Raw genomic sequence first — 72,089 nt, forward strand, 5'->3', positions numbered from 1 at the left:
TCTATAAACCTAATCTTCTACAATGCAGCCAAATAATCATTGTAACTGGACAGTGATATATCTATAGTAATCAGATGCTACATGGTCATTAATGGTATTTTTTATTTCTTTGGCAGTGTTTTCTTGTCAGGGCATTTTTTTCAGCTTGGTAGTTATAGGAGTCAGCTATAACTCTGTTTCTAGAAAAGAATGTTTTTATCAAAAATATGACTTACATATTTGCATAGACTTTGGTGCAAATAATTTTCAAGTAGTTTACAAACCATGGTCCCTATTCAGATAAGTATCCTTTTCAGAAAAGCACTTCAAAATGTGGTTATAGTTAAGCTGCTAAAACGCATTGCTGAACAGAGATGAACTTAAGCATGCATTTAAATGTTTTCTTGAGTCATCATGTATATGTGAAGCCACTCTAGTGTGGAAAAAGACAGGTGCATAACTGTGTCTGGAGGAGAACATGTCTGCTTGATGTTACTACATTTGGGTCTTTTGCCATAGAGGGTATGTCTTCACTTTAGAGTTAGTGCAGTGTCTTCCCAGCTGTTACCCCCAATGCCCTACCCAACCTGGAGTTGTTGACTTATCTGAGGTCAGGGGCAACAGACCAACTCAGGCTTTCACTCAGGCTGGGAACACACCCACTTTGCTGTGAACTTGCAGGCTGAACACTCCAGTGTGGACAATCTTCAAGTGCTTTCCCACAATTTCCCCCCATGTGCTCGGAGGGAAAGGCAAGTTCTCCCACAAGTCACTGGGAACAACAGAGGGGTCAGCTTACTGCAACATTGTGGCAGGCAGTTAGTTTTAGCCATCAAGCAAATCTGGAGGACCAAAACTTGTTCTTTCAGATTAGGTAGCTACTTCTCTACAATGCTGTTAATAGTGCCTTGGCTAATACCTTTGGCCCCACTTCAGAGTTCAGCTCCTTTGAAAATCTGACCCACATTTAATGGTAGAAAAAAAGATGAAAGATGACATTAGAGCTGGTGTAATTCTATAGAATCTCAAACAGTTTCATCACACGTCCTCCACCCTGTTGGTGCCATCTGTGAACAAGCTTCTTATTGATATCAATGTAATGTTAGGATGTTCCTGGAACATTCAGCAGTCCAGCAGGTGCGTTTACCTGGCTGTGCTGGCATGGTTTAACGCGTGACTTTCAAAAGCCTTTCAGTTGAAATCTCAAACAGCAAGGTGCCGAATTAAATCTCTGCATTTTTGAAGCCTGAACGCTCTCTTTACTAAACAAACACTCTTTAATATGGGACCCAGAAAGTTCAGATTTAAAGGCTTGATCATCAAGGCTGCAAGTATCCCATTAAAGTTGCTGGGTGCTCAGGGTCTACAGTTCTTTTCAGAGACAAACTATACTTTGCAGGATCAGGCCCTATGCAGTCTTGCCTGTCTCAGGGGGTACACGCTGGAGAAAATGTCTTAGGCAGCTAGGGAAATGTTTGGAATTCAACAAGGGTTTCAAGCTTATAGTTGTAGGTGCCTGTAGAATATAAGATCCTCTCCTAGAAAAAAAAACACATTTCAGAAGCTTTGCTCCCATAAAATGTAAATGTCTGTAGCGACTACATTAGTCTTATATAAAGATTCTTTAATGTTTTGACTCGGTCAGATTGCTGTAGAAGGAGACTACTGAACTCATATGTTAATAAATAAACATTTTAATTAGTGCTGTCCTTGCTGGAGGCAATGGAGAGTTGATGGTCTGAGCTGCTCCTGTAACGTCAATGAGCCAGCTCACTGTGATGTCAGCAGGGCCTTCTGCACTCAGTCCTGATTGGTTATGTTTGGATTGCAGGGGCTGGCTTAGCTGTAAGGTGAATATGCAAGGAAGCAGCTGTGTGGAGGTGTGTGTAGTCAGAGAGTGTTTGCAGCAGACACAGACAGTGAGTGGGGCTGTCTACTGGCTGAGGAGCTTTTTTAATCTCTCACAGGTAACTAACCAAACCAGCAGCAGACTTTGGAATTTGGAACGGCTCACTGGGCACTTACGCAGGACGAGTGCAGGCTGCAGAGTCCAGAGAGTGGTGCTTGCTTTTTTCGCCCCAGAACTGTAAGTGGAATCAGTGTACCTGAAACTGATATGCCAACTGAAATCTCTCACGCCGTAAGAATGCATGCCATCTCGGACTTCCATTCCTCCCTGACAGTGCGACTCCTCAACAAGGGGCCAGAATACCTTCGCAGACAGATGGAGGCAGGCACCCCAGGCAGGAAAAGTGCTGTGGAAAGACTGGCAGCTGATAAGGCCAAGTATGTAAAAAGTCAGCATGTAATCAGCACTAAGCAGGAACCCGTCACTGTGCTCAGCTCAGCCTCAGAAAGCAGCAGTGAGAGCTGCTCAGTGAAAAGCAAAAAAACCAACGGGGACTTTGGTGGAGTGAAAGGCAGCAAAAACTTGGAGCTGGCTAACGCAATGTGTTCCTGCAGTGCTCCCCTGGAACAGGATCCACCCATAGTGAGGCGCAGCATCACCAAGAGGCAGGTACGGCCCGATTCCCTAGTGATCTACCGTCAGAAATGTGAGCTGGTGAAAGGCCAAAGCAGTGAGCGGTCACGAGGGAGCCTGGTGAGGCGACTGTTCCAGGGACCTATGAAGGAAAAGCTGCTGGCTTCCCCAGAGATGCCCAAAGTAATAGGAGAGGGCCTCTCACCAGAAAGCGAAGAGACGGTGTTTACCAAACATGCAGCCAATGAGCTGAACAGCCATTTGGCTGAGTGCGTTGCCCCTACACACACAGAAGCACCAGCTGTTCCTGAGAGTGAGGACTCCTCACAACTGACAGCTGCACCTCTTGAGGTCAAGGACAGGAGGAGGAAAGGGCTGCATCGCTCCCAGTCGGATATCAGTTCTCGGTATTCCAAGTCTTTCTCTGAGTTTGACACTTTCTTTAAGTACTGTGGCCTCGAACAGGAGATTGTCGAGGACCTGGGCAAGGACAACTTCTCTGTGATTTCTGACAACATCTCCTTCAGGATCCGCAGCATCAGCATGGCGACATCCGAGAGTGATTTCACGAGGCACAGTGGGGATGATGGGCTGTTGGAAGAGGAACTGACTGAGCAGGTCCCCAGCACTACGTCAGTGATTGAGCGCAATGCTCGGATAATCAAATGGCTGTACACTTGTAAGAAAGCCAAGGAGACTAACAAGGTACTGCGAGAATTTGCATGAAGGCAGCTCCTTTCGGCTTCCATTACAGCCTGGTAAACTCAAGGTGTGTGAAAAGTTCAGCCATGCGCAATTTATATTTATCTTTTTATTAAAACACTGCAGATGTATCCAAATTTATGTCTATTCTCTGAGTGGCAGGAACAAGATGCTTTCTGCACATTACATTATTTTGAATTATTATTATTTATTTATTTGTATTACAGTAGCACCTACGAGCCTAGTTTGGGGAGAATGGAGTTCTTATAAAAGAGGATTCTGGGGTATTACAACAAAAAAGAGAGAGAAAAATACTGTAATTTGTTAAACTGTCTCAGACCCCCCACATGAAAAATAAACAGGGCTTATAAGGAATGTCTCCTCTTTGCAGTTTCCTGCTTTGTAAAGTATTTGTATTTGCCAGTTTTTTCTCTTTTAAACTCAAGACAGAAAAATTATTCAGCCCTTAATGATAGCTGGTAACATCAAACAAACTAAAATGAACCACTCACAATTTAGGAGCCATTTGTATTTACTTTATACTAAACCAGTTTCTCCTCCCCCTCTTTTCTACTCCCCTTTTCCTGCACTTAGTATATCCCAAGCACCAGTAAAGTAAGGTTGTATCCATGTTTCTTCTAGATATTCCATTCTCACAGAGTTTTCTGCCTTGCATAGGAGCTTGCTCCAGCTAAAACCTGACATTTCATAAACTCTGCTGGGAAGTGGGACTGCTCTTTGTGCTGACAATGATTGTGATCAGTTTGGCTCTTTTGAAGTTGGAGAAGTTTGATGGCTTTGGCCACATGGTTGTGCTACTACAATTCAAGCAGCAGATTTTGGAAATCATGTTCATAACTTGTATATTAAAAGAACACTAATCTGGCCTTAACACAGTTCTTTGAAAGGAGTCCATACCTTATCCAAAAGAACATGGACATATAATGCCTGAGCTAATTTCCTAGTGTTATCAGATTTCTTCTGGTGTATCAGTTTTACAATGGTATAACTCCATTGTTTTCAAATAAATTAATCCCAAATTACACTAGACTAAGTAGGAAGTGAATAAGACCCTGTCACTTCACCTACCCGGTTGCCTAGGGACTCAGAGTTATGAAGATATTAGGCTGTGCAATAGCATACTCAATGCATCCCCTGCCATGCTAACACGGTGGTGGGTTTCTTCAGCTCTGACAAGATAGGCTAGTAAAGAGTGTTAAAGTTGCAGCATCAATACCTACTAATTTCAGATAGTTCTTAATGAGGAACGTTAAATAGCCTTTTAACACTATTGAAATATATTAGACTGAAAGAGCTTTCTAGAAAGCTCAAGATGGAAACTTGATATAGATTCAGGGCCTTTCATAGGGGTGGATAAAAAAGTATTCTGATTGTGAACTTTTTAACCAAAAAAATGCATTTTCATTTTCATTTTCAATAGAATTGGGGGGAGGGAGGCTCCATAGAAATATGGAAAACTCAGAAATTCACACTTTTGTCAAAATCATTTCCACAAAATATTTTGACCAGCACTAGAGTGTAGTCAAAATATTTCTCAGAGATGAACAATTCCCCTTATTTGACCTTCAGAGCTAATGGGAAAGAGAGCCAAACATCAAAGATGGATGTGAGGGCTCATAAGAATTTCTTCAGCTCTGGGCAGGAGCTTATAGAACTATGAAGGTGGGGGCCTTTCCTGCATCGGAAGCAGGAGGTGGGCAGTCTGGGAACACAAGTAGCTGGGTTTACATATGGGCAACAAAAGATACCTGGCTCCTGGCTCTCTTTGTCTCTGCTCTTGGGACCAGCTGTGATGCTGTTCTCTTATAAGAACTCTGGTAGGGTTGCCAGATACTTTCACAAAAAATACTGAACATGTCAGGAAAAAAATTGGTTGAGGGGAAAAAAAGGGGGGGGGGGCTGAGGGGAACCAAAGTTGTTGAAAAAAACAAAAACGGAGTCACAGCACCTTTAAATCCACATGCTCCCCGCTTTCCCCACCCCCTCCAGACCCGGCAGGGGAAGGCTGCCCCAAGCGGCCTTCTGTCTGAGAAAAACAGTTTACATATCCATTATTTTCTGGGTTTTTTTTTTTTACTGGACAGAGGCCAATATCAGACACCTGAACCCTAAACGCTGGTAATTTCCATGAACCATGTGGAGAAGGTCTCTTTTTGGTTTTATTGGTATTATTTAGTGGTTAAATGCTATCACTGTGTTCAGCATTGCAGATAACCCAGGAGACAGGTGGTGAATATTCCAAAGAGCCTACAAACCTGATAGCACACATCATAAAAAAACGTCTGGCAAAGGGTGCTGTATGGAAATCAGGAAGTTTACTCACATGAGCTCCTGACCCTGACAGAAGCTCTGCATCTCCCTGGTGCAGAGTCAAGGGTTGCCTTTTTTCTCTTTCTGCCCTTTGACCTACCCATGATGAAATCAGCACCTGAGGCCTTAGGTGCTTTTGCAGCCAAGAGACTTTCTTCTTGACTAGACCCTTAATATTTGTCATGTTAATAATCCACAGAATAGGACTTTAGATGAATTATACTTCAGTTGCATGTCAGAGGTGCATGCAAAGTACAAGGAGAAGCGGGTCCAAAGCTATGACAGGGTTTTCAGAGACATGGTGTTTTTTAATGTAAAATGAAAGTACTGGGTTATAAAATTTAGCATAGCAGCTTTAAGATTTTTTTAAATAATATTCTGATTTTACAATGTCACTCTCATTTTTATTCAAGCTATCCAGAATCAGCTGTTCATAGGCCCTTGCCCAAACATGTGAATGCATTTCTGTTAGGGTTGCCAGTTGTCCAGTTTTGAACTGGTCAGTCCAGTATTTGAGCTTTCTGTTCGGGAAACAAATTGAGAAAATATAAATAAGAAAATATAAATGTCCAGTATTTTCTAAATAAGATGTAATGTAGATTGGGATATAATGTCAAGCGTGTCTGGTATTTTTGTTGAAACCATCTGGCAACCCTCATTTCTGTGCCTACATTTGTTAACATAATTATCTCAAATGCTTGCAGTGATGGGATATTTGCATATCCAAGTGGATTTTTATGACCTGATTCTTTTCTCATTTACACCAGTGTTAGTCAGTGCTAATTTTATTAAGTTAATAGCATTACACCTGCATAGACTTGGTTTGCATACTAGGAAAATTATGCAGGTAGCTACCTAAATACTTATTTGCACATAAATATAGCCCCATGAATGTTTTCATGCTTCTGTCTTTAAAAATGGTAGCCTACAGTTTTTCTCATTTTTAAGATGGGAGATTTACGCTTAAACTTTGTTTCCTTAATGTCTTTTGATGCTGGGGAAGAGGAATGTATAGGAAGCATACACCAGAAAATTTTAAATAATGAAATTAGAAGTAAAGATAAAGAGAGATTCCAAGAATTGACTGACAACCCATTGTGCCTTTGAATTACAAGTAGTTTTATAACCTATTTAGTCTTCTCCATGTAGACACAGGATTTTTGTTTGTTTGTTTGTTTTTGGATTGGGGTTTTGGAGGACAGGGTGTCAAACACATTTAAAATTCCTTAACTGCTTTTTCTTTGAGTTTGTGTCATAATTAGAATGTTGCTTAAACATAGTTGTACATGTCTTTTCATGTGTTTTCAAAACAGATCTCTGTATTGGGACAGGGCAGGAATTTAGCAGATAGGGCTTTTGTTATTGGCTCTGTCACTGATCTGTTTATTGCCTGATCTTGGGCAAGTGGTTTAACCTCTGAGCCTGGCTTGTGCCCTGGAGAAATAATACTTCTCCCCCCCACACACACACCCATCCCTCCTTCCCTAGGGAGCTGTGAGATTTTAATCATGTTTTTAGAGTGTATGGAAGACACATTTTAAATGCTTACTGGTATTGATTTGTATTCCAGCTAGCAATTCAAAGGATGATGAAATATGTGGCTACCACATGAACATTTGGAGTAGCACACACCATTTACAGTGTCAGTCCCTTCCATGATTGACCTAGAATAAGATTGGTCCTCAGGAATACATATACATCCTTAACACTTTTGTTAATATTTAAGAAAGAGCCCCTCATTTTTTGGTACTAAGGTTCCTGTATGAAAGAAAGCCTTTGCAGGGTGATCAGTATTCACCTGAACCACAAAATTTCCACTTCTAACTCATCATGTGTTTACATAATTGGTTAATCAGAAGTGGATATAGCAGAGAGACAAATTAACCACTCACCTATTAAGCCTTCAGCCTAGACTCTATGAAGCAATTTAGGGAACTTCCTGAAGTGAAGAAATGCATCTTGGCTTTCTGTAAATATTGGATGTAATCCACAAACCAAACAGAGACATTCATTACTAGCATTACTGATCTCATGAATTTTACAAAGATAAAACTAGTTCACATGGGAACGAGTGTGACTGGGACATGAATAGTCCAATTCTCTGGGAAATAATATGCAGAGAAGTATAGTACAAACCTAGAATTGGTAACAAACTATTTGAATATGTGAGTAGGTGTGCAACTCAGGCCATTTGCTTCTTGTTAGGCAGGGGGTAGAAAGAGATGTTAACTGCTAAGTGTGACATCTGCTCAGTCACATGTCATTTAATTATATTTAATTACTCAATGTACGTTCCTAATCATTCAAAACTGATGTTATTTGCAGCCCATGATTTAACAGAGTGGGAGAAAGACCTGCATGAACTGTGCACCTTAGGTATCTTTTGGTTAAAACTAAATTCCAAGGACAGGTATGAGCATTCTAATTCTAACAACCTAGGGACCATGTGGCTGACAGTAGCTTCTCCCTCAGCTACTTTCCCAGAAATGAAGGCATCTTGAGTTTAATCTGAAACAATAGTCAGAGGAGCACACTAAATTATGTTTTCCATCCCAGGCAAATATTTTAGTACATTCTGTTTTTGCAATTTAGGAAACTTTAGTCCATCAGGTGTATATTGTAAACCAAACTTTAAATGTACAGTGACAGAGACTCTGCTGGTATCTATCAGTAATGGAGCTATGCTGATTTCCATCAGCAGAGGATCTGGTCCACAATTCATGAAAAAAAAAATCAAGGAAATACTGATTTTAGGCCACTACTTTTAAGAAAACCAGTAACCATTAGAAAACTCACCTAGAAATCAATGTACAGTGCCCAGGACAAAGAGTATTGGGGTCTTCTGGAGTTACTGCAATATATAAATATTTCATAATAAATAAGGCTGAATAAGGTAATTATCACCACTCGATGGAGATGACTCTCTGGTTCTGAGACTTGTTTTTTCCTACAAGCCCACAAGCTAGCTTCTTTTCTGTGCAGCAGTTATCCTGACCACAGGCCAGCATGTTTGTAGCAAAAAAATGCATTGCTACACTGCAGTTAACACCCCTAAAATTGTGGGGGAGACATTTGGGCTTCAACTGCATCCACGCTCTGGGAACCTAAGGGGGAGGATCACAGCCACAGAACGGGTATGTCTACACTACAAAGTTAGTTCGAACTAACGGACGTTAGTTCGAACTAACTTTCCTAGGCGCTACACTAGCGCTCTGTTAGTTCGAACTTAATTCGAACTAACGGAGCGCTTAGTTCGAACTAGGTAAACCTCATTTTACGAGGACTAACGCCTAGTTCGAACTAGCTAGTTCGAATTAAGGGCTGTGTAGCCCTTTAGTTCGAACTAGTGGGAGGCTAGCCCTCCCCAGGTTTCCCTGGTGGCCACTCTGGCCAACACCAGGGAAACTCTATGCCCCCCTCCCGGCCCCGGACCCCTTAAAGGGGCACGGGCTGGCTACGGTGCCCGTGCCAGCTGCAAGCCTGCCAGCACCCGGCCAGCAGACCCTGCACCTGGCACGGCACAGAGCCACCCACCCGATGCCCCCCAGCCCACCCCCTCTTGCCGGGACCAGGCTGGCAGCTCCCGGGGGCTTGCCCTGGACCTGTTCCCAACCCCTGATCATGTTAGTTGCCCTCCCTTCTCCCAGCCTTTCTCTTCCCCTCTCCCACCTCCTTTTCCCAGTCTCCTCCAGTTTTTTTCAATAAAGACAGAGTCAATGTTGGAAGAAACGTTATCTTTATTTTGTACATCAATAAGAAGGGGGGCTAGGGAAGGGTAAGTGGAAGGAGGTGAGGGAGGAATGGGGTACGAGCCCCCGATGGGGAGGACTGGGCTGGCTCTGCGGGCTTCTGGGGGTGGAAGCTCTCCTGCAGCCCCCCAATTACCCCCTCTCCCCAGATGGCAGCCTGCGGCAAGTGCAGCCGGGCTGATGGCCGAGTGGTGTGATGTGCCCAGTGTGGGTACTCCGGGCACTCCAAGCCAGAACTTCTTTGCAAGCGGGGCACCCCTTAGAACTGTCTGTCCGGGGTGGGGGTCGGGACCCTTTAAGCGCAGCCCTCGGCTAGCCTGAGACAGCATCTCCACGCTCTAAGTCCTCCTCTGATGCCCTGCCGGCACTGCTTCCGGCCATCCTTAAGCCCTGTTCAGAGTCCACTTAATGTGGACTTGCTAGTTCGAATTAGCAAAACGCTAATTCGAACTAGTTTTTAGTTCTAGACGCGTTAGTTCGAATTAGCTTAGTTCGAACTAGCGCTGTAGTGTAGACGTACCCAACGAGATGAGACTGGCAAGTTGAAATAGAAATTAGTCCTTCAGCTCCCTGTGGACTTTGTTTAAGCCAAATGCTCAGCATTTATCAGCTGTGGACACATAGAGGCTTATGGACCAGACCTAGCAAACCTACTGCATGGAAACTGCCAGTCAACAGTCTGCAGTTTGGAACTTTTGGACAGATTCCTTAAAAGCATGTGGCACAGTCTGGGGTATTGAGATTGTTGCACCACGTTTTATAAAAGACAAAACCCGACAAAATTCCGTGTATGTGTGTGTGCGTTCGTGTTTCCTTGATTCTAATGTTTATTCTGAGTAGACCAGCTTTTTTAAACTGCAGGTTTTTAATGGGTCAGACTCTCCTATTAATACTTTATGTTCCTAGCTTAATTTTTCATGAATTCTGTGATGACTGGTACTACATAGTATAAATAAAACAGTTCTTTGAGACATGAAGTGAACTAACACATTTGTTTTAGCAGGATGATAATTAACAAGCCATGTGGTCTGTAGTTAGCCTCAAAATAACCCAAAGGTAATTTGACTAGATTTTATCTGGATAAACAGCATCAAAAAGTTACAAAGTCTTAGAAGGCAAATTCGCCAGTGGTGTTAGGAGGAGCACAACTGTACTAGCTTTCAGGACATTTTGCTCCTTATTGCTTCAATGGTGAATATGGCTTTTAAAAAAGAATAAACTGAACATCCTTCTTTCTGATTGTAATCAATATTACACAGTTCATGTCAGTCCTAAACTTCAAAACAGTTTCTTTTAAAAAACTCTCATTGTTAGGGTAGGTTTCTCAGGAAATGAATTGATTATGTTAATAGTAGTTGTTAGCAGCTGAAATGAAGTTTTAAAGCTTACCGTGTACTAGTAGGATGCATTAAGTGTTTTATATAGCACTTTTGTCTTTCCTTAGAATGAAAACATTCCCTGAGCTGGCTGATGACTAAACAGGACACAGACAGACCCAAGCAAAATCGTCTATCGTCTGACTTATGACAACTCAGTGCAATTTTGTCAGCTTCTTGTTGCCCTCTCCACCCATCTGCAGGTCCACTCTTTGTCACAAGCATGTGTTCATACAGAAGTACAACAGCAAGAGGAAGTTACAAACTGAGGCGAAGGGCAAGTAAAGCTTCTGGAAGAGCAGAAGCAGGTTTAGGTGCTAAAATATAGGGTAATAACCACCAAGAGGACAATGCACCAGGTTGTCATCCTAAATGTGAGCAAAGGTTGGTGAGGCATGTCTGGCTCCGACAGATGGCAAACCTATCAGCAAGACTGGGGGAGGAGAAAGTGGGAACTAAGTGGCAATGACCTCTGGGTCAGGCATTTCTTGTCATGGAGGCTCCAGCTACATTTCTGAAGCGTGTATTAACAGGACTTTAAATCTGGCTCCCACAGACGTGATTTCAGAACACTCTGTCTGGCTAGTGACAGTGGACCAAGCATGACAGTTTTATAAACAGTATTTAAAGCCAGCTGTACAACAGCTTCCTTCTTAGGCCTTGTCTAGATTGAGGTTTAAGATAAACTAGAGAAACATTCTCCAGCTAGACCAGGCTGGTTAGCCAATGGGGGACAGATAACTAAAATCAGGTTTCACACATGGTCTTGGGCATAGTTCCAAAGCATAGCTATGACACTGGGAAAGTCAATCCACATTCCATATTGCACAGGACTCTGCTAGAACAGCACTCCATCATGGGAAAATGTGTGGGCTAGGTTGGCTGTTAGGCTCTTTTTATACTTTACCTTGGATCCTGCTAGCACGCTTGTCTGTAAACTAGCACATTTATATTTGTACTAAGGATGACCAACATGTTTATTGACTTGTATTAGTGAATATTATCACAGCATATATAACGCTAAGGCTGGTTAGCCTGAATCTAAAATTATAATGCAGAAGGGACAATGCTAACAATAAACCATGTTAGGATGCAACCTGCACAAATATGTACTGAGATTATTAGACTTGTAGTGCAGACAGCACCATGCTAACGTAATTGTTAGAACAACTACACCTATTTTGCGATAGGCAAGCAAACCTTATTTAAACTGTTTAAACACTGTTTTAAAATAGTTTGTGGATGTAAAGGTGAATTTATGACCTTAGCTATCCCTCAGATTCTTATCTCAGTCAGTCGTTAGTTACAAGAAAATGACTTTCCCTTAGTTATTTCTTCTTGATATCATAAATCACAACAAATGGGGAGAGAGAAATGAAGTAGAAAAGACATTCTGGTCATAGTTATAGGCCTGTCAATCTGGAATAATTGCACTGATAAAAGATAGATCAGAATCTGGCCCTATATTTTGGTGTGCTGAAGGGTTAAAAGTTGAATTGCAGGTTACCATGGCTCTAGTGTTTTGTGTAGAGTACTGGACATTACCTAGCTGTCAGACCTGTACTGTAACAAGTACGGGAAAATGAAATTCCATTCTCAACATTCCATTGGTGTTATACAGAGAACGTAGCCAATTAGCCCTTTCCAGTGATTATCTGCACCCAACAAATATTTCTGGACACAGGAATAGAGGAGATGGAATGAGCATCAGCTCAGCACTTTTTACATCTTAGTAAAAAACTTAGCCTTGTAACACATCTATGAGAGAGAAGAGAAGGACTAGCTGAGGGCATTTTTATGGAGTATTCACTATAGCCACAAGAATCAAGTATTGCCTATTTTAATTTATTCAAACATGTTGAGCCAAAAACTGCACTTAAGTGCTATTTAATTTTTTTCCATCGGCTTTAAATTCACAATAGACTTATGAGTCAGGCGAACCTTATTTAATTAAGGAAAATACATGCCTGTCACCGATTCTCAGCCACAGTAGACATTTGAGAATGCAGGGCATTTGGCCATATTGGTTTACTGTTACTTCACTTAAGTTGTCATATATAAAAAAATAACATTTTCAAATAAAGTATTTATTAAAGGTACTTTCAGCAGCAGAAACTGAAATGTTTGTATTAATGAGACAGAAAGTTTAAGGGAAGAAGAAACAACCGGATCAACTGTGACCATCTTTTTATCACAATCACCAGCACTTGCTCACCAAACCCAATAACCACAGTTTTAGTGAAATATTGCCATTTACAGGAGAATACACAGACCAAGGAGCCCCAAAGAGCTACTATATACTTAGAGATTAGCACTTTAAGGTGTTCAGAACAAATAATCTAATTTTCCATTTTAGTAGATTTGTTACATCATCAATCAAGAATGATACACCATAAATGTTACTATGGTAAGGTTCTCTGCTGATGTGCAGTTGTTTACAGGGAGACTGTAAAGATTGGTAAGTCAGCAATGTGACCCATTGTATTCTTCTGCTCACTTTTCAAATTACTGAATGTGGAATTAATTATATGCTTTTGTCAAAAGAACTGAATGGTTTACTGGAAAATATGAGTGAACCACTATAGGCAGCTCAGAACTCATAAGAAACCTGACAGATACAAACCAGTAAACTAATGCAATTCAGGGGGAGGAGGAAGCTTTTAGAAAGGTTTCTGGTTTCACTTTCAAGGATCCATTTGGTCTCTATCAGAGATAGTACTATTGAGATATATTGTCCAATGACTTTAAATGATACGACTGGATATATAAGGGTATGTCTACACTAGCTCATTAATTCGAGCTAGGCAGGAAAATCAGGGAAACGGGGTTGCAAATGAAGCCCGGAATTTAAATATCCCGGGCTTTATTTGCATGTTCCCGTCCGGCCACCATTTTTAAATCCCCTTTAGTCCGAATGAACTGTCCGCGGCTACACGCGGCAGTTTAAAGTTAATCCGAACTAAGTCCTTAGTTTGGATTAACTGTTACTCTTCATTCCACGATTTAAAAATTCATGGGGGATTTTAAAATGGTGGCCAGATGGGAACATGCAAATAAAGCCTGGGATTTTTAAATCCCGGGCTTCATTTGTAACCCCGGTTCCCTGATTTGCCTGCCTAGCTCGAATTAACAAGCTAGTGTAGACATACCTTAAAAGACTTAGATGGGATTCTCAAAAGCACAGTGAATCAGTTGATTCTGTCCCTGTTGAAATCAGTGGGAATTTTTCTATAGCTGTCAGTGGAATCGATAAGGCCAATATTGAGCATTTTTGACAATCCCGCCTTTGGCCTTTATGAGCTGCTTAATGGAGCTATGCTGGCTTTTTACACCAATACCAGAGCAAATGCACCTGGCTTTGTTTAGCTTCGGATGTGAGCACCAAACTATCCAAGCTGCCAAAAATCTCACAGATGACTTGGAACTGCCCAAGACCTTTTCTTACACCTAATAAGCTATGAATTCCCCTTACCTGTAAGTGTCTTCTGGGCAGATCAATGACCTACCCTTTTCCAGGAAAAAGGCAGCTGACAGTCCGTTTATCCCCACATCTCTTGGGAGTGGGCATCTTACCACGCTGATCCTGATCAGCTGGGTCAGCACATTCTGCTCAGGTTCTATTGCTGCTGTTACTTATAAAGTCTTTTGCTTTGGTCTGCTGCTGACCTGCCCATGATGATAGATAGACCAATGGCTACTGTTGGCCATTGCCTCTCTTTATTTTTCAACAAAAACCCTTAAAATAAGGGAGGAATGTGCTGGAAAACTCATTATGAAATTGGTGTGTTTGTAAGGGGTTGTCAAGTTTTCTTTTAATGCTTTAAATCCCAGTCCCACAGAAATTATTTTTTGCTTTTGTTTTCAAGAGGGCCAGGATTTACCTTGGATTTTGATGCAAATATAAAAATTGTGATTGGGGGGAGAAGGTCACAGATTAACTCACTTGTTTTGTTTGACTGGAACCATGCAAACCAAAACAGCCACATTGTATACAATTCTGTTGCACAGCTTGTTTTTAACTACCCGCACAGCTTGGTTTTAATTGCTGAATGTGCTTCATAAACAGTTTAGTAAAGCTAATATCACTGTGAAAAGGGACAACATTCATAGTTTTAACTGAACAGGAAAAAAGTACAAAGTCTGCTTTTATGGCTAGAGGCTGATGTTTACAATTAAGACATCAGGTGTAGACTATGATCCCTTCTGTATATTGTAAATAGTCATCTGTGTAACTGAAGTGCAGCTTGGTCTATATTGTGTATATACAAATACATTTTTCAAAGGAGGAATAAATCCTAATGCTTCAGGGCATAAATCAACAGCTAATTGATGGTAATTAAGAAGAAACTTCCTCCTGTAAGCAAGTTATTCCATCTTTGCCTGTTATGGGGTTTCTTGCACTTTTGTCTGAAGCATATAGTCCTGGGTGCTTGTCTCATATGGAATTTCCTAGGTTTATATGTTTATAAAACAAATCTGCATTTTATTTCATTGCATACAAATAAAAATACATGAGTAACAGTTTATAATTCTTTCTTGATAGTTTTATTTTACATTACTGTTGCCATTTTAAAAATAACAGATCCCTTGTTACATTTTAAAGCTTTGGTTTGGATAAACATTCAAAGGTGCGGATGATTCCCTGAAACATAGCCAAATCCCTGCATAAAGAACTGGGCGGGAAATCTCATAAGATCTCTCACATAAAATGAAGACAGGCTAGACCCTTTCTGGCCTGGCATCCTCTGACCACTGAGCAATCCCGAGCCGAGGAATTTGCTGGACCAGGAGAGGTCAGCACTTCCCTGCTAGCTGCTGGCTCCTATTTCCTGGCTCCCCGCCATCACCACCTGCCCAGCAACACTTCTGGCCCTGGCTTCTAGATGGGGATGCAGGGTGTGGGCAGGTGTGAAAGTGCAGGAGGGGGTTGGGCATTGGATTATTTACCATATGGCAGAGAAGAATGGGTGATTCTGCACTGTCCTCTGTTTGCAAACTCCACCTCTGCCACTCCCATTGGCCACAAATCGCAGCCAATGGGAGTGGTGGGGAAAAGTCTGCAGGTGAGCACAGAGACAGAGCTTCCCTGAACTACTGGCGAAGCATGTGGTTCCAGCCTGGAAGGGAGGGGGAATGGTAGAACATGGAGCTGCCTTGCTCCCCCATCCTCCTGCCAGGCAGAGCTGGCCAAGAACATAGCATGCAGGGGCTTTAGTGGCTGCATCTCAGGGCCCTTGGCTAAAAGGCTCCCACTTAGCTTGGGACCCTGGCCTGCAGCCCCTTTCATTATCCAGACCTGCTCTTCCCCTCCCTCACAGCATGGAACCGGTGCTTTGAGGTTTGGTGACTCACCATTCCCATTTACAAATCTATGTAATCTAGTCATCTAAGACCTAGCTTACACTTTTGACAGGGTATAGCCTATGTGTGGCTACAAGAAATCCCAGCTGCCTTCCCTCTACCAGAGTCTTTCTCTGCAACTGGAGTCTTTCACTGGGCAGGAAAAACTCCAGCAGTAGGGAAGCAGCAGGACCCTACCAGGCTAGAAACGCAGTATAGACATGGGAGAAATTGTTTGGGCAAATAGAGACTCATGTAGGATATGTACCCTAGAGTTCAGACATACAAGGCACTCTTTTCAACTCACCAAAACAGTGCCTCACTGTGTGCTCTTCTCTTTGTATCCCTGCTAGCTTGGTGTACAGCATCTATACTCTACACAGCATCAAAAGTGTACACCTACGCTTATGTGAAAGTGGTCTCACTGACAAGTACTTAACACAACTTAGAGCTCAGTGCTTTGCAGCCAGTAGGATTAAGCTCTTCAGCACACAACTGAAAGTAACTTTGAGATCATTGAAATGCAGCCCCTTTCACAAATCCTGATTAGTTGGGGGGTTTGTGCAGGTAATTATGCATAGTAGGGCAGGGGAGGACATTTTTACTTGCAACTTCTGGGTAGGAAGGACTAAGCCCTCCTTAGCAGTCTGCAGCTGGTATTCTAGTCTCAGGCCCGAAACAGCAGCCACTGTACTTCCTGAGGTCACAGTCCAGAAAAGCAATTAAGCAGATTTTTATTATATTAGCCCCACCCCTGCAGTCTTTTCCCACCTAAGCAGGCATACCTCATACAAGCAATCCTGTGAAGTCAGTGGGAGCAGTCTCATAAATAAGGGTTTGCAAGCTCAGGTTCACAGATTGCCTGGTGTGAATAAACAGTCTTTTTAAATTTTACAAATTACTCCTCAAGATGCTCTTCTTTCTTCTCATCTGTGGGCCAGGTACAAAGCACAGTTGTTGAAAAGAGAACCTGTGGTGATTTTACAGTGGAGAGCGAGACCTTTTGCTGCAGAATTACACAGACTGGTATCTGCTGAACACCAGAGCATATAATACCTTGAAGGGCTTTTCACAAAGCATTCGCTGTAGCTCTTTGCAATTGCCACTGACAGACGCCCCAGAACATAAGTGATTTACACAATCCTGCAAAAAAAAAAGAGAGATGACTCCTAATATATATTCTCTCTCTTTTTAAAAAATGGTGCAATAAGGTTCTTTTATGCCCACTCCTTACTTCAGCATCTGAGCACACTATTTTATACAGTTATACTCACAACCCTGATCCATGAGGTAGGGAATAGCTATTGTTCCCATTTTATAGGTGAGAACTGAGCCACAGAAATGAAGTGATTTGCCCAAGATCATACAAGAAATCTGTGGCAGAGCATGGGCATAGTTTCATATAACCACAGAATCACAGAATAATAAAACTGGAAGGGACCTCGAGAGATCAAGTCAAGTCCCCTGTCCTAAACAATGTTGCGACCATCCTTCTTAATAGTTTCCTTAAAGCTCATCCTTGAAAGAAGAATTTTAAATCACAGTTTTTAAAATACAAAGTAAAAAATCTTGGTGATTTTAAAGTAATTTTCCAACCTGCCAAATAGATTTTTAAAAGCTCACCCTGCTAGAGGTTCACCTCCTCTAGGTCATATCATCTCCTTCACTATCTACAATCTAGGCAGTGGTGCTTCTCAGGCAGCATTGGTGGATGAGCAAAGTCAAAACTTCTGCTCCTCTTTGGTCACTCTGTTGTCCTTTTCCCCACTGTTGCAGGAGAAATGCTAATCAATTGTTAACGATTATTTTTATTAAGATCTCATTTGGGAAACATGACTAATTTTCAGTCACATACACCAAATTGGGTCATGAATGCTGTGTATGCATTAAATGCATAGGCTTAAATAGTTACAAGATGGGTTAGAAACTTAAGCCCATGCATTTGCATATGCAAAATTTTACATGCAAAACATTTTTTACATGCAAAAAAATCCTAACTGTCAGGGTGATCAAATATTGGAATAAATTGCCAAGGGAGGTGGTGGAATCTCCCTCTCTGGAGATATTTAAGAACAGGTTAGATAGACATCTGTCAGGGATTGTGTAGACAGAGCTTGGTCCTGCCTTGAGGGCGGGGGGCTGGACTCGATGACCTCTCGAGGTCCCTTCCAGTCCTATTATTCTATGATTCTATGATTCTATGACTAGCCAGAGTCCTCAACTAGTATAAATTAACAGAACTCTGCTGAAGTTAGTGGGTCTTCTGTTTTGTACCTCCAACTGAAGATCAGCTCCTTAGTACATATGTGCTAACTGGGGCTTGTTATGTGTAAATATATTACCTTCATTCACACACAACTCTGACTTGCGTGCATGCATCGGGAATTTTGGCATGCCACTCATGAACACTGACAAACTTAAATGGTTTTGTCCATTTATGCCTTCCAAAAATTTGCCAAATATATCTTTAAAATAAACAAGAAAAAAAGACAAAAGACAACAGCATTACCAACATCAAAATGAGGCTATGTCTACGCAGCAGCATTCTTTCAGAGTAACTCATGTTATTCCGAAATAACATAGCGCACGTCTACACTACAAGCCTTTATTTTGAAATAATGTCGAGCTGGAGGACTTCTTACTCCGATTCATTGTAACCCTCATTTCACAAGGAGTAAGAGAAGTCAAAGGAAAAGTGTTCTTCCTTCGACTTCCTGCTGTGTAGACAGCACCAAAAGCCAAATTAAGCTATTTTGACTTCAGCTAAGCAATTAATGTAGCTGAAGTTGCATAGCTTAATTCAACTTTAGCCCTGCTGTGTAAATGTACCCTGAGTGTCCATGATTTCCACCATCCCTATCTCTATCCACTAGCTCAGCAAGACAGGACATGAAAACTTGTAAAACCAGTTTGGACAATTTGAGAAGCATTGGGTTGTTTTAGTGAGGAGTTTCAGAGAGGTTAGTCTGTAGCAGGAAAAAACTTAAAAAACAACAAATAGTCTAATAGGACCTTAAAGACTAACAAAACATGTGGATGTTATCATGAGCTTTCATAGGCAAAACTTGGGTTTTACCCACGAAAGCTCATGATACAGTCTACATTTTTGTTAGTCTTTAAGGTGCTACTAGACTATTTGCTGTTTTTTAAGTTTCTAGTGTGGAGTGTGATTAAGGGAGCTAAGAGCCCAGTGTGGATTTTGGGGAATGCTTCTATCTTCTACCTTTGGAAGCATGATCTATCAAAAGTATGGGTGTAGTAATTATTGACACTAGTCCTCTAAAACATCCGATTGTTTGTCACATAACTGTGAACACTGTAAATCAGCGCCGAACTGATCTGCCTCCACTAACAAGCTAAGTTGTAGAAACAAATACAAGTATATTTATTGGCAGTGCATATATGACCAAAGAGTGTGGTGTTGCTCACTTCCTCCTGTTAACTTATCCTCTTTGATTAGTTTTTTCACTGGCTACATAGGTCACTGGAAGCCTAACAATTTCCCCTTCACTGTTCCAGATTTATCTGTGGGCTTTAATTGTTCAATTTATGCTGGCCTTGACAGTCCCATTTTGCATTTACATTTCAAGCAAATTCATCCATACAACGAACACACAACTTGAGGTACTATCATATGGTAAATGTCACATGTTATTTTCTTTTGAATGACATTTTCCAGGCAGGCAAAAAAAATCCTCCTTCCCTGCCTTAATTCTAGAAACTCCTTCAGCTATATTCAAACAAAACAAGCAAAGAGCCAAGGAGCTTTAAGTCACATACTAATCAGAAGCATATTGCACAATCTCTCACCATTTTAGTCTTCTTAATGCCACATCCCCTCCCTTTGCTTAATGCCGTCCCTTGTTAGGTGGAAGCTAGTCTACATAGTAAGTTTCCTGAGGCTGTGGCCTGTCACATTAGCTGAAAAAGGCCATGGGCACCTTGGGAACTAAGTAAATAATAAATCACAAAAATCTTTTAAAGCTGAAATGTATTTCAAAGCATTTGAAGAGTCTTCAGCACAGAAGTGTAAGAGCAAATGTCTCACTAGTGAAAGTAATAAGGTGTTGCCTGTGTACTAACACAGAGGCCTTGCACCGGGGGGGGGGGGGGGGGGGAAGGATCCTGGGGTACTGGGGATCAAGTGCATAAAAGTATTCTTGAAATTTGTTGGAAGTGAGTAGCCTACCCCTCTTCTTGAGGACTGACCCTTGCACAGCAACCAGCTGCTTCTGCACAGCAAGGTCTCTTGTGCTCAGAGTCACATTCAAATCCAGTACTTTTTACTGCCAGAGTTTAAACATAAGAGGCTATGTCTAGACTGCAGGCTGCTTTCGGAAGAGAGCTTCCGAAAAAACTTCTTCCAAAAGAGAGCGCCCACACACAAAAGTGCATCGAAAAAGCAATCTGTTTTTTCGAAAGATAGCATCCACACTTAATGAACGCTATCTCACATTTCAGCTGTGATTACTATGGACAGAGTGGCCACCAAGACACCTGTGCTTTTTCCTCTTTCCTCTTCTTTCGAAAGAACTCCCTCTTCCCCATCCACACACACCTTTTTCTGAAAGAACTCTTTCAGAAAAAGGCTTCTTCCTCGTAGAAAGAGGATTACCAAACTGGAAAACGCCCCCTGTTCTTTCAATTTACTTTCAGAAGAACACAATTGCAGTGGGGGATGTAACTCAGGTTTTATTGGAAAAACAGCTGTTTTTCTGACAAAACTCTAATGTAGACATATCCAGAAAGAAATAGTAACGCAGCGCAGTGTGTCCCACTGCAAATCCAAAATAAAGTAATTTTCTCCAGCCAATAGTTCTTAGAAAGGTGGCATTCTCAGCAATGATCCCTCTAATTTTTTCCATTTGTGTGTGGAATAAGTTTTGTTATGTGCACAGAGACATGTACAGATGTGCACTACTAGTAGAAACCATGCAACTGGCTGTGGGAAGCTATGGGTGCTCTGCTAATCAGCTGGGCAGCATTTGAATCTCTCCTGAATCTCACCCAAGCACTCAGCTTACAGGGAACACGGGTTGTCAGGCAACAGCTCTCCCATGAGGCAGTAGTGCTTCTTAGCCACTAAGGCTATGTCTAGACTGCAAGCCTCTTTCGAAAGAGGCTCTTTCGAAAGCATCTTTCAAAAGAGCCTCTTTCGAAAGAGAGCGTCTAGACTGCACGGAGAAATTTCGAAAAAGCGGCTTGCTTTTTCGAAAGAAAGCATCCAGTGAGTCTGGATGCTCTCTTTCGAAGAAGCCCTATTTACATTGAAGAACGCCTTCTTTCGAAAGAGGGACTTTCTTTCAAATCTCACCTTTGATCTCTCCAAGAAGAGTTTTCCCTGGATATTTGTTAAAGTCTGGAGGATGGAGCTCTAGCTGCAAATTTTGGATCCAGATCTAAACCATCAAAGGAGCCAGGAACATGCAGATCTGCGATTTTGGTACCAGAGAGAAAGAGCCTGTTATAAAGGTTGTTTTTCTATTCAAGTTGAAACTTCACGTAAGTCCAGGGTGTTCCCACACAAGACAATGGGCTAGGCCAGAAATGGGCAGATATGGCCCATGGGTTGGATCTGGCTCCCCAAACTGCTGGATCTAGCCAGTGGCTCAACAGGAGCCTCAGGCAAGGTTCCTGTCTGCCCCACCCCTGCATAATGTTGAAAGCAGTGGGCTGCAGGAGGTCATGTGCTCACAACTCCCATTGGCCAGAAACCAGCCAATTGGGAGCTTCCGGGCCATGCTTGTGGTACAGGTAGTGCAAAGAGGAGGCCTATCCCTGCTCAAGAGATGCAGAGCACACAGAGATCATATGGACCAGCCATTTTGAGCTGCCTGCAGGGTATGGAAAATGGGAAGCTTGCCTAAGAGACTCACTGGACTACAGGCCAGGACCTGCATAAGGTAAGCACTGCCCAGCCAGAGCCTGCACCTAGCTCCCTACCCCCTTCCTCTACCACCACTCTACCTCCCCCACTCACTCATGACTCAAGTCAGAACCCAAACCCTCTGCACCACCGCTCCTGCACTTGTAAGCCTCTCAGACTCTGCACCCCAATGACCTTCCCCAGGTTACCACCCACTCCTGCCTAGGTCCCAACCCAAATCCCTGTACCCCTGCCCCAGGTCACAGTACCATCCCAGACCCTGCAGTGGGTACTACTCCACTCATCCAGGACAGAATCTTCTCTTACATCCATATTGCTTCCAGACCCCCAGACCCTTCTGCACCCCAATCCCCTACCCCAAGCTCCTTTCTGCACCCTCCAGAGCCTGCACCTTCTCAATTAACATCACGGAAGAGTGCAGCCACTTGACAATTTACCAAATTCTTGGAGTGGCCCACCTTTGGCTATATCCAATTGTTGAGGGTTTTGTTATCAAAAGATGAATCTTGCTTAAACAGCGAGGATGTGTCTAAACTACATCCCTCTGTCGGCAGAGGGATGTAAATTAGGCACATCTGAAGTGCAAATGAAGTGGGGATTTAAATATCCCGTGCTTCATTTGCATAATCGTGTTCTGGTGCTGTTTCGAAAAAGTGCCATTTCGAAACTGAAACCGTGGTTTAGATGCGGTTTTTCCAACAACAGGGTGATTTTTCGAAAATGAGGAGTACAGGATCTTTTGAAAAATCGCCCTGTTGTTGGAAAAACCATATCTAAATCGCGGTTTCGGTTTCAAAATGGCACTTGTTTGAAACAGCGCCAGAATGCGATTATGAAAATGAAGCACTGGATATTTAAATTCCCACTTCATTTGCACTTCTGATGTGTCTAATTTACATCCCTCTGCCAACAGAGGGGTATAGTTTAGACTCTCCCTGAGTTTCTGGAGGAAGGGCTGTCTTTTTGTTCAGTTTGTACAGCAGCTAGCACAATTGGTCCTAGTTTATTACTGGGGTTTCTACATGCTAATTAACTACATATTTAGTATCTAGTTTGTTTGTTTGTTTGTTTATAAAGTCTGAGATGGGTTCCCAAATTGTTTACTTTTTGAAGTTAATCAGCCATCCCAAACTTCCAGGGTTTGTTCTGAGTAACCCAAAGGACACAGTGAGGTACAGAGAATTTCTGAATAATAATAACCATGTTTAAATTAGTTATCCTTGATCTATGACTAATAGTGACAGCATCTAGGGGATAAATAAAGACATTGAATTTCAAGAGGAAATAAACAAAACAGCTTTGATGGAAATCAAATGAGACGTTGCAATGGACAGAAAGAAGACAGAGTGCAAATAGAAAGTGTTCAAAGATAAATAAGTGTATCCCATGGGTAATGTGTACCACAAAGCAACATATTCACAAGGGGAGAAAACAAAGCTGAAGTAGATTAACAACGAACTTAAAAATGTAATCAAAAGTTCAAGAAGGATGCATTAGAGCCAAAACCATGAGACAGACATGAAATATAGAATGCCCAGTCAGTGAAAAAAAATCAGTACGCAGCGTAAACATGGTGATCAGAATTTCAACTGTGTGCAAGATGAAATTCATCAGGAATAATCTGAGAGGTCACCTGGATTGCTAGCAGTTCATTTGATACAGTCATCATGGATTTACTATGCTTTTCAAATTTGACAAGTTTTTTAAATAAAACATAGCTCTTAGGGAAATTATGAATGTAATCACGGAGAATGGAAATTGGGTTTATTTTATGTAGTACTTTTCACATGAAGAATAGTGATAGAAATGTAGCCGTGTTAGTCTGGGGTAGCTGAAGCAAAATGCAGGACAATGTAGCACTTTAAAGACTAACAAGATGGTTTATTAGATGATGAGCTTTCGTGGGCCAGACCCACTTTCTCAGATCAAAAAAATCTTTTTTGATCTGAGGAAGTGGGTCTGGCCCACGAAAGCTCATCATCTAATAAACCATCTTGTTAGTCTTTAAAGTGCTACATTGTCCTGCATTTTGTTTTCACATGAAAGCGCTCTCAAAGTAGTCTATCAAGTAACGATAAAGGAAATATTTTTCAATGATTAAGGAGGAGATATAATAGAGGTCTTTAAAATTATGACTGGTGTGGAGAAAGTGTTAATTTGCTCATTCTCGTAACAAAAAAACTAGGGATCACCAAACAAAATTAATAGTCAGCAGATTTAGAATAAACAAAAGGAAGCATTTCTTCACACAATGCCCAGTCAGCCTGTGGAACTCTTTGCCAGAGGATGTTGTAAAAACGAAGGTGATAATAGGGTTTAAAAAGGAACTAGATAAATTCATAAGGGATGGGTCCATCAATGGCTATTAGCCAGGATGCCCAGAGATGCAAAACCATACTCTGAAGTGTGCCTAGCCTCTGTTTGCTAGCAGCTGGGAATGGGCCACAGTGGATGATTACCAGTTTAAAAAGAAGATCTCACATACTAATGCATAAGGGGAAAACAAACTATTATCTGAGGTACTACGTCATATGATATGATATCATACATGATACTCAGGCAAAATTTTGTTAAATAAAGAAAGGCTGTACTGAAGAACAAATGCACAATAAATAATGGAACTACGTGCATAAAAATAGTTTAAAAGAGAAAAGAGCACAACACCTTAGTATATTGGATGGGTTTAAATAATACCATATATGAAGCCATAAGTGTAAGCTTTGATGATAAACGATGCTTTTTGCTGACTTTTCCTATATTCCTCCCCATTTTACAATTACAAAAGGGATTAATAATCCATTCATTCTTTGCTCTGAAATTTCAGAGTTAATGCTCTCTCACACAGACCCAACAATTCTATGCTGTCATTGTGCAGTGTGACATTTCTAATAGTATGTATTACTCTGCAAAATCAATTGGGAACTCCTAAAAATCATACACTGTACAAATGTTCTCCCAAACTGGAGTAGATATCACATTAGTTTGCAGATTGAATCTGCACTGTTGATTCCACGTCCTCAAGGTGCAAGCAGAACCTGTCTCCTGTACTTCCAAAAGTAAAGTATGAAGAGAATCATAGACTAATAGAACTGGAAGGGACTTTGAGAGGACATTTCATCTAGTCCCCTGCACTCATGGTAGGACTAAGTAATATCTAGACCATTCCTGACAGGCGTTTGTCTAACCTTCTCTTAAAAATCTCCAGAGAGAGAGATTCCACAGCCTCCCTGGGCAATTTATTCCAGTGCTTAGCAGCACTAAAGTGATACATGCCAATTTCCCTGGCCATTCAGTTATTTGCTTAGTACAGATGTGAGCAATTTCCCCTCTGAGCTCCTTGGTGACACTCTGAGTAGATGTCATTACGTAGGTAAGCTGTCACAGTTGCATAGGCTAGTTACGTTATCATGGGTTCAACTCCTCCCCTCCCCATTAACATTTTCTAAGTAGCAACTAAAATGAATATTGCAAATACTGGAACTCTCAGGTACCTAACTAGTTTATGAATCATTGGGACCTGTGAAGTCACTTTGATGGAGGTGTACTCATAACAGCAACTCCAAAACTCACTCATATGGAAGATATTTAGAGATACGCGTTACTAATCAGGCAGCAAGCCAAAAGAAAGGGGAGCTTGATAAACTCTTTAGGGTAAATGTATTCATCTTATTTAAAAAAATGATCACGGGGCAATAAATAAGCCATTCATCTCCACTCTGCATGCCCTATTTTCCTGTTGCAGTGTTACTCTTACTGATGGTTGCAGTGTTTTTGTAGCCATGTTGGCCCCGCTGTACATATTCAGTCATCATCTGATTTGTAAGCTACGGGTTGAACCTCTCTAGTCTGGCACTCTCTTATCCAGCAACATCTGTAGTTTGGCATGATTTTAGTTATCCAATGTCCACTTATCATGAGTGTTGCCAAGTTTCCCGCAGTCCCATAAAGTTTGTTTAGAGCCACCGGTCCTGACTCTCAGGATTCTGTGCTATGATTTAGCTCTCATTTACCCCTAAATGTCTTCTAACGGTCCAATAAGCAGTGGAAGTGTTGGTAGTATTGACCTCCTGTGGTTCAGAAAATTCTCCTGTTTGGCACCAGTCAGGTCCTGAGAGTGCCAAACTAGAGAGGATCAACCTGTACTGTGAAAACTTGTATTTGTCATGGAAGTGTGACTGACACTTCACTTTCTAAATATCCTTTGGCTCACACAGCGAGAGATGCTGACTTTCTAATATGCTGGAGGGAGCATGACCCCCGCCCCTCACTCAGCTCTGCTCCAGTCCCCAGTCCCACTCAATCCCTTTCCCCAAGCCTCTATCCCACTTCTTCCTACACCCATCTCTTTCCACCCCATTCTCTCCTTTTCCCCAAGCACCCCAGTGCCTCTTGCATGCCACAGAACAGCTGGCAGGTGGAAGCTGTTGGGAGAAAGGGGATGTGCTGGCTGCCAATAGATGCTCAGCACTCAATGTTTTTTCCCATGGGTGTTCCAGACCTGGAGGACCCATGGAGTCAGCACCAATACACACAGATAAAACACTGCAAACAACCATGGAAAATACTATATTATGCCCTCTGAAATGGAAACTCCACAGTGTGAAGAAAAAGGGAGCAAAACTTAACTGCAACTTCCACTTCCTGAGGAAATGCAAGAAACAAAGCTTCACCCCAGTGGACTCACTGTCTCAGAAGTTGATGTAGTAAAAGATACATTATCTCATCCACCTTGCCTTTCTTGCTGGTTTAGACGTAAGAAGCAGATACCACAGGTCATCCGACTATGAATGTGAACTGTCCATTCTTATCTTATTTTTGCTGTTCATTAATATTGAACACAAGTTAACAGGACAGTTTCTCAACTACACAGATTTTCTCTCACTGTAATTTGCTGGTGAGTGACCCTAGTTTCTCGTGGTGAATAACATGGAGATATGCCAGTAAAGGTAGACAGCCACTTTGTGTTGATCATTCTTAAAATTTCACAAACAAATGTCTGATAATATTAATATACAACATATTGGGTCCTTTTTGCCATTGCTTTGCACACTAGGTGCTCATGTAAATTGGGGTCAACCGAGGGCTGAGTAGGTATGAAACTGCCATTCTAACTCAGTAGGATTTTGTAGGAAAGATGGTCAGAAATTTTTAAATATGTTGGAAACTCCTGTATAGTATCTCCTCTAATTTTTTTCCATTTGTGTGCAGAATAAATTTTGTAATGTGCACTAAGGCACAAGCAAATGTGCACCACCATAAAAAACACATGATGCCACTTGTGGGAGCTCTGGGCACTCCACTAATCAGCTGGTCAGTATTTGAAACTCTCCTGGGTAGCTGCTCAAGTGCTCAGTTTACATGGAACACTGCTCTTGAGAGCCTAAGACCTACTCACATTCAGTGGAACTTAGGCACCTAACTCTGTGAGGAGTTTTTGAAAATCCCACCCATCCAGAGAACGAGCAGCACAACAGGTACATTCTGCATGGATGGACCAGGTATAGGTACTAGAAGCTACTTTAAAGACTTTAATATGCAACTAAGTTGAGAGAACTTCCCATGGCAGAATCCAAACTCAGATTCAGCTAATGAGTGTCCTCATGTGCACAACAGAGCAGAAGTTGTGTAATCCACTTATTATTTCAGACTCAGGAGGGGCAGTTTTTTTACTCTCCTATGGGAAACTTCAAATGCACAGAACTCACCACACCCTAAAGCAAAGTTAGATTCTATATGAATTGGCAAGACTTGGCATTAACTCTACCCAACAGAAAAAGTTATTTAGAAATGCTAATGTTGAGTTAATTATTCCCAGCAGTCACAGCCCTTGAGGTAATTTGGGTCATCTGTGTATCTGTACCTCAAACTTTCTATGTGCACAGTTGATTTAAGAACTTATCTTTAATCATGAGATATACTACTCAGGTATTTGCAGATTCTATTGTAAACAGTGCTATAGCATGTACAGACTAGATTAATTTAATTAATGTGTGGCATGTAAAATAATTAAGCAATAAAATCCAGTTGGCAGGGCGTTACAAGGGGATTACTGAATGTTCTAGGTGCATTGTTCAGTGTTAGACCAATGACTGAATGCCTCAAACCTCCTGTGAAGTGCAATATTTGCCAAAAACTGGCCAATCATTTCATATTTCTTATGTAAAAAGAGACATAAAGGTATAAAAATGATACCATATATCTAGGAGGGACTCCTGACACAAAGCTATAACCCCTGCAAGCCAATCCAAAAGCTGTGTTCAAAATGCCACTGCAATGGTATCATTAAGGTACAAATGAAGACTACAGTAACATTAAAATACCAAAAAAATAGAGGGTGAGTGAGATCTTCAACCCTACTCTGGCCCCTTTCCATTGTGTAAAAGGACCCAAGGGTCATAAAGGGGCTCTGTAAGTACAGGATCTGACTGCAGGAGGGTTTGGGTTTCCCTTTGGGAGGCACAGCGCCCACAGCTATAAGGCTATCTCTTAAAGACCCTCTCACAAGTCTTTGCTTTGCCAATATACCAAAGGTGGGGTTGGGGAAGCGGTATGTCAAGTGAAAGGCCACAATGCACACTGCTACAGAGATTCTGGGCAGTGCCCTAACAGTTCTAGATGTGGAGGGTCTAAAATAGCTTAAAGCCATCTTAGCATCCTCTCCACCTAGGCTAGAAGCTTTACGCTGTGCCTTTAAAAAAAAAACCTAGCCAATATGGAGCAAAATTGTAGCACAGAGGTAAGTGACAAACAAAACCAGTGAGTGACAGAAGGAAGTTGTTCTTTAAAGTACTTGTAAATATTTTTGTTATTTATAATGGTATCTATTCTAAATTTGTCCTTTTCAAAAAAATGAACTATCATGCATCTGGCTCCTGGTAGTAATTGTGTAATCAGTGGGTTTTTCTCTGAATCAACAACTTCCTTTGAACTGTAACCTAATAGAACCAATATTTTTCTGTGGGTAGCCTAACTTTAGTTATCTTGAAATTTTTGTTTGCCGTTTTTCTCCAAAATACTGTTATCTAAGGGTATGTCTACACTGCAAAGTTAATTCAAAATAACAGCCACTATTTCGAATTAACTTTAATAGCGTCTATACATGCAATCCGCTATTTCAAATTTAATTCAAAATAGCGGAGCGCTTAATTCGAATTTGGTAAACCTCATTCTACGAGGAGTAACGCCAAATTCGAAATAGCTAATTCGAAATAAGTGCTGTATAGACACTTAATTCAAATTAGCTGGCCTCCAGCCCTTCCCAGTTCCCCCTGGTAGCAACTCTGGGCCAAACCAGGAAAACTCCTCTCCTCTCCCCCAGCCCCGGAGCCCTTAAATGGGTAGACTCTGGCCAGACTGCATGTGCCAGATCCAGGCCTGCCAGCAGTCTCTGCCCCTGACCCACTCTGAGCAGGGCAGCCAGTGCCAGCCAGCCGTCCCCCGCCCAGTCCCCCAGCACCCTCCTCTCAGTTTTCCCCCTCCCCTCTCCTACCCTCTCTTCTCCTGTCTCCTGCCTCCTTTCCCCAGTCTCCCCAGCTATTCCAAAGTAGGAATAAGAGATCCTCCGGAAAAGGGCTTTATTCCGGAGGATCGCACCAGTCTAGACACTTTTTTCCGGCTTTTCCCCAAGCCGGAAAAAAAGCGGCAGACATGTTTATTTAAATCCCGCGGGGGATATTTAAATCCCCCACGGATTTCCCTATTCTGAAGTTGGAAATTAACATGCCTCTTCCGGAGAAGGGGCCAATGTAGACGTAGCCCCCCAGTTTTGTTGAATAATCCCAGTTTCTATTTTTGAAAAAAAGTGTCTTTTATTTGACATCAGGAAGGGGGGCTAGGGAGGGGTAAGTGGAAAGACGTGAGGGAGGAATGGGGCACGAGCCCTTGGTGGGGAGGACAAAGGAGGCTCTGAGGGCTCCTCGGGGTGGACGTTCTCCTGCAGGGCCTCCTGGATCCTGACAGCCCCCCGATGGACCCCTCTGGATGGCAGCTTGCAGCAAGTGCAGCTGGGCTGATGGCAATGACCCCACGAGATGCACCAGCATGCCCAGGGGCAGCTCTGACTCCATGTGGCTGAGTGTTGTGGTGTCCCGATTGTGGGCACTCAGGGCACTCCAAGACAGGACTGCTTTGCTGTTCCTCATTGAGATAGACAAGCAAGCGGAGAATCCTGAGAACTGTCTGTCCGGGGTAGAGGTAGAGTCCCTTTAAGCACAGAACTCAGTTAGCTTCAAGGAGCAGCCCCACACACTAAGTCCTAACCTGATGCCCTGCTGGCACTGGTTCCAGCCAGCCTTAACTTTGGTTCAGGGTCCACTCAGTGTGGACACGCTATTTTGAAATAGCAAAATGCTATTTTGAAATCGTTTTTGTATATAGATGCGTTATTTCAAATTAGCTTAATTTGAATTAACTATTTCGAATTAAGTTAACTCGAATTAATGCTGTAGTGTAGACATACCCTAAGAGCAGTCCCACCATCTTTTCCAGGATGTATAACTCCCCTTTGTATACAATTTTCTTTGTTTAATTGGAGTGAAGTATACTGATAAAGGATTTTGTAATAATTTTCCTTACTGATTACACGAATATAGAGGCGTTTGGTTTTCATCCAGATTTTTTTCCATTGTTCCCAAGTGACTTCTTTTAGAGTCTTGTAACATTTATGGAAAAAAGAGATCTTAACTTCTAGAGTAATCAGTATACTATGAGGAGATCAGGACTTTTCCATGAATAGATCTTTCTAGTGTAATTTTGTGTATCAAATTCCATATCTGAAGTGTAATTCTGAAACTTTAGTATTTTCTAAATTTTAGGTAAAAAAAATTCAGAGAATTTATTTAAAATCCTGTTGTTTTCCCTCACTGTTTCTCTTTAACTGCAGTGTTTATTTTTATAGCCCTACAAAATATAATACCGAGGCCCTAACCCATACTCTCACCATGTTCTATCTTTGGATCACTCCTCCTCCCCTCACTGTGTCCTATAGTCTTGGTGGTATATCTCTTTGGCTCAGTCTTCTTCATTTTATAAGAGTAGATATTGCCATATCCCAGAAGATGTTAATCACATGCTTGCAAATCATCAGTGGTTCTCCCTCATTGCTGTCAGTGGTGGTTGATGAACAAACACCTCTCAGATTTTGGATCTATGTGCCATAGTCACACTACAAATATATTCCTCACTGCCAATTGTAATAATCTGGAAAATACCATTCACCATTCCAAGAAGATTCTTTTTAGCATCCTCCAGAATATATTTAATCCTTAGATTGTTTCTGTGTTCTCTGTGTCCACTAGTTTGAATTCACACTCTTGTTTAATTTATTTTGAGTCTATAATCTGGATTGATGAATATGTCAATTGTTTATGTGACCCAGTTTCTACCTAAATTGTTTCCTTAGTAATTTCACTTTTAATATCTTTAATATTGGCCTGGAGCTCTTCTTTCATCCCTTTAGTCATCTTAATTTCTTCTCCTAGAGCCTTCAGTCAGCCTTAATTACTGGTGCTTCTCTTTGTTCCTCCAAAGTTTCTCCCTTTTTGTGGTAATGTCTTCACTTTGTGGGGAAAAGGTCTTGTTGTTGGAAAATTGTCTTCCTTTCCCAAACATCTAACCTCTTTTCTTTTACTTTTTAGCACCTAGATGTTCTGGGATAGCTTATTTCTTGCTCATTGATCCCCCCCTCCAGATATTGCCATCATATTTCCTCTTGGCCTATCTGGCCATTTTCAAGATGGCTGCCACCACTAACTCCTTACTGGTCACACATTCCTTCTTAAAATTAGTGGTGTCACACTTCTTCCCATTGTTACTATAGTACATGTTTAATTTTTTTTATCTCAGTGCACTAACCCACTGTCATTTTAAATAATTGTGAGGATTCAGTTTATCATTTCCAGGCTTTCAAAGCTACTTTTGATTTGTTACATACACTGATGGCACTGGATTTTGTTACTATATTTCGCTCACCCAGAGACTGCTCTGTGGGCTCTGACAACTTTCCTCCTACAGGCTGAACCTGTCTGGTCCAGCACTCTCTGGTCCGGCGATATCCGTGGTCTGGCATGATTTTAGTTAGCTGGATGTCCACTTATCAAGGGTGTAGCCAAGTTTCCTGCTGTCCCATAAATTTATTTACAGCCACCAGTCCTGGCTCTAGGTGTTTGATGCTGTTATTTATCTCTAGTTTACCTTGAAATGTCTTCTAAGAACCCAGTGAGCAGTGGAAGCGTTGGTAATGCTGCTAGACAATATTGACTTCCCATGGTCCGGCAAATTCTCTGGTTCAGCACCACTCAGGGTGCCAGACTAGAGAGGTTCAACCAGTATCTTCATTTTCATTTATATGCTTTTCAATGCTGTCTTTGCTGGTACATATTCATATTTAGGGATTAGTTGTGTGGATTTGGCTGTTTGGCCCTCTTTGGACTTCTTATGTCTTCTTCATATACATCTCTCCTCTACCCTTTTTCAGTAAGCAAGTGCAAGTCATCAACTTGCTTGATGGTTTTGCTATGCCCTCATACTTTACATTTTCAAAGTGCTGTACAATCACTAGCTAATTAATCCCCATAATATGCCTGTGAGGTGAATATTATCTTCCTTTTACTAATGGACAATTTATGTCTCACAGGCATATCCACAAGCTCAGTCAGCAAAAGATTCAACATCAGAACTCAGGATCTCTTGGCTCCCTGGCCAATCCTGTATCTCTGAATTAACTAGCTAATGGATCTGCTCCTTCAGACAGTTCTGCATGGACAGATCCCTGCATCCAAGCAGAATTTGAATGGATTCAACTGCTTTCAAGTTAAAAGTGCTAGCTGGGGGTTAGCAGTACTGGATATAGCTATTCCAGTACCTGTGAGCACAGTGCATAGTTACAAAGGAAATAGTTATCTCACCAGCTAACTAGGGGTATGTCTACACTACAAAGTTAATTCGAACTAACAGCCGTTAGTTCTAATTAACTTTCATAAACGCTACACAGCAAACCACTAGTTTGAACTTAATTCGAACTAGCGGCGCTCTTAATTCGAACTAGGTAAACCTCATTCTATGAGGACTGACGCCTAGTTCGAATTAAGTAGTTCGAATTAAGGGCTGTGTAGCCACTTAATTTGAACTAGTGGGAGGCTAGCCCTCCCCAGCTTGCCCTGGTGGCCACTCTGGGCACAACCAGGGAAACTTGTCTGCCACCCTCCCGGCCCTGGAGCCCTTAAAGGGGCACGGGCTGGCTACGGTGCCCGTGCCAGGTGCAAGCCTGCCAGCACCCAGCCAGCAGACCCTGCACCTGGCACAGCATGAGCCAGCCACCCGCTGCCACCCAGTCCTCCGCCTCTTCCCGGGACCAGGCTGGTGGCTCCCAGGAGCCTGCCTGGGGCCGCAAGAGGCGGGCACCCGCCTGGTCTAGTGCGGAGATCCTGGACCTCATCCATGTTTGGGGGAGGCGTCCAACGTTCACGAACTCCACACTAGGCACAGGAAAGTGGCCGTCTAGGGCAGGATAGCTGCCAGCCTGGCCACCCAGGAGCAGGTTTGCATGAAAATCAAGGTGGTCCAGTGAGACCCCCGACCCTGAGCCCTGAGCTTAGAACATAAGAACGGCTGTACTGGGTCAGACCAAAGGTCCATCTAGCCCAGTAGCCTTTCTGCCAACAGCAGCCAACACTAGGTACCCTGGAGGGGATGGACCGAAGACAATGACCAAGCCATTTGTCTCATGCCATCCATCTTCAGCCTTCCACAAACAGAGGCCAGGGACACCATTTCTACCTCCTGGCTAATACCACTCCATGGACCCAACCTCCATGATTTATCTAACTTCTCTTTAAACTCTGTTATAGTTCTAGCCATCACTGCCTCCTGCAGCAAGGAGTTCCACAGGTTGACTATGTGCTTTGTGAAGAAGAACTTTCTTGTATTAGTTTGAAGCCTGCTACCTATTCATTTCATTTGGTGTCCTCTAGTCCTTATATTATGGGAACTAATGAAGAACTTTTCTTTATGCACCCTCTCCACTCCACTCATGATTTTATGGACCTCTATCATATCCTCCCTCAGTCTCCTCTTTTTTAAGCTGAAAAGTCCCAGTCTCTTTAGCCTCTCTTTATATGGGACCTGTTCCAAACCCCTGATCATTTTAGTTGACCTTTTCGGAACCCTTTCCAAGGCCAAAACATCTTTTCTGGGGTGAGGAGATCACATCTGTACACAGTACTGAAGGTATGGCGTACCATAGTTTGATACTTCTCCTCCTCCTTCTTCCCCTGGCTTCCCTCTTCCAGCTCCCTCCTCCCAGATTTCCCCTTCCCTTCTCCCACCCTCTCTTCCCCTCTCCCACCTCCTTTTCCCAGTCTCCCCAGAGGTTAATCCCCCCCCCCCAGTTTTGTTAAATAAAGAGAGTTTCTATTTTTGACTATACGTGTCCTTTATTTTGTACATCAGGAAGGGGGGTTAGGGAAGGGTAAATGGAAGGAGGTGAGGGAGGAATGGGGTATGAGCCCCCGATGGGGAGGACTGGGGTGGCTCTGTGGGCTCCTCAGGGTGGAAGCTCTCCTGCAGCACCCCGATTGACCCCCACCGGATGGCAGCCTGCGGCAAGTGCAGCCGGGCTGATGGCCGAGTGCTGTGATGTGCCAAGTGTGGGCACTCAGGGCACTCCAAGCCAGGACTGCTTTGCTGTTCCTCATCAAGGTAGACAAGCAAGCAGGGAACCCTGAGAACTGTCTGTCCGGGGTGGGGGTTGGGTCCCTTTAAGCACAGCCCTCGGCTAGTCTGAGACAGCAGCTCTACGCTCTAAGTGCTAACCTGTTGCTCTGCTGGCACTGCTTCCGGCCAGCCTTAACTTTGGTTCAGGGTCCACTCAATGTGGACATGCTAGTTCGAATTAGCAAAACGCTAATTCGAACTAGTTTTTAGGTCTAGATGCACTAGTTCAAATTAGCTTAGTTCGAATTAACTAATTCGAATTAAGTTAGTTCAAATTAGTGCTGTAGTGTAGACATAACCTAGGTTCTTACATGGCCTAACAATAGCATCTGAGACCCAGGTCCTTAGAGGTATTTAGGCACATAACTCTAATTGAAATCAGTGGGATGTAGGCAACCAAATACCCTCTAAGGAGCTGGACCTCATTGCCCTACAAGTAGTTACAAATACAAATAATACTGATCTCTCTTTCTTCCTCCCTTTCAGTCAACAGGAAAAATAGCTTGATTTATTTAAGAGAGAGGGTATGTGCATGTGCATGTGCATGTGCATGTGTGTGTGTGTGTGTGTGTGTGTACACAAGATAGAAAAACCTTAATAGGAGAAGTCTCAAAGGTGAATTTTGTATTTAGGATTCTCTTTGACTTCACTGAGCTTTGGATCCCTTCATTCTCTGGACAGTGATAATAGTGGACGGCCTCCTAACGTCAGTCATTAGTCTCTCAGGGTATGTCTACACTACCCCGCTAGTTCGAACTAGGAGGGTAATGTAGGCATACCGCAATTGCAAATGAAGCCTGGGATTTGAATTTCCCGGGCTTCATTTGCATAAGCGGGGAGCCGCCATTTTTAAAACCCCGCTGGTTCGAACCTCGTGAAATGAGGAGTAACGGTAGTTCGAACTAGGAAGCCTAGTTCAAACTACCTAGTTCGTGCCCCGTGTAGCCGTGCTGCACGGGGTTCGAACCAGCGGGGTTTTAAAAATGGCGGCTCCCCGCTTATGCAAATGAAGCCCGGGAAATTCAAATCCCGGGCTTCATTTGCAAGTGCGGTATGCCTACATTACCCTCCTAGTTCGAACTAGGAGGGTAGTGTAGAATACCCTCACAGCCTTCTGTTACAAGCAAAAAAATGTCATCACGGCACAGGGTGATGTACACTGCCTGACTGCCTATGCCACTTCACAGGAAAAAGGAAGCATTTCCAGAGGTAGAGCTGCTCTGGAGGGAACACGAGGAAACTAAGCCCCACTGGTTTCAGAATTCTTGCTGGTAAAAAAGACTATTTGAAGGAAACCCCAAAGGATCCCCCAGGTGGCCTAATTATAGTTTTGTCCCAATAACTAATTGGTAACACTTTTACTTTTCAGTTAAGTGGGTTACTATGAATGCTGAAGGTCAAACATTGAAGTCTTGTTCTAGCTGCCTGACCTCTCAGACCTTTGGCGAATCCTCTTTTGCAAAAGTTTGATCAAACATTTATGAAATTTGTGTTTTGCTTATGACATTTTTTTCTTCCAAAACCTAGAGAGAGATGAAATTCATCCATTTTTAATGCGGGAATTTAAATAGGCCATTGCCATACCTGAGGCATCTGACTGGGGTTCTTGGAACAAGGAAATTGATGAGGCAGCTTCATCTTCCAGTAGAAATATTTATAGTTCTATCTCAGCATAAAAAGAAGACCAGGTATCTTGTCAGACAGCAGCATAGTTAGGTGCTTTGTATAATATGGCCACTTTTACATACAGATCTCTATTTTCTCCCTGAGCTGTGCAGTACAGAGGGAGCCAAACTAGAGGACAAACCATACTGAGGCCTCAACAAAGGGAAATATGTGATGCTGCCCATCCACAAAGCCCCTTTTGCCCCTTCACCAAACATTTAGGCAGTCCAGGGACTACCTAGAAAAATGGGCAGGATAAAAAGTCTGGTAAGAGCCTCTGTAGCCAATTACAGATAACACTGAGTATGTATCTAAGGGTATGTCTACACTAGAAAGTTAGTTCGAACTAACGGACGTTAGTTCGAACTAACTTTCCTATGCGCTACACTAGCGCTCCGCTAGTTCGAATTTGAATCGAACTAGCGGAGCGCTTAGTTCGAACTAGGTAAACCTCATTTTACGAGGACTAACGCCTAGTTCGAACTAGCTAGTTCGAACTAAGGGCTGTGTAGCCCTTTAGTTCGAACTAGTGGGAGGCTAGCCCTCCCCAGGTTTCCCTGGTGGCCACTCTGGCCAACACCAGGGAAACTCTATGCCCCCCTCCCGGCCCCGGACCCCTTAAAGGGGCACGGGCTGGCTACGGTGCCCGTGCCAGGTGCAAGCCTGCCAGCACCCAGCTAGCAGACCCTGCACCTGGCACGGCACAGAGCCACCCACCCGATGCCCCCCAGCCCACCCCCTCTTGCCGGGACCAGGCTGGCGGCTCCCGGGAGCTTGCCCTGGACCGCAAGAGGCGGGCACCTTCCTGGGCTAGTGCGGACATCGTGGACCTCGTCCACGATCTCCGCACTAGGCACAGGAAAGTGGCCGTCTAGGGCAGGAGAGCTGCCAGCCTGGCCACCCAGGACCAGGTGTGCATGAAAATCAAGGGGGTCCACTGAGACCCCCGACACTGAGCCCTGAGCTTACAATGGCCGTCCTGGGTCAGACCAAAGGTCCATCTAGCCCAGTAGCCTGTCTGCCCACAGCGGCCAACCCTAGGGACCCTGGAGGGGATGGACCGAAGACAATGACCAAGCCATTTGTCTCGTGCCATCCCTCTCCAGCCTTCCACAAACTTTGGGCAGGGACACCACTCCTACCCTCTGGCTAATAGGACTCCATGGACCCAACGTCCATGACTTGATCTCACTTCCCTTTAAACTCTGTTCTAGTTCTAGCCTTCACAGCCTCCTGCAGCAAGGAGTTCCACAGGTTAACTATTTGCTTTGTCAAGAACAACTTTCTCTTACTAGTTTCAAGCCTGCTACCCATTCCTTTCCTTTGGTGTCCTCTAGTCCTTCTTTATGGGAACTCATGAAGAACTTTTCTGAATGCACCCTCTCCACCCAACCCCTGCTTTTACAGACCTCTATCCTGTCCCCCCTCCGTCTCCTCTTTTCTAAGCTGAACAGTCCCAGTCTCTGTAGCCTCTCTTCATCTGGGACCTGTTCCCAACCCCTGATCATGTTAGTTGCCCTCCCCTCTCCCAGCCTTTCTCTTCCCCTCTCCCACCTCCTTTTCCCAGTCTCCCCCAGTTTTTTTCAATAAAGACAGAGTCAATGTTGGAAGAAACGTTATCTTTATTTTGTACATCAAGAAGAAGGGGGGCTAGGGAAGGGCAAGTGGAAGGAGGTGAGGGAGGAATGGGGTACGAGCCCCCGATGGGGAGGACTGGGCTGGCTCTGCGGGCTTCTGGGGGTGGAAGCTCTCCTGCAGCCCCCCAATTACTCCCTCTCCCCAGATGGCAGCCTGCGGCAAGTGCAGCCGGGCTGATGGCCGAGTGGTGTGATGTGCCCAGTGTGGGCACTCAGGGCACTCCAAGCCAGAACTTCTTTGCAAGCGGGGCACCCCTTAGAACTGTGTGTCCGGGGTGGGGGTCGGGACCCTTTAAGCGCAGCCCTCGGCTAGCCTGAGACAGTATCTCCATGCTCTAAGTCCTCCTTTTATGCCCTGCCGGCACTGCTTCCGGCCATCCTTAAGCCCTGTTCAGAGTCCACTCAATGTGGACTTACTAGTTCGAACTAGCAAAACGCTAGTTCGAACTAGTTTTTAGTTCTAGATGCGTTAGTTCGAACTAGCTTAGTTCGAATTAACTAATTCGAACTAAGTTAGTTCGAACTAGCGCTGTAGTGTAGACGTACCCTAAAAGACCAGCATTCTCACCCTTCTCCTACAGAGAGAGAGCAGGTGAGTTCTCCTACTCCCCTTTTCATAGTATTTCTTCTTTATTCCTCCTTCCAGGATGGAGGCGAGAGAAGGGGAGTTAATGAGGTGGTCTGAACTCCTTTTTGGTAATCTGATTTCTCTCCCTGGAGCAGCACAGCACTGGGCAATGAGGAAGTTACCACTTAAGGCATTCTGGCTACCAGTCATAACTTGCTACTATGTCTGCCACAGAGAGAGGGGAGGGGAGGAAGTCCTTCTGGGCAGCTAAACATCCTGGCTCTCACTCTTTCTCTGGCACTTTCCCTGTTAGCCCCCATCCCACAGGTCTTTAGAGTAGGGCAGGTCTACACTACAGCCTAAGTCAATATAACTTATGTCGCTCAGGGTATGTCTAGACTACAGGGTTTTTTCCAAAAAAAGTGGCCTTTTTTGGAAAAAACTTCCCGTGTCTAGACTGCTGCTGCATTCTTCAAAAGTAAATCAAAAGAACGCGGCAGTTTTTTCAACCGCAGAAAACCTCATTTTACGAGGAAAAACGCCTTTTTTCGAAAGTGCTCTTTCGAAAAAGGTGCTATGTAATGCAAATTGTGCTTTTTTGAAAGAGAGCGTCCAGACTGGGTGCTCTCTTTCGAAAAAGCGGCTCGCTTTTTTGAAAGTACTGGTTGTAGTCTAAATGCTCTTTTTCAAAAGAGGCTTTTTCTAAAGTAACTTTCGAAAAAGCCTCTTTCAAAAGAGGCTTGCAGTTTAGACGTAGCCTCAGGCTGTCAAAGTCTCCCACTGCCCTGAGTGATGAATGTTTCACACTGTCCACACTAATGCTATGGCAGCAGGAGACATAGCACTGACATCACTTCCTCTTCTCTTTGAGATGGAGTAATTATGTCGATGAGAGAGTATAGCACATCTTCACCAGATATACAACAGTGGCTGCATCTGTGCAGCTGCGTCAATGTTACACTGTAGTGTAGACTAGCCCTGTGCAGAGGGAGAGCTGTGGACTAAACGATCAGATTGAGGTTAGCGTTCTTCCATTAACTGGGTCTTTGTTTGTACATTTGTGCACAGGAGAGAGCATATGAGCCAACATTAACATTGAATACCTTGTGCAGACGTGCTATTTCTTACAAAAGGTGACAGTGCCTCATGTTTAGTTACTGGGTGGTGCCTTCCAATCTAAATTTTTGCTATTGATTACACAGGGCAGCTGCCAGCACAGAGATTAGAGCAAACACCCTGCTTGGTTCAGTTCCCCCACAGAGCCCAATGATAACATGAAATGTGAGGAGAGAGGCTGGACTAGCCGGCTAGTTAAAAATGTTTTTTTGCCGGAAGCTCATGTTACAGCCTTTATTTTTGTTTAGTGGTCAGCTCAAGCATCAGTGGTGACTGTTCACTGGTGCATGTGGAATTAAACCAGTGACAGGAAGAGAGAAGATGAGAGAACACATGGGACACAGCAAAGAACAAGAGCCCTGTTGATGTTATCATGCATCTCAAAAAGAGGGGGAGGGGAGAGGGAGCTGCATGTCCCACTAATGCAACCTGCTGTGACCTCAAAGAGCTTCTGCTTTCCTTTCAACTCCAACTCCCAGAACAGTGAGACAAGGGAGAAAAACAAATGGGAGAGCCCTGACAGCAGACAAGACAAATTCAAAACAGGAGCATAGAATGTCCTAAAGCAAGTGAGGAAAGCAAAACAGGGAAACCTGCTTTTACTGAAAACAGAGTAATTTTCTACCTTGAACAGTAATTATCTGTTTTCCCCAAACAAGTTAAATGTCGGACATGTTAGGGATGGAAGGCTGAATGGGTTTCCCTTTTCTTCACACCTGCATGTTTTATAATAGATTAAAACTATTAATAATTATCCCTTTACATTCAGGCACTGATCCAGCAAAGCACTTAGCCACAAACTTTAACTTTCAGTACATGAGTTTTCTCTACCAAGTTGCTGGGGCTAGTTGCTGGCTTAACATTAAGTCTGCGCTTCAGTACTTTGCCCGATTGGAACTGTGAGTGCCTTGTACCTGTGAGTCTCCCAAAATGCCTTACAACTTAGGGTACATCTACACTGCATGGCTATTTCAGAATACCAGAGGTGTCTACACAAGCCACCCATTGTTTTGCAATATTTTTTGAAATAACGGGTGTGCTATTTTGGCATCCCAGTTACCTTTGTTCCATGAGGGTTAAAGGATATCTCGAAGTAGTGCATCATTTTGAAATTTCGTGCTGTGTAGATGCACCACTTTTCAAAATAGCCTATTTCGGAAATCAATTGAAATAAGATACGCAGTTTGCAAACTGTGTATCTTATTTTGAGTTTAGGGTGCTGTGTAGATGAACCCTCACTGGGCATATTCTTCTTTCAGCCCATTGCTGATGTCAGTAGGAATCCTATGATGTCAGTAAGAATCCTATTCATGGCCTTGAAAAATGCATCACAAACTATGACATTTGGTCTCCTCCTGTGAAATTTGGTCTTTGCTTTTAGCCTATACTATACAGATTTCCCAGGGAAATGAGCATTTCTCAAATTAGAGTTCTGGCCCAAAAGGAAGTTTGCAGGAAGTGACAAGGTCATTTTGGGGAGATTGCAGTATTGCCACCTTTACTTACTTCTGCACTGCTTTCAGATCTGGGCAGTTGGAGCATGGCAGCTGTTGGGTGTTCAGCTCTGAAGACAGCACCTCACCAGCAGCAGTGCAGAAGTAAGGTCAACAATATCATACTATGCCACCCTTACTTCTATGCTGCTGCTCTCCAGCTGCCCAGAAGAAAGGGTAACAGTACCACAATTCCCCCCGCCCCTTATAGTAACATTGTGAATCCACCCAATCCCTTCATTGGTCAGGACCCCTAACATGACAACACCATGAAATTTCTGATTTAAATAGCTGAAATAATAAAATGTACAATTTTTAAAATCCTATGACCATGAAATTGACCAAAATAGACTGCAAATTTGGTAGGGCCTTATCTCTGAGGGTCCCTATAAATACAGGAATCACCTCTAAAATGGAGCCAATTATAGGATTCTGGGAAGTGGTCAGCTGTATAACTGAAAACCTCATAATAAAATTCAGATAACTGGGTAATTTCCCTTGCATTTAATGAAAAGAGGAACAAAACATGGAACATGTATTTTTCTGATGTAAAGAAACCTTAATGATGGTGTATTTACTGTACATAAACTTTATCTACAGTATCTTAGAGTGCCAGATACTGGTCCCGCTTATATAGCTGTAAATGCAAAATAACTTCATTGATAAATGCAGTCATTTCAGATTTATACCAGACTGGGAGAGTTGATTTTGGCCCATGTTTACTGAAATCTAAAAACAAAATGTATTGTGACTGTATCTCTTGACTATAAGGAAATTATTTTAGGTTTGGTTAAAAGTTGAAGGTCCTACTGATTCATAAGTAGCTTGCATTAATTTAGAAGCGCATATAGTCTCCCTGAGCCATGGATGTTCTAGGCTTTGAATCAATGCAGTCCACAACTCTGAAAGAGACATTGTTTACTGAAGCACCAATCTAAGTATGTGGAACTGGGCTTATTTACTTTGCTTACTATACTCATTAGGGTAACCCACAACTCACATTCTCTGTACCATGCTACACAATTGAAAAGAGGAGCAAAACTAGCCTACCCTTCTCAAGGAAGTACTCACACCCTCACAAGAGTGTATTTTGAACAGGTCTGATCTGTCACATAGATGATGTGATGTTTGAGATAACAATTTCTTTAGGCTGAAATTTCTTATGTTTGTTCTGAGCCTAAAGGTAGGTGTGTGGGGAAGAAGTTGGTTGCTGTAAACTGGCTATTTATCAGGGTGTGAATAAAAGAGGTATTTTGTTTGGGGAGGGATTAGACCGTATGACTTATTAATAACTTATTTTTAAGACCCCTGATCAGGACACTTGCCTGTGGTTTATCAGAGGAAATGAAGTTTAGAAATCGCACAATACGCTACATTCCAAAAAACTTGGATTTATAGTGAAACAACTTAAAGTGGGGAATTTGTACAAATTGGGGTTTTTTTTTGCATGACTTAAGAGCAGGGAATGGGAGGATTTATAATGCATCAGTTCCTATAAGTGTCAATGACTTTAGTGCGAAACAGATGTATACAAAGGCGACTTACAGCAGGGACGCCCTGTATTACAATTTTAACTATGAACCACAGTTTGGCACTCCATATGTATGTGTGTGTGCATGTGTATGTTTGTGTGTAAAACTCCTATATATGGAAATACCTGCATTTCGTATATGATTACACTCTGAGGTGCACTTAAATCAATCTCACATAAATCAAATGCACACAGGGCTAAATTCTTTCCCCAGCCCATAGCCCAGAGAACAAGGATCTACTTTTGGTCTCTCATGGCTATTGCTTGATAGGTCACTCTGCAAAAGGCAGTGTCAGGACCAAGCAAGCTTACAGTGAGTTTTATGTAACCGTTGCACTCCAGTCCCATGATCTGGGCTCTGCATAGCTTGGTTGTAAGGGAAGATCTGTTGTGTCCCCTCTGTAGTGTCTTCAGCATCCATTCAAGCCTGCACTGGTCCAAGATCAAAAGCAGCCATGTAGCAAATGGTAGTATTACAGCACTTAATGTAAAGGCTACTCTGTATGGGTATGTCTACACTAGCCCCCTAGTTCGAAGTAGGGAGGCTAACGTAGGCATTCAAAGTTGCAAGTCAAGTCTGGGATTTAAATATCCCATGATTGATTTGCATCTTCCCGGACGGTCGCCATTTTTTAAATGTACAAGTCCGGACTAACTACCCGCGTCTACACGCGGCAGGGACCTGGTATTTCGAATTAAAGCCCCTAAATCAAACTACCTGTTAAACCTCCTTGCACAAGAAATAACAAGTAGTTCGATTTAGGGCTTTTATTCTAAATACCGGGTCCCTGCCACGTGTAGACGCGGGCAGTTAGTCCGGACTTGTAAATTTCAAAAATGGCGACCGTCCGGGAAGATGCAAATCAAGCGTGGGATATTTAAATCCCGGGCTTGATTTGCAACTTCGAATGCCTACGTTAGCCTCCGTAGTTCGAACTAGGGGGCTAGTGTAGACATACCCTATAATATCTCAGGCAGGGGCGGATATAGGGCAGGGCAAATGGGGCGGCCGCCCCGGGCCCTTCAGAAAGTCCCGCGCATGCGCCGTGGCGCCACTGCACATGCGCATGGTGTCACTGCGCATGCGCCGAGGCAAAGGGGGGGCCCCACGGAATTATGCTGCCCGGGGCCCCGCAAAACGGTCATCTGCCCCTGATCTCAGGTGTGCTTAATGAAAGTAAATAATAGCAGTTCCTTTTAGATATTGCAGTGTGAATTTGACCTTGTCCTGCCCTGTTTTACAACAAACAGACAGAAAAAGAATATTCTTTGTATTGTTGGCTGCCGCTCAGTCCTATGTTTGCCAGTGCTTGCCAAAACAAATGGAAAAAAGAACGTATTTTTATGTTGATTGTTTAATTTACTAACTGGGAATGGTCCAAGAAATGTTCTGAGCTATCTCACCGCTTTAGAACAGTAGTGCAGACTTCACAGCAAAACAACATTAATACTCAGCACATTCACTGCTTAATATTTCCCAAGTGTCGTGCAAACACTAGTTAAATAACATTCACAACACCCCAGGAGGTAGATTAGCAAATATTTACTTCCCCTTTTACAGAGTGATAACACAGAAACTCAAGTCTTAGCCCAGAGACTAGATCAATTTCTATCATCATAAATCTTGGCAGAGGTCTGACTGTAACTCACGTCTGGTCCACATCAGAGGGCTAGGTTGACGTAAGCTGCCTTGCATTGACCACGCTGTAGAAATGTCCTCACTTAAATTTGTTTCCTGCCAATGTAAGTGCCTCTCTGAGCTGATTTAGTAACACCCTCAGTGTGGAGTCACAATTGATCTAATTAGGTCGATGTGGTGCCTTTATAGACAGTGTATTGCTTATGTTGACTGTTACTGGCTTTCAGGAGCCATCTCACAATGCTTCCACACTGACAATAGACTCAGTATAAGAGTTCCTGGTACTCAGATAACACGAGGAGCCAAATGAGTGCACACACAAGTGATTTAATAATTACTATGGCAGTATACCAACATAAGTTAGGTCAACATAATGTGGCAATATGGTACTGCCACAACCTTTGGGGTAATATTCCTCTGACAATCAGACATCATACTGGTGCAGAGGAGGGTAGCTTCCAAATGACTGACAGCTTAAATTCAGCCCATGGAGTAACAAGTGAGGATCTCACACAATGAAAAAAAAAAGGCAAGAACAAGACTTAACATAACAACACACATCTGTCAGTAAGGTCCCACTTCTGCAAAGGCTTAATTCCATCCCTATTCAGGTTTCAGTGGGATTTAAGCAAGTACTAAAGTGTTTTCTGTCTTGGAGATGCTTCCCTGAAAGTTCCACACATAGGTCTTTGCATAAGTCTTACATAGTCATTTTTTTTTTATTTTTTTTTGCTGGCCCCCTCTGATTAATTTTTTTTTTCAGAAGGAGGAGGCGAAGTTTTTTACTCACTTCTGTTCCCTGACAAATTTCTGTTGCTATGCCAAATTTTTAATTGTTTTCCTTTCTTCTATCAAACCTCTTTTGCTTTGTGCTCTCTTCCCATCCCTGTTAAATTTAGATATGGAAAAGGAGACGAAAATAGTATATTTACCTTTAAAATAATTAGCCAGAAATTAATACAATAGCCCTGTTCACATAAATTGCTGATGTCTGAAGTATAAATAGCGACACATTCTAGCTGTTTTGATTAAAAGCCCAGACCAGATATTTAACAGAAGTCTTCTTTACTACAACAATGCTTTTCTGGACTTCATTTATAATACTAGATTACTGTTGATTGTCTTCTTTGGATGCCGATGATGTAAAAATGAAGGCATTCTGCTGTTAATAATAATTCCTAGTCCTTATATAGCACTTCTCAATAGCTCTCAAAGCATTTTGTTGAAGAGTTTGGTAGCATCATTCCCATTTTACAGATGGGGAGATGGAGGCACAGAGCAGTGCTGTGGCTTGTCCAAGTTCAAGCCACTGACTAAGCCTTTACTAGAACCCAAATCTTTTGATTGCTACACTAGTGTTCTGCTCATTAGATCACAGTGCCACTCTTTAGAACTTGCCAGAAAATGTAAATCAACTTTTATTCAGAAGTTTTCATTTTTGAAATGTTTTCCATCCTGAATTGGGAAAAAACAAAAATACATTTTTTATTTCTAGGAAGGTCAGGTGGCAGAAGAATTCTAATGTGGGAGAAGTGTCATGGAGTTTATTGACCTGCCTCTAAATTTATCAGTTTCACTTTCCTTCCTCCCCCCACAAGCAGAAATTGAAATTAAGATGAACCTTCCAACTAGGCATCTGGAGTGCTGTAATTTCAGTTTTCCTAACAGAAAATTTAAATTGTGCTGAAAACTTGCCAGCCACTTCTACGTGGCTTCAATGGCAGTTGTCGCGACTTCAGGGATCTCAGTTCTGAGAACTGACTAAGCTAGATGTTGGTGCTTTTATGACACTTTTCATGTCAATCGTGTCTCAAAAGCATTTTACAAAAATGAGTTAGATGGTCATGTTTCAGTGACTGTGTACGCAAATGAAATTGCCCCACCACACTCTGCTATCTCAAACAGCCTTGAACATTAGGATTTTTTTAAGTGAGATGGACAGGATAACAGTCCTTATTTAGTGTGCAATCAGGCAAACAGGACAGAGTAAGGGACTGCAGGACTGTGCCCAGGTTGTCTATTACTCTTTTAGAAAGTTTTTGGGATCTCTCGTTTCTCTCTAAATAGGCAGTCACTAGGCATATACTGTGGCTCCACTATCTCATTGGATGGCTGGGACTGAAATGTGACAGTCTTCAGGTACATGCAGGGTCAAATCTTGGCCTCACTAAAGTTAATGACAAAAAACTCATTGATTTCAGTGGAACTAGGATTTGGTGTGTTCAGAATAAACTAAGAATAGTTTGGGGGGGTACCAGTCAGTGGTTGGATTACAACAGGGGCATTCCTGTTTGCTATATTGCTCACTCAGAATTCAGACACAGAGCTTAAACAATAACTTTCATTTTGTACTCTCTGATGCTGAATGCCACAAACCTTCCTGTTTTTCTGAACCATCCTCAGAACATGCTTCTCTGGACAATTGCTTTCTGTTGTCAGTGAAGTAACATCTAAATTAATCATAAAAAGAGTGATGCTGGCACATACTGCACATTATGAAAACAAGCAACCTTCATAAAAGATTTGTCTCCTTCCCTCCCACTTTAAAAATGGCATCTCACCCTGTGTCATCTGAAATCATATTCAAGATAGATTGCAAATGCCTTCAGGCTGGGGACTAGATCCGTTATTTACTTTGTAAACTGCCATCGATGCCTATGGCATGGTATACAAACAACGAATATCATTCTGAAAGACACCATATGGTGTAAATATTCAGTAATATGCCTAGGAGGTTACTGGGAGATTCCTGTTAAAATTAATAGAGCAAAATCCCCATTTGGAACACTGGAAGTGTACCTTTCCCTAACCATAAGTCAATGGTTTATCAGTTCTTTATACAAAAGAGCACGTCAGAAATAACTGATGCAACACTTCATTCAAACTGGAAAGTGGCTAAAAATATTAAACAAGACTTATGTTCTTTGCTAACGCACTAGGTGAAATCCACCCCTGTGCAGCAGCACTGCAAGAGGCATGTCAGTCACCTTCATGCCACTGAAATCCTCAAAATAGGGCTCAAGGAGAACTTAAATAGAGCTTAGAGTTTTTGATGGCCCTTTGCACAGGAGCAAATTTCACTCCAGATTCATCATTCCTTTGATGACTCCATACCACAGCTTTAGTTACAGATGAGATATTGTTCCTCTGCAGGAATGTAGTCACCATTGAGGTGAAAAGTACCTTTTATTCATTAATTTCTACAATGTACTGGATAGTCTATCATATGTCCTGTCCTGCCAGTCTCTAGAAACTGATGAACAAAGTCTGTGGTATTTCACTGTACCCTTTGAGTCACAGAAGATCTTCATCTGGAGTTTGTTGATTGTGATCTTTAAAGAACTGAATGCTTCAAGACTCAATGGCAGATCAGATTTATTTTATTGCTCTATTGGGGTATGTCTACACTACCCCGCTAGTTCGAACTAGCGGGGTAATGTATGCATACCGCACTTGCTAATGAAGCCCGGGATTTGAATTTCCCGGGCTTCATTAGCATAAGCGGGGAGCCGCCATTTTTAAATCCCCGCTGCTTCGAACCCCGTGTAGCGCGGCTACACGGGGCTCGAACTAGGTAGTTCGGACTAGGGTCCTATTCCGAACTACCGTTACTCCTCGTGAAACGAGGTGTACCGGTAGTTCGGAATAGGCACCCTAGTCCGAACTACCTAGTTCGAGCCCCGTGTAGCCGCGCTACACGGGGTTCGAAGCAGCGGGGATTTAAAAATGGCGGCTCCCCGCTTATGCTAATGAAGCCCGGGAAATTCAAATCCCGGGCTTCATTAGCAAGTGCGGTATGCATACATTACCCTCCTAGTTCGAACTAGGAGGGTAGTGTAGACATACCCTTGGTTCTTGTAGTTTATTCCAGGGCATTGGCTGAATATTTTCAGTGGAAGCCCCCCACTACATAAGTTACTTTCTGGCAGACCTCCAGACTGAACCTGTGTTTGGCTAGCTTCAGGGCATTAGAACACACAGAGATTTATGCTGACCTTGAATTTAACATCAACAAAAAGTTTCTTCAGTCAGTCAGTCCACTTCTGACAGACTATAATTTTAGTATGCATTTGTTGTAATTGTTGGAAAGGAGCAAGGTGCCATGACTACAGGTGCCACATTTAATATATTTAATATTATGATATCCAAAAGTACATTCACATCTGAGTAAATCATCGTGTAAGGCCCAAGAACAACTCTGTGGTGCTTTTGGTTGTAAGAACTGGTCATTTAACACAATAACATAGACACATGGCAACATTGCTTGCCCTCCATAATGTGTTAAACCTGTGCCATACACTTCCATTTTTACACTTCTGACAACTGGCCCTCTTAATGGTTATTACTGCGTTACTGTTTAATCATAATCCTCCAATTTCCTTCCATAAAACTGACATACTTAAATATAAAAACAGACGTTTCCTTATCTCAATTGGCAGCCAGCCCAAGTGCTGCATTTTAGTAATTAGAATAGACATTTGTGTAATATTTCACATTTTATTAACATTTATTAACTTATTATTTTAACTTCTGTGGTAAGTCAGAGCAATTTTTAACCCATCCCTGCATGAACATTTGAAGAAGATTTTATTTTTCTGCTGCTCTGAGATGAGCACCCTGAATTCAAATCAACTGAGAGGAAGAAATAACTCAAGGGTGGAATTAAAAATCATGATATTTACCATTATGACACAGCACAAATAATTACTATTATTATTCATTACTAGTCCTAGTAAAAGCCACATCTTCAATGTAAAACTGTATCCATATCCGGTGCATGGACTGGAATGGTGACATCTACAGTATGCCAGGTCAGAGAGTTAATCAGACTCCACTAAGCACAGTGTTTTTTTAACTAATCCTTTTTTTGTTTGTCTGCACTGTAAACAGAATATTCTTGTGTAAGCTGCATTAATTCTTATACTAGAGACGGCAGGACTTATCAAGTGGTAAGTGGGATCTGGCAGATAGTAGATGTCATGCCAAGGCCCCTTGTGGAATTGTTTCTCGGGTTAAGAATTTCCAGTTTGTTTCTGTTTTCTCTCACAGGAGCATTGGCTTGATAGGAAGTGAAAGAAAAACAGCTTATTATCTAAATCACTTCACTGTTGCACCAACATAAGAGGGGAATTGTATTTTCTGAAGCCAAACAGACAGGACAATTAATTTGGCAGAGTTTCCTGTTTGGAAAAAGCTATTACGTCTCTCTTCAAATATAAAGGGCTTTTCTAAAGGAGATAAGACCATCCAGTCAATGGGTTTGTCTTTCCTGTAATGACCCCAATATGCTTTGGACAGGAGAATCATGGGAAAAGGAGAACTGGTTTACAGGTCATTTTTTAAAAATCATTTCCTGCTTTTCTAGGGAAGTACCTTAATTGAAGAGGTCACCAAGCTTCCCATTCTACGGCATACATCAGTAGCCGGAGGTTTCTACTGGCTGTCAGGCCTCATTTACTGGGCTAAATTGCCCAGGGAGGTTGTGGAATCTCCGTCTCTGGAGATATTTAAGAGTAGGTTAGATACATGTCTATCAGGGATGGTCTAGACAGTATTCGGTCCTGCCATGAGGGCAGGGGACTGGACTGGATGACATCTGGTCCCTTCCAGTCCTAGTATTCTATGATTCTATGATTCTATAAGTAGTCTAAGCAGGATTCAATTGAAATCATTCGTCACCTGGAAACATCTATTCACCCAACCCAGAAATCAACAAAAATCTATCCATCAATAACACTCAGTAACTGCAGTCGCAGCCAGACCTAGTACCCACAGAGATGTAGTGTCACCAGCCACATGGCAGGGAGCCCTCAACAGCCCTGCTGTTATGGGCCTGCTCACTGACCCCCCCAGAAATATGGGGGATGGGTTCATCCCTTGGCAGGACTTATTCAGCAGTTAGGGAGCCTCCTCCTCCTCTTCCTTGCAGCCTTAGCTGAGGGTCTTTGCCCTATCAGGACTGCTACCTTCCCCACGCTGGCCTGACAACTGTGAAAGGAGCTCTCAGTAGCTCCGCTGTCACAGTCCTGCTGACTCACCAGGCAAGGGCACGGAGGATGCATGTCCCTGAACTGTTCAGCAGAGTGGCCTCACCCATAGCTGGGGGCTCCGCTTCTTTCTTCATGACCCTGGCATGGCATAGTCACTGCATCAGGGAAAGTCCTCAGCCTCTTCTGCATTGTGTGCCTGGGTATCTCAGACAGCCCTTCTGCTGCACAGGAATCTCCCTGCAGCCCTGTTGTCAATGCTGCCCTGACTCCAATCATAACCCCAACCCTAACTTCCCCCTTAGGTTCCCACAACTGTGAAAATTAACATAAATAAAACCAAAAAAAAAGCTTAAACATAAAAATCAATATTAAATGTAGAAATTACAAAAAATAAAATTTAATTCTGCCAAGCCTATTTGTAAGAGAAATGATTTTGTCAGTTATCACAGTTATAATCACAACTCTCATGATACTTGCTGTGTTTTTTTAAAGCCCTGGATTCTGAAGACAAGTGATTATTTTGAATAGTGTTTCCCAATTTTATTTGGCCTCAGATCCCTTTTAAACTCAAAAGAATTTTGCGGAACCCCTAATAACAGTCTTATATATTGAGCTGAAAAAGTAGACCACAAGTAATTAATAATAATAATAAACAAATGTTAAACAAGGTCACGAGAACAACATTTAGTTTAATTGCACATATTTAAAAACAAAAATCATATTTAATGTGTACAAAAACTAAAGCTCAAAACCGAATATGCATTATATCGGCAGTTTTCGACGCAAAGCGTGTTTTTTCTTTTCTTGGCAAATGCTTTTTATATTTGGTTTAATACTGGAAAGTTGGATTCGCATACCTGGCATGGCATTCAGTCGATTTCTGTATTTCATTTTTGTTGCTGAGTAATTCAAGAACCCAGTTTCACACCACTGACTGTGCGCACAGCACTGAGTAGTGACATCATTGTTCCCACTCTCTGGCTAAGCTGGCATTACACAGGGACAATTATCGTGGCAAACACAAATGAAAATTGTTCTCAATAAAATTTATAAATGCTTAAATATTAATTATTTTTTAAATCATAAAATGTTATAGTAATGGAATTTTCTAGCAGAACCCTTGTTTTCACTTCACGGAACACTGGGTTTACGTAGAACACCATTTGGGAAACACTGATTTTGAAGATTTAACTGAGAGGTGTCATATATATTACACACATGCCCTCATGAGGGTGGAGAAAAGCTTAAAAAATTAGAATCCTAAAAGCTCACCAAGCAAAAAGAAAAAACAAAACAAAACAAAAATAGACTAAATTATATAGGGTCCCTTTCTGGCCTAGAAAACAAACCAACCAAACAACACTCCATTAATCTATGAACTCCACATTTCCCTAGCTCTTTTTAAAGCTCATAACTAATTTTTCATTTAATTTTTAATTCAAGCTGTTGATGTGTCTTTGATGAAAAAATCTGGATGTTTAAAATTACAGTAGTAAGATTTTTTTGAGATTCTTACTGTGTTTTACAACCAGCTTCAGAGTTCATCATTTTTCAGTTTTAAGAAAAAAGGTTGAGAGTTGGAAAATTATCAGACTTATTTACTGTATATTTTCTTTTTGTTAGCTTTATTTTAACAGTCCTCATTTTGCCTATAGTTTTTAAATTTTTAACCTGTGGCAATTTTTTAATACTGCCTTTGTCTTTTTAAAAAAATAAACAAACTGCTTTCTATTTCAACTTTTGAAAGCTCTTGCTGTCGCTCTATGAGGATCTCACATATTTCAATAATGAGTACTGTACATATTAAATGTTTTCATTAAATTGGTGTATTGTTCTTAATTGCTGATAGTGCCTTTCAGGATCTTACAAGTTAATTTTTTTACAACTACTGAATATGCTTGTAAGGCATCTATCAATAGGTATCGAAGTATCCTCCAATAATAAGCACTGACTTACCTGAACCAACTGGTCTGGCACAGGGACAAACCATTTGACTTTACTTGTCACCTGTTTGATTTGTGCTTTTCTCTCTCTCACCTATTTCCGGTATGGCTGCTCTGCCTCATCCTGCCAACGGCTGAAGCATTCTTTCTAAGTGATGAAGTGAGAACGACAAAAACAAACAAGATGGTGCAGATGCTGGAATATTCAGTTCATGACCCCATGAGTTCCTCTGATGTACTACACCTCAAATCTGTCTGCTATATATATAAGGATTTGGCTACTGCTTCTACTTCAAATCTTTGCACGTAGACTAGCACAGTATATAGGAGGAATAAACTATTACATCATGCAGTATATTGTGGCATACGTTCTCATCTGCACCATTTCTTGCCTGTAACATTGGAGTCCTCACCTGACTTGACTGCCTGCAAACTTAAACATGTTTTCCTTTGTTTTCTTCCACAGCTCTTTCCACACGTTTTAATGCCTCCCAGTGGCAGCTGTCATCATAGTTCAATGGAACTTTTACACCACTTTTATTTACTATAGCTAAATTGGATTGCTCTTGACTCACTTTATAGCCTCAGGAACTCTTCTTTTCAAGTGCCTGTAAATAAAGGAAAGGAGACTGAAATGTTTTACTCCGCGTAACAATGCTATAAGGTAGCTTTACAGGTTATGTGTCTTTAACAAAGATGCAGTATGCATTGACTGCCTTTCCTACCTGCAGGCAAAAGTGCTAGTGTAGACATAGCCTATGCCACTGCCCAGTGCCCAAAGTTGTCTAAGGAGGGCTTTTCTAGTCCTACCCTCACAAGATCAACAGTGATCCACTTTTAGATGATCCACATTGGCACATCTACACATAAACATACTGGCTGTGTCTACATTGGCATCCCTTTCCGGAAAAGGGATGCTAATGAGACACATCGCAATTGCAAATCCGCGGGGGATTTAAATATCCCCCGCGGCATTTGCATCAACATGGCTGCCGCTTTTTTCCGACTTGGGGATAATCCGGAGAAAAGCGCCAGTCTAGACGCGATTCTCCGGAAAATAAGATCTTTTCCGGAGGATCTCTTATTCCTACTTTAAAGTAGGAATAAGAAATCCTCCGGAAAAGGGCTTATTTTCCAGATAATCGCGTCTAGACTGGCGCTTTTCTCCGGCTTATCTCCAAGCTGGAAAAAAGCGGCAGCCATGTAAATGCAAATGCCGCGGGGGATATTTAAATCCCCCGCGGATTTGCAATTCTGACTGGTCTAATCTGCATCCCTTTTCCGGAAAAGGGGTGCAGTGTAGACACAGCCATTGTGACTTACTGTGACAGAAAGTCGCCAGTGCAGAGCCTTGGGGTCTCTACTACACCTTCCCATAACACTGTGCTTTAAGGATTTTCTTTTTCTAAAAATTCCTTCTTGCTACTTAGTTTTTGCATGCTCTTGGGATCTCGTGGTCTTCATAACAATGAGGGAATTATCCTAGGTAGTTTCTGACTCACCTCAGACTGGTAGGCACCCTTTACATATGTATTTGGGACAGCACTGGATACTGGAGGTGTGAATTTAACACTCTTTGTCATATCAAGGCACTCTCTCCTCTAAGATAAAGTCACTACTTCTTTCAGGACTACAAGTCTGTTTTCCCAGTTCACCCATGTAATCTGATAGATTCTGTTCTGGTGTGCAGAGCTTCAAGGGATAATTATTTGTGCAAAAACAACTCTGTCACTGGCTAAAAAGATTACTATTATAGTTACTGTTCGGGATATTCTACAACAAAAAAATAAAAATTCTGTGCACAGTATTTTAAATTTCTGCAATTTTTTCATATTTGTCAAAATAACAATATCATCATGCCAGTTTCAGGATAATTTATTTCAAAACACCTGTCACCACGTATGTCTGTAACACTAAAGACATTCAAAAAGATTCAGGAAATGTTTTGCTTTTAAGATTCTTTGTCAGGTATATTAATCATAGAATCATAGAGTCATAGAATACTAGGACTGGAAGGGACCTTGAGAGGTCACCGAGTCCAGTCCCCTGCCCTCATGGCAGGACCGAATACTGTCTAGACCATCCCTGATAGACATTTATCTAATCTACTCTTAAATATCTCCAGAGATGGGGATTCCACAACCTCCCTGGGCAATTTATTCCAGTGTTTGACTACCCTGACAGTTAGGAACTTTTTCCTAATGTCCAACCTAAACCTCTCTTGCTGAAGTTTAAGCCCATTGCTTCTTGTTCTAGCCTCAGAGGCCAAGATGAACAAGTTTTCTCCCTCCTCCTTATGACACCCTTTTAGATATCTGAAAATGGCTATCATGTCCCCCCTCAATCTTCTCTTTTCTAAACTAAACAAACCCAGTTCCTTCAGCAAACAAACCCAGTTCCTCATAGGTCGTGTTCTCTAGACCTTTAATCATTCTCGTTGCTCTTCTATAGAACACTGAGTAATTCATTTAAATTATAATATAGAAATGCATTTCCCACACTTCTCAGAAGCAGTGCAAAGAGTTGGGGGAGTCAGAGGTAATGGAAGAGAGGGAAAGAGAAGTAATTACTGGGAAGGAGCCTGGGTTTGAATTTGGAGGGTTGGTTGGTGTGGGTGAGATAAATATGAAAAAGTGAGGGATTGCGAGGGAGGCTTTCCCATCAGACCTTGGCTGACCCCTAGCCTCTCTCATTCATTCAGGCAAAGCTGACCCTGTCCTTATGTATCTCTGTACCCTTCTCCCTGCATCACCATATGTCTCTGTGCCCCAAGTCAGCCATTCCTATGGTCATGTGTCCTTGCAGCTCCATTCTCATTCAGTCCACACCACAGTCTGTCCCCGCACTAGCCCTTCTGAACCCCAGTCTATGAACCCTCCTGCAACCTCAGGTGGCTGACACTATCTGTCCCTACGTATCCCATGCCTCTACATGAACGAAGAGCTGTGAGTTATCATCTTCCCTATCTACAACTAGGGCTGCGCTTGCCCAGGAATGGCTGCTCTCTCTTCTGGTGCCACATTGGCCCCGTAGGGAGCCAAAGGTGTAACTGAAGCATCTTTTGATGGAATGTATTTTCTGTTGAGAACAAAATCTGTGTGGCAGATGAATTCTGCAGATGCACAGTGGTACAGAATTTTCCTGGGAGTAACTATTGCAACTTTATCCACAAAATAAACTGACCCCTAATGTCTTATCTTGTCACTTAGCTGGAAAATGTAGTTGGTTTTATTTGAGGTTTAAATACAGTTCCAAATAAAAGTATTCAAACACATTTAGCTAGCTGCTACTGACAGGACAAACCTCTTTACAAACATGAACATAACCAACTCGGTCATGTTTAGCCCACTATAGTTGTAGCTATATTTAAACTTAATTTAAACAAAATTGTAATTGCAAAGTAAATCTTAGAGAAATCATAGTATTACACAGAGTTGTAATAGAGAATAAGAATGCAACCAACCATTAAAATAATTTTTACTGCATCTTTTATTCTAAGCAAGCCAACATTACTAACCTTGCTGATTTTGTGCAAACTACAATACAAGAATCCCCTTACTATAATTGAATGACATAGCCTACCACTGAAGTGTAGCCACATGGGGGATAAAATATCTATTTAACTAAGCCTTTATATAGTGCTTATATAGTTTACCAGTGCACAATAGCACTATGCAAGAATTTAAAAAGGAATTGAACACCACTATATCCAAATCAAAGAGAGAAATTAGAGGTAAGACCAATTTATGTTTCTCATGCCTACATATTAAAAAAAATACAAATTGCCAGGATGTTTGGATGTCTAGGGTCAAATTCTGACTCCACCCATGTCTGAGGGAGTCCTGCCATTGATTGCAATGAGGCCAGGATTTCACCCTAATCTTTGTTGAGACACTGAATTCCTCACATCTTTGAAAGTGAACCTTCATTGCAGTGGTGCGTGATTGTAATCAGGGCTGATACGTGGGGGGAATGAGGGGTCATGTTCCCCCAAACAATGTGGGCAGGAGGAGCTGGTCAGCAGCCAGCAGGAGGAGGAGGGAGTAACAGGGAAGCTAGCACTGAAGAAGAGGTCTGTCCCCTCCCCCCCCCCCCCCCCCCCCCCCCCCATACACACACAGTGGTACAGCAGTGTTGGAAATATGGAAAAAGTTGGCCCCAGCTTCTTTGCTCTCCAGCTGCACTGCTCCAGGGAAGGGGGCAGGACTGTCCCACATTCCCTGGTGGGAAGCAGAGCAACAATGCCAGGGGAGCAATACAGCTGGGGCTGGAGTAGATGATCCCCCCTGGATCCTCCCTGACTAGTCACCTCTTATTGTAACCCCAGGAATACTGTAGTTTATATAGTGGTAGAAATGTAGCCGTGTTAGTCTGGTGTAGCTGAAACAAAATACAGTTCTATGTAGCACTTTAAAGACTAACAAGATGGTTTATTAGATGATGAGCTTTCGTGGGCCAGACCCACTTCCTCAGATCAAATAATGGAAGAAAATAGTCACAACCATATATACCAAAGGATACAATTTAAAAAAAAAATGAACACACATGAAAAGGACAAATCACATTACAGAACAGAAGGGGAATGTAGGGGGGGGGAGGAGGGGAATGCCAGTGAGTTAATGATATTAGAGGTGGGGAAGGGGAGATGTCTGTGAGTTAATAGAATTAGAGGTGATAATGGGGGAAGCTATCTTTGTAATGGGTAAGATAGCTGGGGTCTTTGTTAAGTCCCGTGCGGAGAGTGTCGAATTTTAGCATGAATGCCAGTTCAGAGGATTCCCTTTCAAGTGCAGATTTGAATGTCTTCTGAAGTAGGATGCAGGTTAACAGGTCATTCAGACAGTGTCCTTTCTGGTTGAAATGACAAGCAACTGTTTTTTCTGTAATTTAGCAACTGTAGTTTATATATGTCTAGTTGAGGAATGCAGAGGCTGTAACTGAAGGCAGTTTAGAGCATTTAGCTCAGCATCTTGCAGGTTCAGGCTTTTTGTTACATGTTGCAAACTACAGAAGTAGATATAGGGCTAAATTCATGAAAGAACTTAGGTGCCTAGCTGCATTTTAGGTGCTTAAATCCCAGATTTAAGCTCCACGGCTATTCACAAAAAGCCTGTTCAGCCGCCACTGAACCCCAGAGATGATAAATCTTATTACAAAAACATAAGTAAAAGTTGGCAATTTATGTTTCTGCCTCTGACCATGCACAAAGTGCTGTTTTCTGTAGGCATCTGTATGCCTAACCTGTGAGCAATTCACCAAGCAGGGGACTATACGATTGTGTTTGCCTGACTGTGGGGCCTGAGCTAGAAGATACACTCAGAACACCTAACGCCACATAAAATGGAGGAAGGACTTGCTTTATAACTTTTAGTCCAGTAGTTAAAATAATTGCAATGTGGGTGATACTTGCTTCAAAGTTCCCCAAAACTTTCAAAACTGGGACTCTCTGGTCCAGCCACATCTGTAGTCCGGCACCAGAGAGTCATAGTGGAGGGCCAGAACCAGGGAGCCCTGCAGGTTGGCATGGCAGTGGGCTGCCCATAACGAGCTGCCAGCGGGGCCACCCAGTGAACAGCAGTGGGGATGGGAAACCTAGTGCGTGGATGCCCGGTGAGGCTGAGAGCTCCTGGTGAGGGAGTCCAGAGCGACCTGCACCTCGAGGTCCTGGACGACGAGTACAGCAGCATGGAGCAGCAGCTGCAGGCACTCCAAAATGGCTGGAAGGGGCCAAAGCAGGCACAAGGCCACCCCTGGCTCCATGGCACAAGAAGAGAGCTGAGGTCAAAAAATCAGCAAATGGCACTAAGGCACAAGCTGTGGTGTCCAACAAGGCAGAGGGCAACCACAACTGGAACTGCTATGGCTGTCAGTCCCTGCAAGAGGTCCTAAAGCTCACAGCAGGAGAAAAACAGCTGTCCGGGGAGATCCCTTTAAGCACGTGTCTCAAAGGAGCTCCAGCCCCCGCCCCTGGAAAGAGCTGGTGCCCTTTTGCCCTGTCCAAAATGGTTTTGGGCTCCTGCTTTTGCGTAAGAGCGTCCCGCCAATGTAGATGCTCTCTTGCACAAAAGTGCATCGTTCTCACCATGAGTCCCGGCCAATATGGATGCTCTCTTACGCAACTACTCAAGAACTCTTGCGTTAAAAAGTATTTGTGCAAGATTATGCCAGTGTCTGATGGAGAAGATGGGCCTTGCGGCATATCCAGAGGTTTAACAAAAGCTTACAGGGAAATACCAATGTGTAACTTACAATACTATTTACTTCAGCTCTGAAGTCACCCAGGAGTCTGAAATTTACACATGCAAGCTCAAATGAGTAAAGTGTCTCTCACAATCCAAAGAGACAAGCCAGACAAAGGATGTGCTTATTACCCTCATTTTATAGATTAGCTCAAACTTCAGACTGAACTGAACCAGAATGTCTGTTCCATTTGAATAGGTTAAAAAAATCCCTCTAACCCTCTCCCTCACCTCCATTCAAAGGACCACAGGAAAACTCCTAGTTGTGCTCAAATCCATCCATGGGTCTCTGCAGAGCTGGCAATTTTTGCTATCTTAGCATACACTGTCATCGCATCTTGCAAGTTCCAGATCTTCAGCAGCATTGAAAGGAGAAGATTCCTTTGGGAGATTTCAGAACTGGAGACATTAGGTAGAGCACAACATTTTGGGAGCAGGATTTACAAAATGCCAGATTTTAGCTCACAAAGGCTATGTCTACACAGCAGCGTTTTTTCGGAATAACTGATATTATTCCGAAATAATATAGTGCACCTCTACGCAGCAAGCCATTATTTTGAAATAATGGTGAGCTGGAGGATTTCTTACTCAGACTTCTTTAACCCTCATTTCATGAGGAGTAAGGGAAGTCAAAGGAAGAGTGTTCTTCCTTCGACTTCCTGCTGTGTAGACAGCGCAAAAAGCCAAATTAAGCTATTTCAACTTCAGCTATGCAATTAAAGTTGTGTATCTTAATTTGACTTTTGCCCTATTGTGTAGACATGCCCAAAGAGAGGAAGTTTGTCTCAGTGACTGACATGCTAATCTGGGACCCAGGTTCCATTCTCTGTTCTGTCACAGACTTCCTGTGAGACTTTGGGCAAGTTACAGAGTCTCTCTGTGCCTCCCTTCCTCATCCCTAGAGGGTAGTACTTCTTTAACTCACAAGAGAGCTGTGAGGATAAATAATTCCAAGACTGCAAGACACTTCTATATATAATAGCCTAAGTAAAGTAAAAACCTTATCAGATCCCTATGAAAAAAAAAGGCCAAGGAGCAGAGGTGCAAGGGGGAAGATTTGACTGGGAGTAGAAAGAAATATAAGGTTTGGTATGGAGGAGAAAAAATCATGGGATTCAAAGACAGAAAGGTTATAAAAGCACATATACTCAGAAAAGCCTTCAAACTGCATGGCACTCATTTGGCACACACCTTTACATGGCATATAGGTTTAGCTGTGTGTGATACATGGCCTGCCACAGACAATCTCTTTTCATAGCTCTGTGATTGAGACTGACTCATCTGAGCTGAAGTTTTCTCTCAGAATTGCTTCTCCTGAAGAATCATATGACAGTAAAGAAGTCAAGAATAAAAACTGCAACAGAATTTGTTATTACATTACTCTTGAGAACCCTGGTTTTGACACAGAAGACTGAACTGCTAACATGGCGCAATAAATCAAGGTCAAACCACTTTTACTGGAATCTTTTGAATTGTTTCCACAACACACATGTGGGAGAAATTGATAGAACATTTTCAAATTCACCCATAAATAAGTTGGTTGTATTCTTTTTTAAAGCCTTACGAAACCAAACCTCTTTACTGTTTTTGTGAGTGTATGTGCATGTGCCTGCCTGCCAGCATGACTGTATTTTAATTTTTCCAGTACTCTTCACTTTATCTCTGCTTACCAGGTTCAGGTAGACTGTGTTTAAATGTTAATCCAAAAGAAACTCATTATGTGATATCTAGAGCATTAAGATACAAGCCAAACATATATCTATAATAGTTAAGCTTAAGACAAATTTTTCTTCTCTTCATTTAAAAGTTTAAAAACTCACTTTATGTATTGCATAAAATTAGTGGAAATGCTTAATTAAGGTTGCTAAGTACACACATATTATTGCCAAACAAATCACTTTTATAGAACATTTTAATATAATTGGCACATGCTAACAACCGTACTACAATATTGTTCCTGACTTTGTGTGCCCAAGTCCCTTTGAAGTCTATGTGGGTATGTCTACACTACCCCCCTAGTTCGAACTAGGGGGGTAATGTATGCATACCGAACTTGCTAATGAAGCCCGGGATTTGAATTTCCCGGGCTTCATTAGCATAAAGCCGGCGCCGCCATTTTTAAAAGCCGGCTAGTGCGAACCCCGTGCCGCGCGGCTACACGCGGCACAGACTAGATAGTTCGGATTAGGCTTCCTAATCCGAACTATCTGTACACCTCGTTCCACGTATGTAAAGATGGCATATTTCCCCGCAGTTCCTCCTTGCTTTTAAGCATTTTCATTCTTTTGCTTTTCTGAGTAATAATCCCAAAAGTGTAGATTGCATGGGTAAGTATCCAGACTGATGCAGAAACACTAGAAATATCAGATGTGTATCGATTCCAGGAGTTCTTAAATACAATTTCTACTCTGGTGACAAGTAGGCACACCTGCCCCACCCAACAAAGCCAGTGATTACTGACCTGTTGAATATGCCTAAAGTCAAAATGAAGATGGTACATTGAGACTGATCATTTGTGTAAATCACTTGAAATGTCAGATCACAATTCAGCAAGCTTTGAGTACACAGGTAACCCTTACACAAGTCCCATGGAACAGTATTTCTTAGTGGGGGATTGTGGTCCCCTGGAGGTCCATAAATCCCCTCAGAGGAACTGGGGAGGCCCTGGCTAAAACCTAGAGCCTGATCTCCCGCATCTCCCACAGAGCTGAAGCAAGGACATGCAGGGTGGAAGCCCCAGTCCCTGGAAGAAGAAGGGTTGAATTTTGAAGCCCGAGCCCTGGGCTCTCTATGGGGCAGAAGCCCTGAGCCCATGGGTAGAGTTGGGGGGAGCACATGGGAGGGTTGCTCCCCCTGAGACTCTGGTACAAGAACACAGCAATCTCAGGGCAGATCCATACACCCTTCTTCCTTCCGCCTTCACCACCATCTAGGTCAAAGGTGGGAAGCCAAAGCTGGGCAGTGCAGGGCAGCTACTGCTCTGGCTGGTCCCATGGAGTAGGCAGCCAGGGCATTCCCTTGTGTCCTGCTTCTGGGGCTGGGGGTTGAAGCTGCTCCTCAGCTACCAGTCCCCTTACCCAGCTGGTAAGACCCTCCTGGATGGGGAGGTAGGGAATAGCTCGCTTGGCGCCATAACTGGCAGAGCTCTTGGAGAAAAGGGACTTCAAGGGAGCTCTCCCAGCACACAGCTCCTAACTACCCCCTCCCTGCACTGTGAGCTGTCCCCTTCCTCCACCCTGAGCTAGCCCCTGCCTGCACACAGCTCCTAACTACCCCTCCCTGCACTGGGCTACCACTCCATGCATCCTGTGCTACTCCCTGCCCACACAGAGCCCCTAGTTACCTCTTTCCCTACATCCTAAGCAATCCTCTGTCCACACACATTCCCTAGCTACCCCTCTCCCTACAGCCTGAGCTACCCCATGCCCATACACCGCTCCTAGCTACACACTTGCATACTGAACAACCCAATGCCTGAACACAGACCCTAACTATCCTTCTCTCTGTAGCCTGAGTTACACCTCTCGCTGAACACAACTCCTAACTAGCCCTTCCCTGCACCAAGACCTGTTTTCAAAGTTTTTGAGATAAGTCCCCACCCACAGCCCAAATAGGTAGGTGGCCTGCTGAGGTGAATCATGGGTAGAGATGACACTTCCTCTCTAAATCCTACTGTGCAGAGCTGGCTTGAACCCCCTGCACCTGTATGCCCAGACCCAGCCCAGAGCCCCAAGTTCCCCTTCTGCTGCTGAGCTCTTGAGTTTTTATAGCATGTTGTGGGGGCCCTCAGAAAGGAAAAGTTGAGAACTCTTGCCACAGCAGACAATGGGCTTCACACAGATAAGGCTTGTGGGTTTCAAACTCTCCTGCAGTGTTTCAAGAGCATGAGTGTCAATCTCAGGGCAGATGGTTATGAGTCAGGGGACAACCCTCTAGTTGGCTTTGAGGAAAATATTTAAAATTTCATGAATCAAATATAAACTCATCAGGCACTATGACTAACCATGGAGTTGCAGACCGATTGCTTGGGTACTCCAATATAGCCGGTCACTTAGGCAAGTTTGCCTTTGTAAGAGGTGGTCCCTTGCAGCAAGATTCACGTTACTCCCAGTGACTGGCCCAAAGGACTAGTTTTCCCAACTGTATTTCAGATTAGACACCAAAGACAAGGATTGCAGCCAGTCCTATGATAAACTGTCCAGAGCAGGGTTTCTCACACTGGTGGCCACTTTCAGGAGCCACAATCAGTGCTACTGGGCTCCCGCACCCTAACCCATTCTCCAGCCTTGGAGTCCCTTCTCACATGCAAACTCCTTTCTGAAGCCCTCACCCCCTAATCCTCTGCCCCAGCTAAGAGACCCCTCTCACATACCAATCCTCTCATCCCCCTGCACTCCAGCCCTCAGCCCAGAGTATCCTACATCCAAACTCCCTCCTGGAGCCCACACTTCCCAGTTCTCTAACTGTTTCCTCCTCACTCCCAACCCAGAGGCCATACCCCCAGATGGAGCCCTCTTCCCCATTTCACACCTCATTCGTCAGCCCCAGTCCAGTGAAAGTGAGTGAGTGACAGAAGGAGGAGGGATGGTGTGAGCAGAATGTGGCATTTTGGAGAAGGGGTGGAGGAGGAGTCTCCAAAAATTTTAAAGCAAAATGGAGGTCTTTGAGTTGTGTTCTTGAATCAACACAGCTACCCATAGCACATTGCTCACAATTTCACTGTGCAATTGTATACAGGGTGCTTTGGGAAGGGTTTGCAGTCCCTCATGGGACAGGTACAGCATCACATGATGCAGATTTCTCAATCCCACTGTTTCACGGACATCCTATTGGATTGCCTGCTGCTTTCGTCTGACCTGTGTGTGTGTGCATGTGTGGAGGCGGGGGGTAGGGAGTGACAGTGTGTGACAAGGACCATAAGGTAGCAAAGGCAAGCGGAGGGGGGGCGCGGGGAGGGAGAGATGGAGACAGTGTGTTGGGCGAGTCTCTGTGTTGGGAAAAAGTGAGTGTGTTGGCATGTCATCTTTAAGTTAAGAGAACAGCTGGAAGCAATCAGTTCTAAGGGAAATACCTCCTGACATGAGCTCCTGTCTCCCTTCCTGGCTTTGCACAGCACAGCAGTCTCTCATGAACATATACATCAGCTTCTCCCTGTCTGCTTTCATTTTCATAGTGCGGGGCAGAGCAGGTGCAGTCCATGTTAATGATTTGCTCTTTGCTGTTGGAACTGCCTGGCATGCTAAGCTGTCAGAACTTGCCATAGCTTTGAAAGGGCACGGGTATATGCCTGCAGGCAGCTGAGTTCAAACCATCCAGCAGAGCAGTCACTGTGGGCATTGTGGGACACTGGGGGAGGCCAGTTCTGGTGACAGAACGAACAGCAGCATCTACACTGACTCTTTGTCACTTCAAGTTTTCCACAAAAAGCTTTATGCCTCTCATCGAGGTGATATTTTTGTTGTTGTTGCAACTGAAGAGTTTTGTTATTAAAAGCGGCATTGCAGTGTGTACACATCCACTATTTTGTGTACACCTCCACAAAATCTGCCTCTTGGCGATAAAACTCTGCAGTGTAGACAAGGACTTAGCTGATGGGAGGAATTCATTTTCACACATCTCATCATGGTCTGGGGGGAGAGCAATCAACAAAGTCTTTGTCCTGTGATGTTCCACAATAGTTGGTTAGGTGTCAATGGCCCTTCTCTTGGGTGGGACCTAATGCTTTCTCTTGGAAGCCAGAGTTTCACATTAATTCATGTCTCTTTCCTGTCTAGTGATTTACACACTTACAGAGGCTTACAATGAAATGCTTAAAATGACCTTACAATATAGGATACAGGGGTTTTAAATGAGATTAATACATGCAGTAATTTACAACCATTCAATAACATCTAAATGTTAGGCACATTTTTTATAACTCTGCTTATTTCAATAATGCTAATACACAAACCCTTACTTACGTGACCCCAAACTGAGGAGAAGAAAGACATTCCTCATATTTCCCTCATGCATCAAAGCCTTGGCGGTCCAGGCTAGTAGATTTTGTGTGCTCCGGCCCCACAGAAGGATGGCAGGGAGCTAGAGCACTAGCGCAGGCTCCCTGATGTTGAGAGGGAGCTCCAAGCTTCGGGGGCTGGATCCAGGCAAGCCAGGGGCCACATCTGGCCTTCAGGCCTTATGTTCCCCATTCCTTAGATGCTTGCAAAATGATGGTTGAAATGAGGCTTCCATCATGAGCTCCTGAAGTCACACTCTTTGATCAAACTTTAAGCCAAACTCCTATATACTTCAAAATCAATTACATGATGTAGTCTGGCTGCTAAGGTTTATAATTAGCCAAATGGTCTTCTGCCTTAAGGATGAAATCTTGGCTATGTTGAAGTCAATGGCAAAGCTCCCACTGGCTACTAATGGGACCAAAATGTTACTCTGAGAGTTGGCATGCATCATCTCAATATGTTAAACAATGACTGTCCTTTTAAAATATTTGATGCCTATAAAATGTAGCTTTCTGGGGTGCTGATGTCACAACCTATGATACAGCACACTATTTAAATCAGTGGTCCCCAATGCGGTGCCCATGGGCGCCATCATGCCCACCAGGGCATTTATGTGCACCCGCCGAAACATCTGAGCTGGCCCCGTCCCCAGTGCGCGGCACATGCGTGGTGCCGGCCCTGGGCTCAGGGCATGTGAACGGCCCCTACCCCCAGTGCGCGGCACATGTGCAGTGCCGGCCACAGGCACAGGCACGTGCATGGCTCATGCGTGGCGCATGCATGGCCCCACCCCTGGAAGCACGGCATGTGAGCGGCCCCACCCCCAGATGCCAGGCATGTGAGCGGCCCTGCCCCAGGGCTCCCGGCAGCCACAAAAGCTTGGGAACCACTGATCTAAATAAAAGCGGTGAGGAGTCCTGTGGCACCTGTGGCACCTTATAGACTAACTGTAGGAGCATAAGCTTTTGTGGGCAAAAACCCACTTTGTCAGATGCAAGGGATCTAAATACATATTTATCCATTTGTAGTCAACTTACATTTTCCACGTAAACAGTTCTAACTTTTCATGGGTTTGTTTTAAAGGAAACTAAAAGGCAAAACTATTCTATTCATTTGGACAACCTCAAGGCTGGGAGCAGATGTCAAGAAAAGCCAGGAAATTCAGAGTGAAAGCTGACAGGCTATCCTTCACTCCAGTCTTGATTCAGGGGATTTAAAAAAAAACACTCAAACAAAACAGTTTTTCACATAATATTTATAGACTTCCATTTGGTTGACTGTTAAAATGGTTTGGTTATTGGGATGTTAAGAAACATTAAACCTGAAATTAAAGGTAAATATTAATCGTCAAACCTGACAGAATCGGCAGTAGGGACTAAGCAAGATATATGTATTTAAGATATTTTGACTAAAGTTAGGGTGTGTCTACACTTGCACCCTCTTTCGAGAGAGGGATGCAAATGAAGACATTCAAAATTGCAAATGAAGCTGGGATTTAAATATCCCACACTTCATTTGCATAATCGTGTTATGGCGCTATTTCGAAATAACGCTATTTTGAAATAACAGATGCTGTTATTTTGAGAGAAAACCCTTCTCTCGAAATAACTGGTAAACCTCATTGTATGAGGAATAAGGAATATTTAAATCTTGTCTTCATTTGCAATTTCAAATGTCTTCATTTGCATCCCTCTCTCGAAAGAGGGTGCAAGTGTAGACATACCCTTAGAGAATGGTCCCAACAGTGGGGATTGTTCTTATGTATGAATGGTCCCAATAGTGAAAAAAGGCAATCAGACACATCTTCAACTATTTGTCAGTAAGGGAGTCTTCTTGCTCTTTGAGAAGCACAGTACTTAATCACCTCCATTGTTTAGTTTTTAGGTTCTATATTTTGCATATAAATAGTTGCGGATTTATAAATGCAATTATAAAGGAATATAGGCGGTTTCCTCCTGATTTTGTATGGCCCTGATTTTGTAGTTGGTACGTGTCTATCAGTTGTAAGTGGAATTTGTAAATAAATGTCAATAATTGATTAATTGAAAAAAATCAAAGTTAACCCTACTGAGTAGGGAATCCTAAGAGAGCGAAGCATGGTGTGTTATCTCAATCAGTGCCAAGTAATAGCTGACTTCATTTTGCTCCAGCCCACCTTGAGAAGAAAGAGCTGAGAGGGCCTAATGGGAATGGGCTTTTTGTTTACTATTTCATCAGAGCTGCAGCTTCATGTTACTTGAACTGTCTAATGTTCATCGACCAGTGAAAAACAATTATCTTCTAAAGTAAGGTCAAGGAAGGAGATACATTCCTTTACAGTGAATCTCTAGATAACAATGAAAAGAGCAATATATTTGACACTAATAGGCTACGTCTACACTAGCCACAATTTCCGGAAAAGTCATGCAAATCAGGTTAGTCAGGATAGGGAAATCCGCAGGGGATTTAAATATCCCCCGCGGATTTAAATAAACATGTCCGCCGCTTTTTTTCCGGCTTGGGGAAAAGCCGGAAAAAAAGCGTCTAGACTGGCGCGATCCTCCGGAATAAAGCCCTTTTCCGGAGGATCTCTTATTCCTACTTCCCTATCCTGACTTACCTGATTTGCATGGCTTTTCCGGAAATTGTGGCCAGTGTAGACGTAGCCCTCCTGTGTAAGATTATTTCCCATTCTGTTTTAATGCTGTAGTACAGCATATTATAGAGAAAAAGAGATTTGATCCCATCAGATTTTGGTACTTAGAAGGCTTTTCAAACTTCTGTGAAAGTGACTGAACACAACAATGATATGCGGACTAAAAGAATAGAAAGCTTCTTGTACTTCTGGCTTGCCATACACATCGACAGAAACATATCCAGGGCCAGACATAGAGAGAGGTTCAGCAAATCTGCTTCCCATTAAAATCAAGATAAACCTCTCAGGTTCTGATTCTCAGTGCACCAACAGAGAGACTGAAGCCTTCCATTTCACTCAGGGTGCATCTACACTGCAGCATAACTCAAAATAAGCAACACAATTTGACATATGCAAAGTACGTATCTTATTTCAATGCTATTTCAAAATAGCTTATTTCATCATTTGGCTCTGTCTACACAGCACCAAATTTCAAAATAAAGCGCTATTCCAACATGTCCCTTACTCCTTGTAGAATGAGGTTTACAGAGATGTTGAAATAGCAAACCAGAAATAACGAGCTTGCTGTTAAGATGAGGGATAGCTATTTCAGGATACTCCAGTATTCCGAAATAGCGTTGCAGTGTAGACGTAGCCTCAGAGACCAGCAATAATGAAATAACTGTCAAATTGAAAAAAATCTTGCAGCTGTCCAGCTGTGGCGGGGGACCTCCCATGAGTGTTCAGCTGCCCCAGGTTTGAGGAGACCCCTAAACTGATCAATCCATGGGCAGGAGGACTCTGCAGCTTCCACTACTTACAGCAGCAAAGGACCCTGGACAGTGCTGACTCTATGGCTGGTCCAACTTGTCCCATGCTATGGACACTATATCCGGGATGGAACCACAAAGAACTCAGGCTTCCCCTCATTGGCTAAGGTGGGACTTTATTTGGCTGCTGCATGGTCTGGACTCCTTCTTTCCAGCTCTTCTCCAGCACTGGGCCAGCAGTAGTGTTTTGTTTTGGTGATGTTGTTGTTCTTGTGAGATATTATATGTACACTATGCATTTATATTAGTAAAGCCAAGGAATCCCTGAGGCTACGTCTACACTGCGTCAGTTTTTCAGAAGAGGAAATGCAAACGGAGCGCTCATTTGCAACTCTCATTCTCTCATTTGCATATTCTTTTCCGATCCTTTTTGCAGAAGAGGTTTTTGCGATAAAAAGCCATGTGTAGATGGGGCCATTTGTTGGAAAAACCCCACTTTGCACAAGATCCTTTATTCCTCAAGAAATGAGGTTTACAGGATCTTGCGCAAAACGGGTTTTTTCTGACAGATGGCTCCGTCTACACAGGGCTTTTTATCGCAAAAACCTCTTCTACAAAAAGGATCAGAAGAGAATATGCAAATGAGAGAGTGAGATTTGCAAATGAGTGCTCTATTTGCATTTTCTCTTCTGAAAAACTGCGGCAGTGTAGCCGTAGCCTGACTGTTTCACAAGGAGGCTCTGGCAATTGCTGCTCTGCTAGAAATTCATTAGGGTGAGGGTAAGAGGCCAACTGTATTGTGTCTCTTTTCTCCTGCTGCCACCCAAACCCAAGTGTCTCTTAGAGCAACTCTGAGCATTAGTCTTCCTCCCAGAGTGGTGAACAAGTTAGTAGAGTAGAACCAGAGTACATTACTCTAGGATCACAAGGGGTACAGGTACCATCTTCTTGCCACTCTGAAACAAAGAAAGGTATTTGTGTCTACTTCTGCCACCAGCTATCTGGGTCCAGGGCAGAGTCATTTGCCACCAAGCCTGTACACCACTTGGATAAGTAGGGGCAATCATGAATTTCTGGAAGTTTTTCAAAGTATGTTACCCTTCAAACGTTTATTTCTTCCAGTCATTTAGGCAGAAGAGTAACAGAAAAGCAGTCAATAGAATAGGACTATCTGATACACACTGGGGAAATGTCTGCTTGTAGCTGCCAGTTTAAGGTTATCACACGATGACTATTCTCCTTGCATTCAAATCCTCACTCCAGCCTTTCATGAATTTCAGTGACATTGTATCTGATTAAGGACTGAAGGTCTACCTGGTTATTCTGGATTTGCACTGGTGTGACTGAAGACAGAATCTGGCCCCAAGTAAAGACATCATAATTCATCTCCTGACATTTCAATACTTTTCTTGCCTCTGCAAACTCTTGATATATATACAAAACCCTGTATTGGTTGGCACTTTAAGCAGTCATGATTCACAAATTCAGACCTGGAGATGTGGGATTTTAGAACATTAGCAAATTAAGGTTTAAAAACTCCTAAACGGCAATTATTTACATACAGGGCTCTCACTCATTTCTCCTTCATAGCAAAATGTGTCCTAGTGATTCATTTTTTTATTAAATAAGGCTTTTGTTTGTGGAATCTATTAGCAGCATTTTCAATAAGCACTAAAGAATAATTTGATTAAAAAGAATTCTCATACTCACAATAATGTGTGTGAAGACATTACAGCAGACATAACTAATTTGCAAAAACCCAAACTTAGTACCTGGATTCAGTTCACTGGGCCAAATTATTATTTTAATTATACCAGCCCAGTCTACTAATCTGGTTTCCCCATTATGTATCTGACAGATTACATCACTCAAGATGCAAAACAAGACCCCATTCTGTCAGCAGAAGCCTTATCAACTAAACCAATAAGTAGCCTTTCTCTCTCTGAGTTCACAGGAGCTGTGCTTAATTTTCTGCCTGAAAACTGCTCATTGCAATGAGCAACTGAGCATTTAAAGCTCTGAATCCCTGAGCACATGCATTTGTAGTGCTAATCCACCAATGCCATTTGCTGAAATCACTTCATTCTTCTTTTATACCAGCTGACTAGTCACTTATGGATGAAATGACACCTTCTCTGTTGACCTGCCTCTGTTGTGAAACAGTGCTCTGAGCACATTCTTATTGCCAAGGAGCAATCCATCTTTTAAAAAACCCTATGCCAACATTTCTAAACTACTGTGCTTAAATTTAAGCATCTGTCTCCATTTTAGGCAGCTGAATAAAAATGGCCTGAATTCCAGAGGTGCTGTGCTCCTCCAATTCAGTTTTTGTAAATCAAATTATTTACAGTACAGGTGTACATTAAACTCCGCCATGAAGCCTCTAGGCTTAATGTTTATTTAGCAGCATGTTGTATGGATATGAGACCTGGGTGATAATGAAAGATTCGAAGAAGAGAAGGATATTGGCTTTCAAGAGGAGTTGTTATAGAAAAATTCCGAGAATAGGATGGATACAGAAGGTTACCAACAATAACAAACAAAGGCTTCTGAACTGAATCCATGTACTAATCCACAACAATTAAAACACCACCAATTTCTCAAGATGATTATTTTTGCTACTTACTCAGACTATGTCTATACTGCCCCCGTTTTGCGCAAAAAATATGCAAATAAACTGAAGCGTGGAATATCGCCATGCCTCATTTGCATAACTAATGAGGCCCCGTTTTTGCGCAAAAAAACCTTCTTGCACAAGAGCCGTTCTTCCTGAAAAAAACGAGAAAGAACGGCTCTTGCACAAAAGCAGAGCTTAATTATGCAAATGAGGCACGGCAATAGTCCATGCTTTGCCTTGTTTGCATTTTTTTGCGCAAAACGGGGGAAGTGTAAACATAGCTTCAGTTATCTCTCTTTTGCCAAAATATAGTTGTAATTTACAAAATTGATACACTCAAGAACAACCAACAAAAACTAAAAAATATCACATGTGCATAAAGGAAGATGATAAATGTCAGTAACAAAACAGATTTACTTTCAAACTTCCAAGAGGTCATATATACAACTGTGTCTAAAAACAGCGATTTAAAGAAAAAACCCTATGTTAATTTCATATTCTATTTATCATGATAATAGAAATATTCCATGTGGATGTACAGTACCTTTATATTCACATTTATATTTAAGAAGTTCTGTATTGGAAATATAACATTTGTATGTAATTTGGATATAGGAAGTAGTACTTATGGATATTTTACACTGTAAAGCTGCTTATGAGTAGAAACTGACATATATGAGGACTCATGCCATGCACCAAGCATTTTATATATTTTATATAGTATGTGCCGTGGATATTTCATGCACAGTGTTTCCATCTGGAGTAGGTCACTAATCTGGAAAACTACAGACTTTATTTTGTTGAGATCACAAAAATCATTCCAAAAAAAAAGGACATGAACTTCACACTGTTTATCACCTTGTGTTCCTCATCTTCAAGTGCTATCTCCTGGGATCATCATTTGTAGATAGAAAAAATTGGATTATCATACAAGGAGCAGAGAAATCTTCAACTTTTCATAACTTATTCTATCCTGGCTATAAGTTTTGACAGCTCCACCATTAGATACAGTCAAATAATAATAACTCACAGTATGAAGCATGTACATAAAGTCATGTTTTTAAACTTTGCTCTACTAAGCTCTTGTTTCAATGTGTTGTTTCTGCCATCAAGGGCATTATTCTTCTAACTGAACCAAATTCTGCCCACAGACATAGTTTTGAGGTAACTGGTATAGCCACTGATGCCAACATGAACCACTGTGAAAGCCTTGCATTATGTCCCCACCTTCACAAAGTCCTGATGGGGATGGAATAAGTAGCAGGTTGGGGGGGGGGAGGTTGGGCTTGGGGTCCCTAGCAACCCTGTGATTCTGTTTCCTACAGGTGTGAGGACCATCAACATGATCCTGTTGCACAAGCTCATCCTGCGGGATGTGGAACCCATTGCTGCCATGGGCTTCCCACGCTGCGAGGGGGCCATTGATGCCACCCATAACCCTATCTGGGCTGCTGACCACTGGGCCTCTGATTATATCAACTGGAAGGGGTACTTTTAAATCATGCTGCAGACCCTCGTAGACCACCACCAACGGTTCACCAACATCAGTGTCAGATGGTCGGGAAGACACATGACGCCTGCATCTTCTGCAACTCCAGCCTCTTCCAGAAGCTGCATACCGGCACTTTTTCCCCCCCAGTTGCACCATCAGGAACAGGGAAGTAGACATGCCAATGGTGTCGTGGGGGACGCTGCCTACCCTTTGCTCCCC

The 72,089-nt window shown here is 42.6% G+C and overlaps 1 protein-coding gene and 1 long non-coding RNA gene across 3 annotated transcripts; one reads left to right on the top strand and one right to left on the bottom strand.

The window, feature by feature from the left end:
* Positions 1 to 1,864: 1,864 nt before the first annotated feature.
* Positions 1,865 to 11,757, top strand: FAM110C (family with sequence similarity 110 member C). Of its 2 annotated transcripts, none has more exons than XM_006130968.4 (2): positions 1,865 to 3,230; positions 10,688 to 11,757. In XM_006130968.4, exon 1 carries the CDS (start codon positions 2,096 to 2,098, stop codon positions 3,185 to 3,187), a length of 1,092 nt encoding a protein of 363 aa, XP_006131030.1. In that variant the 5' UTR covers positions 1,865 to 2,095; the 3' UTR covers positions 3,188 to 3,230; positions 10,688 to 11,757. The 2 variants fall into 2 exon arrangements, with proteins under 2 accessions (XP_006131030.1, XP_025044397.1); XM_025188612.2 differs by having other exon boundaries at positions 1,865 to 3,166.
* Positions 11,758 to 14,777: 3,020 nt separating this feature from the next.
* Positions 14,778 to 52,546, bottom strand: LOC142827787 (uncharacterized). The gene is made up of 3 exons (XR_012902544.1): positions 52,153 to 52,546; positions 21,274 to 21,391; positions 14,778 to 17,102 (listed from the first exon to the last, which is right to left on the bottom strand). It is a non-coding gene; the product is annotated as an uncharacterized LOC142827787 (long non-coding RNA).
* Positions 52,547 to 72,089: the final 19,543 nt, after the last annotated feature.

The sequence above is a fragment of the Pelodiscus sinensis genome, chromosome 3 (assembly GCF_049634645.1).
Source record: "Pelodiscus sinensis isolate JC-2024 chromosome 3, ASM4963464v1, whole genome shotgun sequence".
Classification (NCBI taxonomy): Eukaryota; Metazoa; Chordata; order Testudines; family Trionychidae; genus Pelodiscus; species Pelodiscus sinensis.

Coding starts and splice junctions, on each gene's coding strand:
- FAM110C (XM_006130968.4), top strand. CDS start 2,096: ATGCCAACTGAAATCTCTCACGCCGTAAGAATGCATGCCATCTCGGAC.